The sequence below is a fragment of the Apodemus sylvaticus genome, chromosome 2 (assembly GCF_947179515.1).
Source record: "Apodemus sylvaticus chromosome 2, mApoSyl1.1, whole genome shotgun sequence".
Lineage (NCBI taxonomy): Eukaryota > Metazoa > Chordata > Mammalia > Rodentia > Muridae > Apodemus > Apodemus sylvaticus.
Genome location: NC_067473.1, coordinates 165,842,073 through 165,913,786, shown reverse-complemented (window position 1 = coordinate 165,913,786; position 71,714 = coordinate 165,842,073). Strand labels below are relative to the sequence as shown.

General features: G+C 39.6%; 3 protein-coding genes across 7 annotated transcripts; 2 read left to right on the top strand and 1 right to left on the bottom strand.

The window, feature by feature from the left end:
• Window positions 1-8,348: 8,348 nt before the first annotated feature.
• Tmem52b (transmembrane protein 52B) lies at window positions 8,349-14,846 on the bottom strand. The gene is made up of 5 exons (XM_052172711.1): window positions 14,349-14,846; window positions 12,770-12,813; window positions 11,027-11,065; window positions 10,382-10,548; window positions 8,349-9,964 (listed from the first exon to the last, which is right to left on the bottom strand). The coding sequence occupies exons 1-5, from the start codon at window positions 14,412-14,414 to the stop codon at window positions 9,720-9,722; spliced, it is 561 nt and encodes a 186-aa protein (XP_052028671.1). The 5' UTR covers window positions 14,415-14,846; the 3' UTR covers window positions 8,349-9,719.
• Window positions 14,847-22,336: 7,490 nt separating this feature from the next.
• Window positions 22,337-42,163, top strand: Olr1 (oxidized low density lipoprotein receptor 1). Of its 3 annotated transcripts, XM_052175010.1 has the most exons (8): window positions 22,338-22,500; window positions 26,695-26,796; window positions 29,236-29,481; window positions 30,492-30,629; window positions 33,924-34,061; window positions 38,045-38,181; window positions 38,826-38,941; window positions 39,220-42,163. In XM_052175010.1, the coding sequence occupies exons 1-8, from the start codon at window positions 22,416-22,418 to the stop codon at window positions 39,362-39,364; spliced, it is 1,107 nt and encodes a 368-aa protein (XP_052030970.1). In that variant the 5' UTR covers window positions 22,338-22,415; the 3' UTR covers window positions 39,365-42,163. The 3 variants fall into 3 exon arrangements, with proteins under 3 accessions (XP_052030972.1, XP_052030971.1, XP_052030970.1); XM_052175012.1 differs by lacking the exon at window positions 30,492-30,629 and having other exon boundaries at window positions 22,337-22,500; XM_052175011.1 differs by lacking the exon at window positions 33,924-34,061 and having other exon boundaries at window positions 22,337-22,500.
• A 17,050-nt stretch (window positions 42,164-59,213) lies between these two features.
• Clec7a (C-type lectin domain containing 7A) lies at window positions 59,214-69,990 on the top strand. 3 transcript variants are annotated; one of them, XM_052175009.1, is made up of 6 exons: window positions 59,310-59,449; window positions 61,010-61,108; window positions 62,224-62,358; window positions 63,597-63,748; window positions 65,776-65,894; window positions 68,308-69,990. In XM_052175009.1, exons 1-6 carry the CDS (start codon window positions 59,347-59,349, stop codon window positions 68,432-68,434), a joined length of 735 nt encoding a protein of 244 aa, XP_052030969.1. In that variant the 5' UTR covers window positions 59,310-59,346; the 3' UTR covers window positions 68,435-69,990. The 3 variants fall into 3 exon arrangements, with proteins under 3 accessions (XP_052030967.1, XP_052030968.1, XP_052030969.1); XM_052175007.1 differs by lacking the exon at window positions 62,224-62,358 and having other exon boundaries at window positions 59,214-59,449; XM_052175008.1 differs by lacking the exons at window positions 62,224-62,358; window positions 65,776-65,894 and having other exon boundaries at window positions 59,214-59,449.
• Window positions 69,991-71,714: the final 1,724 nt, after the last annotated feature.

Below are 71,714 nucleotides of genomic sequence, written 5' to 3'. Positions count from 1 at the left end.
ATCAAAAGTGGAGGATTTTTTTTTAAAGGGGCATTCAGGGAGATTAAAAACATCCAAAATAAATAAAAAATACTATTAATAGCCTCAAGAAATAGACAGAACCTCAAAGAAAGAAAATACCACCTCCAGAAAATGAAGATTACAACCACAGAAGATGCAGATGGAAAAAATATCTGCCAAACATAAACATATATGCAGGGGAAAAGCCAGACGTGTTAGAGGAAAGGTGGGGAAACAGCCTCCAAAGTTTAGTTGTAGGACACAGTGGGTAAGGGAAGCAGGGGATTCTCTCCAAACATCTGACATGTGTCAGAAAGAGCAGAGAAAATGATAGAGTACTAAATCCAACTGTGCCTTTAAAATCTAAAGGAAATAATCTTCTTCCTAGAATTTCATATCAAGCCAAGCTAGTCTTTAAGTGTGGAGGTCAGTCAGGACACTGGTGACATGGAAGTCATCCAAGTGTTTCCTTCTCACACACACATTTTCAGGAAACAGTCCCAGGGTACAAAAGCTAGCCAAGGAAGGAAAAGACAAGGCTAAAAGAAACAGAACTTAGAGTAATGGGGGGGAGGGAACATCTACACAATAATGCAAATGACTAGACTAGTATTATGAATGTGTTAATACTCATGCAGTAGTGTAGGTTGGATCTGCATTATGTTCCTGTGGTAATGAGCTGCAGGCATACACATAGTGTTGCTATTTAATCACCAATGAAGAAACTGGAACCCAGAATGATCAAGTGGCTCTCCCAACACTGGGACAGAGATTACAAAACAGAGCCAGAATTTTAACACTGAAAGCCTGGTTTTAGAATGTTAACTATTATACTTTTTCTTGCTCCTTGTTATATGGATTTAGTCAGAATTGTTTGTCTCTTGATAAAATTGTATCCTTCCAATTGAACCCATATTTATCTATTTTTGTATCTTCTGCTGCCTGAAGGAGAGACTGGCTCAACTTTACCCTGTCACGAAGAGGAGAGAGCCAATAGTCAAGTGTGAGGAACAGCTCTCCAACCCCAACCCCTGTACCCCCCCCCCCATTCTCCCACCCCATATGTTGCTACCTTCACCAAAACCTACATCACCAACCTCCACCCCAGGCCAGCTGCTGGGTAGAGACACTTTTTATGTAAAGTAGAATTCCTGAGCAGTCAAGATTCTTGGAGCCCCAGAGTCATACATAAGCAGGAATAAGAACGGAGCGAGCATTCACAGGTGAGCACCCAGAGGCTGAGACACAGAGAAGAGCCTTTAATTTGCTCTGCTCCACTCAGAACCTTGAGCTTTCATCATCCAAACTAAACTAGTGGTGCTTTAGGGTGGTCCAGCAGCCCAGAGGCCATGACACTTCTGTATTTCCCTTCTGCCTTGCATCCTTTTGTGAGGAACACATCTGAAAAAGTAAAGTTATCCTTTCTCCTTCTTTACGTATTTCTTCAAATATTTGCTGTCATCCAATGTGGGGCAAAGTCCAAAGTGCTTATTGGTCACATTTATTATCTTTATAAAAAACAATTCCAACTTTTTTCCCGGGATTCATTCCACATAGGTCGCACTCAGAATTTCTACTATCTTCTTATTTATTTACTATTGTTACTAAATTTTAAGTCTTTATCTATCACAGAAACTATTCTTTTATTGCTCACTTGGTATTTAAATTTCTATTATTTCTCATCTTGAAGTTTGGACACTCATTTCCTGGGACCCTTTTCAAACATTAAAATTGTAAGGAATTCTGGGGTGGCAGATGGTGAAATTCTGGGTTGTTCAAGGTATGTGTGCCAACAGGAGGATGGTAGCCAACATTACTCAGAGCAAGTCAAATATTTTCCACAGTTAACACTTGATGCTTCTGGAACAACTCATAAATCAATGAAGTTATTTTCCTACTCTGCTAGGTCAAGGGCAGGTTTTCCATTCTGGACTCTTTATTACCTTCTAGCTGGTGCATTTTAACCAAGGAGTGGGAAAACAAACTCATGATCTCCAGACTCTGCTAAGCGATGTGCTGTTTGCTTTCTTTCTAAATTCTGGTCTACAACTGTTATATCTACCAAGATGACCCTCTACTAAGACTGGTAGAGCTTCATGCACATAATTAACTTAGCAAGAATCTTTGATACAGTTTGGAGCCTAGACCTGGACCAGAGGTAGACTGCAACAGAGCATCTGTGTGTCTGCTTGCTCTCCTCCACAGAGAGCTACCCACCACAGCCTGATTCACCTCCTCTCAGCTCCCCACAAAGCAGTCTGTGCTGTCCACTTGTGAATGGGTATATTCCTGTTTCAGGATTCTCCCACACATAAGTGTAAACCTCCTCACAGGAAGTAAGCTATTCTAAACAGACACTGTGTAGTTCCCTTTAGAATTAGACTATTGACATGATGTACCCGAGAAATTGGGAATTTCCCTAGTACCTCATGATAGAGGAAAAGACCAAGGAAGCCTAGTGCAGCCAGAAGAGGAACTGGTCTCCAGTTCTAAAAACTTGTCAGACTACCACACAGGAAAGACAGGTGTCTATAGATGATGGGTGGATTCCTACTGCTTAGCCACACATACCTCTGGCCCTCTATTTAAACAGAAACTCATGTTAGGACATAAAATGGACTTTAGGTAGAAGAAGGGGAACCTTCTTGTCCCTCTTCCCAGTGTGTTCACATTGACTAAACCTCCCTCCCTTGCCTTTCACTATTGCATGTTTTTTAATTGGCCTATGAAGGACAAATGTAGAACCTAGGCTGCTCTAGCCTTCAAAGCCTAGGTTCTCATCTCTAGTAACATGTGGAGCCTGGGGCTATCCTGGTCACTTTGTCCTATGGTGTAGATAGGGATTCTCTTTCATATACAAGCATCACCCTAGACTCAGTTCTGCGTGTTTGCAGGGGTGATAATTTTGACCAATGTGAAGTGAAGAAAAAATGAATTATAATCACCATGAGACATCCCAGAGTAAGCAGCAGGAGGATGTGGTATAAAGCTGTGATGTATTTGTGTGGGCTGTGAAAGAAAAGCTGGTGAGTCTCCATTGATTCAAATTAAAGGGGAGGCACTGAGAGCAATCAGTTGACCTCTTTGTTTCCTGACTGATTTCAACTTGGGCACCGCTAAGTATGTTGTTTAAAAAAGAGAGATAATTGCCACCATTTTACACACACCCCATAATCTTTATCCTCATTGTTTTTATCCTGCTCCATAGAGGAAAAGTCTTTTTCAGTGACAACACATGGATTCAAAGCTCCATTACAACTTCTTTCAAAAGCATTGATCCTACTGTGGCATTCACTGCCCATAAGATATTAACCAATTCCTCATTGTCTTCAACTTCAATGTCTAAGTTAAATCACTTTAAACAAAGCCTAAAACTGTATCCCTTTTCTTCTATAATGCTATGCTTCCTGCCTTCCTTTCACAGAAATGTAAATACCCGCCATGGAAGAAGCTATGAAGAAAGCAAAAGGAACGAAGGCATCAATGAGGGGGAATGATCACCTCATCTACACTGTGTTGCAAGCCATCTAGGAGATCCTACGGTTAGTGGATGAAGATCCTAAGGCTAGCCTGAAATGATCCATTTTTATGTGGTCTGTGATGGATGGGCTCTAAGAACCAAGGCCCTGAAATGAAATCTTTCATCCCAGAATTGCTTCTTGCTGTTGATATGCTTTTCCTGTCATTATTAAATTAATACAGTTCCTGAGCATTAGCCTACACTATTGGGCAAATTTTCTGCGGCTCTATACACAGATGAACTTTCATGAATTAATGCTGTTTAGATGAATTATTGATTCCTGATTTAATCTTAGGAAGAAAATTTTAAAAGATGGTTTTAGTTGTTTTGCTAGGAAGATAATAAAGATCAAGACTAGAATATGCCACTCATAATAATAAGGGCTGCATTAGTAAAAATACAATGAGCTTTCATAATTACACCAAAAAGAGAAATAGGCTTGGGACAAATTTGTGTTCAAGAAAAAGCATTCAGGTCCAAGGATGAAGCCACAGGTGTGCCCATGATAAGACAAGGCCATGAGAAAGGTTGCTTTCAACTTATAATGAACTTACAGAATGAAACACTGTTTTCAACATAATATCAACATTTTTCTGTGACTCACCTTTATGTAACATTTTATATATGAGGTAATTCTTTCTTACATAGAGAACTCTTTGTATTAAGGATATAAAAGGCTGAAAGCAATAAAGAAAGGTGATGTAGCCATTTTCTGCCTAATCCCGTGTGGTGTTTTCTGTGTAAGTGGCTTCTTTTTTCTTTTCTGGTTCACAAAGTGTTAAGCAGCCTAGTCTGTGAGAGCTCCTGGCAGCCTGACCAAAGAAGGGATAAATCCTTTACTTAATCCCCCTCCTTTTAACCATTGAGTGTTAATTGCCATAGTCCTGCAGCATCTGGCCACTGAGTAATTTAGAGTCAAGACAACTAAGTGTTATTATGGAAAGTAGTCTCTACTTTCACAAAACCAAGTTTTTCCCCCACCCCCATCCCCACCAGTGGTTCCCTATGTCTGCTATCCAGAGAGAACCAGTGGTTTGTCAGACTCCTGGCAAAGCTGTATATAAAATCATGGCTGGGTATCATGGGGGACACCCTCAATTCCAGCACACAGAAGGCAGAAGCAGGTGGATCTATGCGAGTCCAAGGCCAACCTGGTCTGTATAGTAAGACTCTATCTCAAAACAAACAAAGCTTCTGATGTTGGCTTTTAAATATATATCCTCCTGTCTCAAGAGTCCAGAAGGGCATGCTGTGTTGAGTCTTTTCTCACTCAGTTGTAAGAACACTGGTTTGATGAATTGATTTATTTTGTTTGACTCACTATTTAATGAGGTCACTCTTGATTGAGATTAAGGTTTTATACATTTCATTAGCAAATTTGTTTTTCCATATATAAGAGTTCCTGGGAAAAGCATGTGTCTGCAAAGGCAGATTGACTGATTAGAACTTTAGTGATATGTAGATCCAGAGCCTGAGGACAATTTATCTTGTACTAGACTTAGTCCCCCAAATTATCATTCCTTGCCTCCACTACCCTATGTTGATCTAAAATCTTGTTACTAACAAGATAAAGCCAGATCTAACATCTTGCCATCTGATAAAAAGCTTTTAAAATGTATTAATTTAATAAACTATGGTTCTCCCAAACAAAGGGCTAAGAATATGTTTTCCAGGTACACAGTTCTTTATCCAACTCATCAGTTTGTTATGATGGTCCTATTCCTAGTGTGACACTCAAATCCCTATGTGTCTCTGCATTTCTTTGTCACTGTGCAAGGCAGGTTTAGTCCATACTCTTCCTTTTGAAGATTTTTACTGATTTTAATCTTTAACAAAACAGTTTTATAGACTATTAAGGTTGGTCTTAGTTGCTAGTTTGACTGGATTAAGAGGCAGATGTCTAGGACTATGTCTATGGAAGGCTGGAGATTCCTCAAAGGTCCAACAAGTAGGATAATGACTACAAGGTGGAGGAAACCTGCCCTGAATGTGGGAATCACCTTCCACTGTGCTGGAGGCCTCGGTGGAAAGAAAGTCAAGAAAGGAAGCAGAGCGAACAAGCCCCTTCCATTTCAGAGTGTCTAAATGTGACTGACATCATCTGATGTTATTTACTCCAGCACCTTGAGACTTTAAACATGGGCTCTTGTTGTGTCTGGGCCTTCAGGAAAGTCATATTGTAATCACCAAAGACCTAAAGAAAAATATAACCCACCAATTTCCTTAAATATGCAAAAACAATATAGCATAAACAAGGCATGGTAATACAGATCTATAATCCTGGCTATTTGAGAGGAAGAAACTAGAAGTTATATGTTTAAGGCCTGCCTGACCTACATAGTAAATTTAAGGTTAATCTGGTCAACTTGGTGAGACCAGTCCTCAAAATTAAAAAAAAAAAGTGAGAGATGAAAATCAAACTGTCCATCTTACATCTTCTCTGGCTGGCTCTTTGCTATTCTTGGCATGGTATTCCTTAAATGATACTTCTTACTTTAAAGGATCCTGCTGAACTATTGGCACATAAAGTGCCATTAACCATTAGTAGTAGTGTTACTAGGGAGAAAATACACTGGTTTCAATGGTAATAAACAGAAAAGCGAATAGGAAGAGATGTATAGATGTTTGGGGTGGTGGGATAGAAAGTTACATATGAGTTTCATTCCTTTTCCTAACCAGGGCAAGAACCTCTCTAGACTTAGTAGAATGACAGTGCAGTATGGGTTAAGAAGAGAGACAGTAATTTAAATATGTTCCAAAAGGAATACAGCTGTTGGCATAGTAAATATGGAATTAATGCTAGATGTGCCAAGAGACATTGAAGACTGTTAACCTATTATGGATGAGTGGAGCTGCAGGATAATTTCTCTAGCACCATTCAAAGCATAGGCATTGGGATGAATTCATGTTATTTCACTTGAGATTTAAAAAATAGGTATAAAGCCATTTAAGAAGGGAGTAAGAACTTGAAAACAGTAATGAACTCTACTGAGGTTTCTAACATGTCTTAGGTTGAGCAGAGAAAGAAGTTGTAGGACTTTTAATATCTATCCACCACTTAACTTTTCAAGTCAGTATCATCTTGAACACTGAAAAGCCAATGTATTGGATGGAACGTAGTGTCACTCCTCTGTTATCCCAGATCTTAATCCTTGCTCTTAAAGGAAGAATGAGAATCCACTTATCAATGGATGCCTGTCCTTTTGGGTCTGGGTTAGCTCACTCAAATATTTTCTAGTTCCATTCATTTGTCTGCAAAATTCATGATGTTCTCATTTTAATAGCTGAATAGTATTCCATTGTGTAAATGAACCACATTCTCTGTAGCCATTTTTCAGCTGAGGGACATCTGAGTTGTTTCTACCAAAGTACAGAATATCTGTGATACAAATCATAGACCCTATGGATTTTAACAAGAAGGAAGGTCCAACTTAGGATGTCTCAATCTCACTTAGAAGGACCTAGGTGGGAGAGGAAGGAGAAAGGGGGGCAGGGACAGGTATGCAGAGAGGCACGAGAAAAGCCTAGAGGTTCAGGAGAATGAATAGAAATATGCAGCTGCAGGGGTTTGGAGGGTATGGGAAATCTCTAGAAAGTCCCAGAGACCTGAGAGTGAGTGCTCTCAGCACTCAGTGGGGATGACCTTAGACAAAATGTCCAATGGTGTGGAGATAGAACCTGAAGAGACCATCTTCAAAAGATAGGGTCCCCAGTGGAAGGATGGGACCACCCACCTACCTTCAAAATTTTTGACTCAGAATTTTTTCTGTCTAAAAGAAATGCAAGGACAAAAACGGATCAGAGATCGAAGGAAAGGTCATCCAGTGACCAGCCCAACTTGAGATCCATCCCATGGGCAGGCACCACCAAATCCTGACACTATCACTGATGCTGTGTTGTGCTTGCAGATAGGAGCCTAGCATAGCTGTCCTCTAAGAGGATCTACCAGCAGCTGATGGAGACAGATACAGATATTTACAGCCAACCATTGGACTGAGGTTGGGGCCTCTATGAAAGAGTTAGGGGAAGGATTGAAGGAGCTGAAGGGGATGGCAACTTTATAGGAAGAACAGCATTATCAACTAACCTAGACACTTCAGAACTCCCAGAGTCTAAGCCACTAACCAAAGAGCATACATGGGCTGGTCCGTGGGGCACTTATGTAGCAGAGGACTGCCTTGTCTTGGCCTCGGTGAGAAAGAATGTGTCTAATCCTGTAGAGACTTGATATCCCAGGGAAACTGGCAGAGGATGAGGTGAAGATGAGTGGGTGGGGGATGGGGAAACAACCTCTCAGAGTCAAAGGGGGGAGGATAGATGGTGTGAAGAACTCTGGGTCAAGGCAAGCCTTGGCTTCATAGAAACCTGGAGACTATCCCAGTCTATACATCAAAGCACCCATCTCAAAAGAAAAGATGAATAATTAAAGGTGAAGAAAGTGAAGCCGACTTCCTGGAATGCAGGATGGCTGGCTAGATTTGTTGTTGTTGTTGTTGGTGGTGGTGGTGGGGGGGGAGTGTAAAACCACCCTAGCTTCTGTTAACAAGTCACACTGATCAACGTCCCCAGGCACTCTGATCTGAGATTCAGGAGTTCCAATCACCAGCAATTACACTCACTTACGTGCTTTCCCTCAGGGCATCAGGGAACATTGCAAGAATGTATTTAATGAGATGCAGTACTAACCACCCCCTCCCCCATCCAATCATCTCCCCAGGGCACCCCAGCTAGGCACCTACAAAACAGTTTTCTCAAATACCCCTCTGCAAAGTGTGTTCAGAGGAATCCTTAGATTTTTTTTCTGTTTATCTCAATCAAGACATTTTTATTGATAAAATAGGGGCTCTTTACCGATAGCTTTACAATAACACTGCAGACAGGCAAAAGGACAAACAGAACATAATTCTCAGTGAAGGCATCATAGGCCACTGAAGAACAGATGACAACAGGAAAAATAACACGTAATATTTTACCAATCATCACTTGGATATACGTGTTCTTGGATGTGCACAATGATATCTAATTTACAGATGAGAAAATCATTATTCCAGGATTTGAGTAACTCTAAGTAGTTTATTTCCAGAGAACATCTCACTGCTTTGATTGTAATGACAGTAGTTCAGAAGGTAGGACTTGACCAGAATAGCTTGGCACTCATTTTAAGATCCAGGCTTAGAGCAGCACTGAGAATTGGAAAGGTGCACATGACCTCAATGAAGTGCATTTTCAATTATTGTTCCACTAGATGGCAGCAAGACCCACCTCGAGAGCCAGGCTAAGTCACTCTAGACTTCACATGGTGAAGGCTTTACATCCTGAGAAGAAGAAGAAGCAGAGCAAGGCGTTCTTTCAGAGACTAAAAAGAATGTGTGCATGTGTGTGTGTGTGTGTGTGTGTGTACTCATGTATCTGTGTATGTGTATGTGTATACATGTGTGCATGGGAGCAAGTATGTGCTTGTATGTATGTGCTTTTGTGTGTGTGCGTGCACATGTGGTGTGTGTGTGTGTGTGTGTGTGTGTATGTGTGTGTGTATGTTTGCAGGACAAAACACTGAAAAGCTGCCAGGACCACTTTAGCACTCTGTATAATGTTTCACACTTGTGGGTAAGACCAAAATGATAGAAAGGTTTTGACATGTGGCACATGCTATAGTATAGCCTCTCCCCTCATATCAGCACCACCAGCTGTGCAGTCTGTAAGTCCAGGTGGGGATTGTACGGTGTACCAGGTTGCCGTGGTTGTTCAGCATAATGGTGGTTGTTCCCTAGATGGAAAGACTTGGTGCACCTATGTCACTGGCTGTGTTCTAAGTGTGTTTCCCTTCAAGATTACCACAGTCAAGCAGACGTAAGAGCAATTTGCAGGATTATAGGGTTAAAGGAACTTTATACACATGCCATAGTTGAAGAAATTCAAGACACCTTAATGTTCCATGCCTTGGTAGTAATCAATATAGCTAAAGGTAAGTTGCAAACTTTGAACTTTGAGTAACGAGTTAGAATTCAATTAGAAATGTGTGTGTCAGAAAAAGCATATCGCTATGAATGAAGAGTGAGAACCCACCTTGTTCACAGAAAAATGTCTACATGGCATCCTGAACTTTTCTGGGTGGTTGAAAAGAAAGCATTTAATGTATCTGGGGATCTTTCCAGATCTGAGGATGCCTTGGATATCAGGAATACCATCAGCATCCCCATCATTGTGACGGAGGTTCTGTCCCAGGAGACTCCTTCCCTGTGGGAGGCAGCTGCTTTTCCTCTGGGACGGAGGGTAAATCAGGAGCTTTCGGCCCACACCTTGCCACTGTGAAGCGGCTCATGCCAAGAGCTTCTTCGTAGCCTGGGAGTGTGTCCACAGAGGAGGGCAGCTGGCCCAAGGAGCTGTGTGCGTGAGCCACTGCCAGGATTCTCCGAGCTGCAGGGCCAAACACAGACTGCAGAGCTGTGAAGGAAGACAGAGTTGGTGGAGAGATAATGACAGCCAAAGGTGATGTCCTCAAACGCGAGAGACCTATATCACACCTAACATGTCTTTCACCCATGTTCAAACTTGTTGCTGCGAACTTTGACAAACTTTACAAAAACCCTTCAAAGAATTTTGATTCCCATATTTTACTTTGTTCATCAATTTATCATCAGCCAAAAAATGAAAAATAAAAAATAAAACAAAAAATAAAACAAAAAACTTGAGAATACAAGCATCAATGATAGCCCAGGTCACCACATTCATCGGCGTCTGGAAATGAAAACTGAGTTCCCAAACACAATGCTAGTTGGCAGGTCACCCTACATACACCTCCAAACCTTTTAGTACATCTTTAAACGTAATGCCATATCTTGGTGTTCTGAGTACACTCACATGTAATGGTGCTCTGGAGAGTGCTGTCATGGTCAAAAGCAATAACAGTCACTTCATAAGGTGGTGGGGCCTCATTTTCTCCATTTTCTGGACGGTTCAGGCAGCATCGGAAACATACTGAAGTCAGGCCACACAGGAGAAGCAGTGCGCCAACCACCACCAGCAACCTGGAAGAGCCCACCCCGTCAAGTCCAAGCTGTGGTCAACTGGTTTCCCAGGTCTGACATAACTATACTCTAATCTCCGATGACGATCATTGTTCTTTAGAGAACACTAATAATCCTTCAATCCCGAGGGTTTCATTTTGTATATATCAGTTACTGATTTTTCGGCAACACTGTGCCAGTCAGGAGAGCAAACAACACTGAAGATAGTTTGAAGGGGCTGCTTCTTACTTCACTGTGCAGAAGTATTTCTTAAGCACATGCTGGGCGAGAGGCACTAAAATCTTTTGATGTTGGCTGAAGGGACTGTATTGAAATAGGAAACCACAGCATATTGTCACATAGGCTAGAGGTAAACTAAGGAAACTTTACTGCAAAATATAGCTATGTTTCCTATTCACACGAAGAGGCGGCATTTGAAAAACTTTTTTAAAAATACATCTGAAAAATTCTTTAAGGGTGTTATGTATCTCAAACTTACCATATATACCAGAGATGCACCCAGTCAGTAGTCAGGCAACTGTGGACAAAATTATTATATTAAAAAAAATAGTGCAAGCTGCAATGATTGTATTGTTATACTTAATATCACACTATAATTTAAAAACATCAAGCTTTTTTTTTTTTTTTTTTGAGAAAGGTCTCACTTTGTAACCTTGCTGGCCTGGAACTTTATTATCTATACCAGACTGGGCTTGAACTTACAGAGTTCCACCTGCCACTGCCTCCCTAGTGTTGGAATTAAAGGCATGTACTATTATGTCCAGCTAAGAATTACTTTTGAAAAAGTTCAATGGAACAAGCTCAATAGAGTTCTATAATGAAGGTAGCAATGCTGTGCAAAACACTTTTGCCGTCACTAAAAATTTTATTAAGAAGAATGGTCATGAGAATGAAGGGAAGGGGATCTAAGAATGGAGAGGAGAAGAGAAACAGCTGTAACGACTTTTGTTTGAAAAACTATGTTATTAAGCCTAGTTATTTCCAAGTTGATAAAATAGAAAAGGAAAAGATGTTCCCATGACTATTATGAACTGCTGAGATGGAGGTTCTTAAGAATTAGGCATATAAATGTCTAAGAGTGGCTTTGGAAACAGACATAAGCATTGAACTCCTATGCATGTAAGGTCAATAAAATGTACACATCATGAAAGTTTCAGTTGAAGGCATGAAAGAAGTCATATTTGTAATTTATATTTCACAAGTTCTTGCAACATCCTCCCCTAAAAAGGGCCTACACTTTCATATCTAAACTTAAAACTGATGGGTACATCCACCGAGACCAAACAGGAAGGGAAAAAAGGGAGAGGCTGGCTTCACAAGGAGAACTGCGTGGGAGAGACTAAAACCGCAAGTCTGGGGTAGACAGAGGAATGCATGTTTCTTTAAAGATGTACCAGTTTTTTTTTTCATTAAAATAATAAAATAAATGTTCTCTATTAAATATATATTGAGACCCATTTCTGCATTTCATCTTTGGTCACTCTTCATACAAAATGCATTGTTTCCCTGAAACAATGTATCATTTCTGCATTCCATATTTGGTCACTCTTCTATAGAAAATGTAGTTTGTTTTTTTCCCCTTGAAACAAAGTATCATCTTGCTTTTCACACTTGTCATTTGTTCAAATCCTTTCACTCCTACTATAGATTCCAAATGGCAGCAGGCATCTGAATCCTCAATGTTACCTAGCCAGTATCAGACATACACAAGCCAAGGAATAGAGATAATCCTAATTACTTAATTCCCCTCACATCTGATAGAGTGGCTTTCAGGGAAATGATTCTGCGTCAGAATGCGTGTTTTCCTTCAGCGTGAACAGGATTGTTATTGTCTGTCCTTACTTGAAACCAAAAAATTCTTTTGGATTTGAAGTGGGCATGATGTTGTGGGAATCACCCAAAAGATAAGCCAATGACTGGCTGCTGAACCCAGTCTACACTGACGATGAATCACTGGAAACCACAGTTGAGGCAGCCTTTTGCAGATGCCTCTATGTGTTTAAATTAACCATGCTGTGTTGATGAGAAGACTGGTTTGGGGGAAAAAAACATTCTCAGTAGGGTTATTCTGAGCATTTGGCATGACACACATGTCTATGATGGTAGGTGGTGCCCATTTCAGTACAGAAGGAAGTCGGGACTATCTGCTGACCTTTTAGCCTGTGTTTGGGTGTTGGCGTTTGTCTGTCTCTCCTCCTAGCTTGAACTCTCAGATACTTACTGTTCAGTGTTGACACAGTTCTCCTCGCCCCTGGCCCCAGGAAGCTGTGGGAAGGAAATAATCTCAGACATGGAAATGGCCACACCTGCAGTTCTCAGCAGCCTATCAACTACCCATCCTGGCTGTGCCCTGTCAGACCTACTTGTAACAATGAGGACAGGCCCATAGGGTTGGTCTGTACTGGCCTGTGACATCGATGATTCTTGTGACTGATGACTACATCTTGTGAGGCAGAGTGCTTAGAAGAGCAGGGATCTTCTGTGTGGCTTGGGCCATGGCTAAGCGTCATTCCTTAGGGAATGATGAATAATAGCCCTTGGTGTCAGCTTGTCACCCTAGAAGGCTCCTGACTCATCCCCTTGGACATTGTGGTTGTCTTCCTTGTCCCTGCCCCGTTGAAAACTGAATTCTAGCCCCAATGCTATTCTTTTCCGGCCCTCAATACATCAGTAACTCGCTACACAAGAAGAGCAATGGGGAAGATGTTACAAAGAAAGAGGCGTAAAGAAGAAAAGGAAATGCAGAAACCAAGAGAATGTTTAAGAAAATGTACTTATATGTATTGGCTAACTTGTGGGAAGCAAAGCAGATAGCCTGCTCCCAGCACAGGAATGTGATGCAGTCTGGTTTCTGCAGTGTCCTGCTCCAGCACAGGAATGTGATGCAGTCTAGCCTCTGCAGTGTCTTGCTCATCTAGACTTCCTAGCTATGTGAACTTGGCCCTGGTATTTGTCCAGAATCCCTCACTAAACTGACCCTTTTCTCAGCTAATGGGTGACTCACATGCCTTTCTTTCACAGAAAATAAACTGTTCAAAATATTATTTGGTACTGGGGACTCACTGGGTAATCCCAGCACCCTTGTTCAAACTACCTCTGATTATCCTAATTTCTGTCCTTCTTTCCTTGAGCATCAATCAGTCATACACACACACAGACACACACACACACACACATACACACTCACACAGACACACAGACACACACACACACACAGACACATACACACTCACACACACAGACACACACACACAGACACACAGACACACACACACAGAGACACACACAGACACACACTCACACACACACACAGAGACCCACACACACAGACACACACACAGACACCCACACCCACACTCATACACAGAGACACACACACATAGACACACACACAGACACACACACACAGACACACACACACAGACACATACACACTCACACACAGACACACACACAGACATACACACACTCACACACACAGACACACACACACTCACACACACAGACACACACATACACACAGACTCACACACAGACACACAGAGACACACACAGAGACACGCGCGCACACACACAGACACACACACACTCACACACACACACACACACACACACACACACATACACACACACACACGTCCCTGAAACCCTTTATTACTAAGAGCACCATGGCGCTCTTTTCCCACTCCCTTGTAGGCTCTACATCTGCTTTTTTCTCCATCCATTTCCTCCTAGAGATAGTACAGTTAAAGCAACAAACAAAGGAAAGTTTCTTCTCGCTTTTTCACAACTGAACTCACCTGGATGAAGTAAACCAGGCCAGAGGCCATCAGCACCTGGGCCCAGGCTGTCATTAGGTTGAACATCTGGTCCAGAAGGGTCACGCCGGCTGCATCTGCTGTATCCTTTCCATCTTCCGTGCCATGTGCAACTTCGAGGTGCAGAATTCCTAAAGAGAATTTTTCTCAGCAATAGATCAATCTCCCTTTCCTTATTCCTGTTGGCTTTATATTTTAGGTTTTTTTTTTCCTGTCTTTTCTTCCCTTTTAGTTTCCTTATTTCTCTTCACATGGTCTCCACATTCACTTCCTCTCCACTTCCTTTCTGCTACCAAACTTCCCTGTGTATTTAATCTTTCTTCCTCTTGCCCTAATAAAATGGCCTTCAGGAAGAACACATTTGTCCTCTGAATCAGATTTTTCCCCCCAGTCTACAGTGAGCGACTTAGACCTGAAATAGGTCAAAGGCAGATTGTGAGTGACCAGATGTGTTCTTGTGTTCATCAGGAAACTGGTTACACACTCTTGGCTCCAGGATGACCGCCCGAATCTGAAAGTCACTCTGCCAATCTCCCTCCGCCTCCTCTCCATGTGATCAGCATCCCCATTCTTGTTCCTTAAAACTCTCCCCTCACCGTGTTGATAATCAACCCTGCTGGTTCTGGGTCATTTATTGCAGCCACTCAGCAGGACTAAGGGATTCCAAATGAACTAGAAAGCTATCCCTTCTTCAGAGTGGGTAGTGGGTTTCAAAGCTAGAAGTGCCCGGTGCTATCAATGGTCTCAGCCTCCTGCTGCTTCAGTTTCAGACACACAGGCATAGTTTTAAAAACTTGTTTCCAAGTGAATCTCTCTCTCTCTCTCTCTCTCTCTCTCTCTCTCTCTCTCTCTCTCTCTCTCTCTCTGTCCCCACCCCTCTCAAAGCAATATTGTGATGTTGTCACTCAAGAACCAGGCTTGGTGCATACAACTGTCATTCCACCTACTGTGAGGAGGCTGAGACAGGAGGATGATTTGGGTCTAGTTCAGGAAAGTGAGACTACCTTAGGATACAGCAAGACCTCTATCTAAAAACAAACAAACAAAACAAACAAAAAAAAAAAAACAAAAAAAAACCCATATTATCAACAATAAAGCAAAATGTAAAAGCTGTATTTAAAAATAAACACCCCACACAGAAAGGGTATAAAATGGTTATAAAGGAAGATATTGTCTGGAGCCAGTGAATGCCATAGAAATGAGTGACATTAAGGAGGAATCTTTTACGCAGCCCAAAGTACGAAGTAAGAACATTCAGTGTTGGTTCACAGTGACATGTCCGTTTCACAAGACTGAACAAGGTTATACTTCTAATTGATGAGGAGATGTTTCAGGGTGGGCCCTGGAGAGGGGAGTTTGTGGTTCCATCACCCTCAAGGCCCCACACGTCATGTGCTCATACCATGATGATATGATGTGGGAATGATGAATGCAAACAATTTCCTGTTCTCAGCTGAGGAGAGCAAGCAGCGAGAGATCTCTCAGGTTCAGCGTTGCTCTCTCCAAGTCTATCCATTTCTTTTCATAACATAGACTCTTGAGTGAATCGCGTTTTCCAAACTTCAATAGAAGGCATTCTGTGGGACTGGAAAGCAGGACTTCAGTTACGGCTGTTCACTAGGCCCGGACCTTGCTGCACCTACTTCTTCAGAGGAGCATAATAAATAACCCCTGAACTAGCATCAGCTGTTGTTTCAGAGAAAGGAAATCAGGAGCAAGGAGGCATCTTGTGTGGAATATTTTTATTTAAATACCATATAATGGAAAACATCATGAACCCCTCTCCCCTTTTCCTTTTTTTTTTTTTTTTTTTTTTTTTTTGGTGGAAAATCCATACCAGCATGGATTAAGATCATAGCTCAGGGTCTTGATCCAGTCACTTGTTTGACCCCCTGTTGGTTATAGGATCTTGGACAAGGCATTCCACCTCTCTGTCAGCTCAGTTCAATTTGATATGAAAAGCTCTCTGGCTCTTAATCCACACATAGTGACTCATGAACTGTAACTCCAGTCCCAGAGGAATGTCATGTCCTCTTTTGTCCTCCTTGGGCATCAGGCAGGTGGGTAGTGACCATACATACACAAAGGCAAAGTACTCATACAGATCCATGACAAAAAAAATCTTTATGATGGATATTACAGTCACGATAGCAAGTACTTGATGTTAGTTAAGATGCTTTTAACGTGGCTCTATTTTACATGTGATGTTCCTTCCAATATGCAGGATCATGAATGTACATTATGCCTGTTCTGTCTTTCTACCAGCCTTTCCTAGATGGCAATATATCTTTCTAACAGTCTTTTTTTTCTTGAACAGTTCCCATGCCTAACCAAGCCATTACTTTTCCTACCTGCACCAGCCTTCACCTGCGTGAACAGGTTTCCCAATTACTTTGGCTTTCCCCCATGGCAGTTTCTGGCCACATGATTGCAATAGTCTTTCTTGCCCTGGAGCGTCCCAGCAGGCCTGAACACCACAGGCTTCGGTTAATGACTCCCTTGCTGTTTTCTTCTTCAGAATTACTGCTACCATTTCTTTTTTATCCCATTAGCAGGACAACATTTCCTTTGTTGGGTCTAATGTGTCAATGCCCTGTGATGACTCCCATCACAGCTTTTAAGTAGGAAATGATGATAAGGGAAGATCATTCATAAAAGAAAAGGTCCGCATGGCATAAAGTCAGAGGGGCACAGAGCTGGGGACATTGAGAACATTCTCATTACCAGCCTACATAACCCCATTCCATTAAAGCCTGTCAATCATTAGCTTAGGACTGTGGCCAGTGGGAGGTTCACATACACTGCCCTCTTCACCTGTGCTTTAGGGAGTTGTTGTACAACCACTCTAACAAGTGTAGCCAAGGAATTGCTAACTTGGGGTTCCTTTGATTATTCTCCTTTGACCTTGGTTGTCAGGTGCACCCCTTCCTGCCCTCCTTCCTTTCTATGTCTCCATGAACAGAAACTAGGAATGTTGACACTCTGAGGTACCAACATCAAGCTATACATGTCTGGGCAGTAGGTTAGGTCATCTCCAATGGTCTAGAATGGAGAAGGTGGCAGAAGACAGTTTCATTCTAAAACCCTTGGGTATTTCACTAAGAAGGCTTGCTGTTTTAAGATCCAAGATCATAGCGTAGATATTAAATTCCAACCTCAGAGACATGGAAAATTAGTAAGAACATTTAACAGATTTTTTTCCCTCCCTTAAAAGAGGGTTTCATGTCTGACCTCAAACTTTTTATGTAGCTAAAACTGACTTTGACTTCTGATCTTGCCTTGCCATCACAGTACTGGGATTACAAGCACGTGCCACCACTTCCCGCTTTTGTGAAGTGATGTTGATCAAACTCAGAGCTTTGTGCTAAACTCATGGAGCATAACCAAGACAGAGGGGTTTATCAAAGAATGTATGGTTTATATGCCATGTAGCTCATTATTACAAATTGTGTGAACAACAGTTTAAGGCTACACACACACACACACACACACATACACACACACTCCCTATCAATATTCACAGCATGACCAGAAGAATAGATAAAGATTAACTTGTTCCATTGCTTGGGATTATACAAGAATGAGATCAAAGTGTCTGCAAAGTAACATTCTTGATTGAAAGCTTTCACAGCAGAGAACCCATTTGCAAGCCCTCTTGGGCAGAATATATTTCTTAGTTGGCTATAGGATTAGTTTAGTCATATATCTTTACATATTAGAATTAAAATATAATTAAATAATTCGTCCCCTTGCCTGTCCTCCCTTCAACCCTCTCATGTACTCATCCCTGTCCCCTCTCAAAGTCATTTCATCTTTCTCTTTAATTCTGATCTATATCTATATCTGTATCTGTATCTGTATCTGTATCTGTATCTGTATCTGTATCTATATCTGGACTAACAAACACAAAGTGTTAGATAACTGGTGAGGGAGATCATTCCTGAAGAAGATTAGTTCTTTTTCAGCATTAACAACACTCATTGTACCTCAAAAATACAATGCCTAAACTATACCTAGACAAGGACAACACCAGTAGATATGCTAACATGGAAATGGGAAGTCTCATAAGACCCCATTTCTAGACAAAGAGCTACAGGCAGCCAAGGAATGCTTCTTTACATCTTAGTGATGAGCACAGAGGCAAAGGCAGGAAGAGAGAGGCATTAAAGGCACAAGGAATTACTTCAGGCATACTCCTCATGTGCCTGAAGTAATTCCTTGTGTACGGTCACAGGTGTGCTGTGACCTTTGCTACATTTTAGGTTATACCTCTGAAAACATAGGCTTTAAGACATGAAATTCCACTGAGGCGTGACACCAGGTGTCATGGAGCATTCTGAATTCCTTGAAGTCTTTACAGTTTCCTGAAAACAACTTTGTAGAGGTTTAAGCACAAGAAAAAAGTCCAGGTGTGGTAGTATGGTATTAACTTTAATTCTAGGACTTGGGAAGAAGAGACAAGAAGATCTCTGTGAGTTTGAGTCAGTCTTGTCTACCTAGTGAGTTCCAAGCCAGGATTGCCCAATGAAACACTGTCTCAAAAGAAACAAAACAAAACAAGTAAAAACCCTAACAACAATCAACAACAAAACATAAACTCATACTATGAATTTATGTTTCATACCAGATGAAAAGATAAATAAAATGTGTTCTACAGAAAGGGGATTCTAGGCTGTTATGTAATATAGATGAACTTTGAAGACAATATTCAGTAAAATAAATCAAACATAAAAAGAAGACTGGTGAATGTTTCCACTTACATGAGGTATGTTGTGACAGAGATTAATATCCACCAATGGCTCATGTATTAAAGGGCTGATTGCAGGCCTGAGCCCACTGTTAGAAGGTTGTAGGACCAAAGAGAGGTTTTAGAAACAGGTTCTTAAGTGAAATTGTCTCCTTCCCTACTTCCACAAGTTGAGCATCTTTCCCTGATGTCTGTCTCACCAGACATCAAAAAGCAGTAGCAATAATTGACCATGAATGGATGAAATACCTCAAACTATGAGCAAGAGAGACTTTTCCTACTTGTACAATGATTGCCTTTGTTAAGAAATTAGAAATAGAATACAAAGTACAGTATTAAAATTCAAGAGACAGAAAATACAGGGTTTACTTCAAGAAGGAACAGGAAGTAGAGTTCTTTAGAGAAGCAGAATTGATTGAATGTGTAGATATAGAGACAGAACTTTTTAAAGTGAGATTGTCTCATGTGACTATAGAGGCTGCCTCATCTAAATCTACAGTGCAACCTAGCAGACTGAAGATCCTAAAGGGAAAAGGGACGATGCAATTTCAGTCTAAACGCCAGTATGAAGGAAGACCAGAGAAAGCAGGTACTGAAGTTGAAATCCAAAGGCTATTTGCTAGAAAATGCCTCATTTTGTGGAGGCAGATAGTTTCTTCTGTTTTTTTCTACCTTCAGATTTTGAATCTTACCCAAAATATAAATATTCATCTCTTCTGGTTGCTTTGTTTTTCTGTTGTGTTTCATGGCAAGATGTGAAAGAAATCTATTCACCTTAGATAGGGCACCAAGAACAGATAAAAGAATCAATTCCACCCAAGTCTAGGTTGGTAAACAAATGGTTTATTGGGGTGATTTGCAGGAACATGTGTGAGGGGCTACTTACAGAAACACAAGTAACTTTAAGGCATCCATATCACTAAAAATCCCAACCCAATATGGGTTAAGATTTATGAAAACTAACCTTGAAGCTCTCCATTCAACTTGAAGGCAGCCTTCACTGAAGAGTCTTCTTATGAAATTTCATTTGTCAGTTGTATTTATGACATTGCAAAGGGGGATTTATGAAACTTATGACTTTGAACATCCATTACATGTAATTACTGGCATCTTATGAGTCTCCCTACTTCATCCATAAATACATGCTTCAATTCCAAGGAAATAGCTGCATAACATAACCTCTACCCCCCAAACACTGGGGGGCACCCAGTCCAGACTAGACAAGGTGTAGAATGAACCATTACAAGAACTGTTAGTGAGAATGTTTTCTTCAGGAAAGGGGAAATCATTTGAAATGTAAATAAAGAATATATAGAATATAATAAAAAAGAGAATGTTTTCAAGAGAAAAGATGGTAACATCGCAGAAATGGATAGTGGCGATAGCTGTACAACGTGTGAATGTACTTGATGCCATATCAAGCAGTACATCTAAAAGAGGTAAAACAGCAGTCATTGGATAGTTTGCATTGTGTGATATGAATGGTCTCTGAGATAACTGAGTCACTGTAGGAATATTAAAGTGTCATTCTCATTGTAGTGTGATTTCAGTGTTCCTGAAATCATCATTATAAGAAATTTCCTGAGATTCTACTCAATCTCAGCAAAAGCAAAAATTAAAAGGCCACTTTGGAAATTAAGGAATATATCCATTCAGGACTTCATTTCCTAGAACTTACTCCCCAGCAAAGAAACAGACAGTAGGTAAGAGGTAAGAGGAGGCATTGGATTTTAAAATGCTGATCTGTGATAAGCTGGTGTTGGCTCTGTGTTTGGGTTGTTTTGTGAACTGTGAGAAGAAAACTTTAAGCGGCAAATAAGTTGGATTTAGCTTGTGCTACATATCCTATGTAAGAAAAAGGAAAACATCAGGCTTGGCATAGAGGAGGAACATGGTGTCCTAAGCACACTGTCAATGTTGGTGGGTTTTCCTATGTAACTTCCTAAATACTTTACAGATTCTTCTTTTATCTATCCCCTTTTCCCTACCACTTTTTCCTCTCAGTGGTTTAAAACAAAATTCAGCCATCATAGAGTCTTGTATACTCAAACTGAGAAACAAAAAAACAAACAAACAAACAAAAAAGGTTAGTAGACAGAGGTTTACTTTTACAAAAACAAACACCTGTCTGTAATCTCAGCACTCCTACTGTGAGATGGAGGGCAGAGATAGGAGAGAATCTGGAATCTTTCAGATCAGCTAGCCTGGAGCATGTATTGGCCAATAAGAGACCAGGGCCTACCAATACCTGATTTGCACTCTGACCTCCACTTGCACATGTGTTTTGTACACATACAAGCAAGCACACACACACACACACACACACACACACGCGCGTTAAAAAGTATAAGTAATGTCAAAGAGACATATCTTTTCATGGTGTATAGGTACAAAAGCCCAGGCACTGGCCAGAGTAAAACATACTCTTTTCTGGTCATCATAACTATCCTGGCTATTACAATCAATTGTAGTTTTAACTATTAATTCTGACATTTATTTTCCAACTACAAAACTTGTCATTTTTCACAACATCTAAGTTTCTATTGAAACATTACCTGAGCCAAGTGCTGGATTAAAGTTTAACGCCACTAAACCTGGCTACTGAAACATTATCAAACATACATTATCCTCAAACCCCAGACACATATATAGATTCAACATAAATATTTCCCAGGATGACCGACCCTGAGAAAGATCTAAGACTTAACCCTAGCTATTTCTACTGGTATGCTGTTGCTGTTTAAAGTCTCTATGAGCAAGACTTCTACTAACTCCAGCACTCAGGGCTAGGAATGGGAATCCTACACGACTTATGTTACACTTCTGATTGCCCATTAAAACTATTAAAAGTAAAACATACTGCTTATAAAAAGACACCATATAGCGACAATCTGCCCCGGTGAATCAGCAAACAGAGAAATGTGAACAACGAAGTCAAACCATCTGGTCAAATCACATTCCTAACTTGAGGAATGTGCTTCTTTGAGTTCCAAGCCCTTATCTGATTTGTCTACAGTATCTTTCCTATAGTTGTGAACAGTGCTCCTCTTTCCCCTGCTGTCTGCTTCTTAGTGAAAGGTCATGAAGCACGACTGGAATTGCCATTTTCCCCGCCCACAAGAGACTCAACCTAAGAATTCGTGTTAGCCAACTTTCCAAAATGAAGCAAAGCTTCCCTTCCTCCTTCGACAGACGGTTGAGTCATCCTCTGCTAGATAAGAGCGGCTATTTAAACTGCACCAGAAGCTCGAACACTGGCAGTTGGCTGAGGTTCTCGACTGTTTAAGTTTTCCATTCTTGGCATGAATTTGGAAATGACTTTTGATGACAAGATGAAGCCTGCAAGTGACCAGCCTGATCAGAAGTCATGTGGCAAGAAGCCTAAAGGTAACAGGGGTGGGTGGATGCTTATAGAGACAGGATGCTATGCTTAGCTCAGAAATATAAATTAAATGTACTGAAGAATGTGGTTAGAAGGCAAAGGACATTCAAATATCAGAAAATACAAGGGACTAATACCATTTATTTAGTAGGATTTATTTATTTATTTAGTAGCAAGTAGGATTCAAGATAATAACTAGCTGATATAACATCTTTAGTGTAAGCTGTTCTCCTTGCTATGGCTTTAAATTAATGTCTTCTCTAAATTGCAGTACTGATGTTATCTGCCTTCTACAGAAAGTTAACTCAGAATCATGAGGAGTAATCAAGTCACTCAGTTTCCCTGAATTGTACAGAGTAGAGCCAAAATCATACCAGATTCCTATGTATAAAGAATCTAGTCTGTAAAAAATAGAAAATGTATTCATTCAGAGCACACTGGAATTGTTTTTATCTGTGTTGCTGAAGTGCTGCAAACATCTGAAGTGCTTTGTGAATTATCTGAAGCAAATTTGGTATATTTAGTACGGCCAAGGATATGTTAGACTTTCTTGCCCATTGTTGCTTTGAAAACAATTGTAGTTTGTATTTGACTGTTACAACAAATTGGGTTTAATTGATAACTTACTTCTATTAAGACAAGTACAGATAAAATATCTTTTATTTTATAAAATTAAGAGAAAACGTCCAGGTGGTGGTGGTGCACACCTTTAGTCTTGGGAGGCAGGGGCAGGTCAGTCTGCTCTACAGAGTGAGCTTCAGGACAGCCAGGGATATACAGAGAAACCCTGACACAACTAAAAAAAAGGAACAAATTATAAGAAGAGGAAGAAAGACAGATTGTGTCTGTAAATAAGCCTGAAATCTTTCAGTGGGTAGGAGAAGGGTAAGTGTGGTATGATTTGCCATCTGAGTGGCTGAACTAGTCAGAGTCAAGACAGTGCTGGGGCTTAGTACTAGACCCAGCAGCCAATGAGCTAGCTTGGTGCGAGGAAGCGCTGGTGTTCAGTGGTGGATCTTGGAACTAATGCCAGTTGTTAATTTGCTCAACCATTCATTCATTATTTGTGCAATAAATGTTGTTTTTACTTGACCTTTTCCATAAACATGATTAATTCTTCTTTAAGAGCCCTGGTTAGATTAGTTACATACTGTGAATGGCAAAAATTTTGCCCTGAAGTTAGTATACAAATCTTTATTGATTGACTAACGGTTGTTTTCTGACTAGAAAGCCAACGGTCTCTTCCTACTCCTGGAATGACATGAAGGAGCTTGTGTCTTCCTTTCACGTGGCAGCTCAAGCAGTTGGTGTTTTCATTCAAGAGTTGTGGGCATACAATGTGTGGTGAATACCAGGGTGGGAAGGGGAAAGATTTTTACACACAGATACTTGATGCCAGATGTCAGGGTAAGGCAACTGCTTATAAGAGATATTACTGTCTTCTATTATCTGCCAGCTCACCACATGTGCAGAGTCAGAAATCCTTCAGCCAGAGAATGAGCTTATTTCTCCCTGTTAGAATTTCCGTCTTTTTGTATCATCTGTTGATTCTAACACAAACTAACACAAGAGAACTCTGAACATGTTTGACCTTTTGTTAACTTGGACCCTTACCACATTCACACTGAAAGCTTGATAATATAATAATACTTCAAGCATGCCTGATATCCCAATACTGGGGAGGCTGAGGCTAGAGGACTCCCTAAGGCCAGCCTGGGCTACCTAGCGATCTCCAGGGAAGCCTGGATTACAAAGTAAACACTATCTTGAGCAAGAACAACAGAAAACCCAATGATCTGTATTGTAAGCTTTTATTACACATGTGTTATCAAGTTAGTGAAAATGATGCTTTCAGTTTCTTCTTGATGTGGAGAGAATAACTTCAGTGCTCTGCTTATCTTATAAGGAGAGGAAACCAAATACATTGTGTGTGTTTTCCTCTCGGATCTGTAATAGCTGCGGTTATTCAGTGCTGGGACACGTAACTGAACAATCACATGTCTGAGAGCTGCATGACTTGTTTTCATAAACAAGGCAGCTTTTCCTCCAGGGATAATAGGCCACACCTAATGTAAGTGTAAGGCAGCTTTCCCTAGAAGCCAAGCACTTATGAAGCTTTTATTCCTAATTTCCTTTGGTCAATAACTACAGTTCTGAGGCAATGAAAGCTGAATGGTACAATATTAGGCATAAAATTTCTTGAGGCAATCTTAGGTCACTGACTGAAGTATTTTGCTTAATGTCTGACAATGGCTTATATAATGTTACTTATGAGAACCTGTGTAAAAGTAAATTTATTTATTGGGGTTTTGTTATCCCCATTTTGCTTTTTAATATCTACTGGAGGATTCTATCTCACTTGTGCATGTTTGCACCCAGAAAAATGACACAGAAATACTGTAATTTATTAATAAGCTATAGGTGCATTGATTCTGATTTATACTAATCCTTCCGTGCTCTTAAAACCCCATGACTCACCAAATTAATCTCTCTTGGGCATCTTCAGTTATAATTGCCTGGCCTCAGAGCAAACTTCTCTTGGCCATGAGCTCCTGGTCCATCCCACCTAATGACTACCTCCTTCTCCTCTCCTCCACTTCTTCCTTCTTCTCAAGGTTCCTACCTGAGACCACCTCTACTTGATCTCTAGTCCAACCTTTCTCTCTCCCCTGCCCAATCACAGGCCACAAGCTGTTATTATCAAATCAGAGATTATCAGGGAGCATTCTTTGCCACACATTGGTCAACACAATCCCCATGTCCAGATTACAACCTGATATTGGAGCACAGAACTCAGCATCTGAATGCAAGGTGCACAAGACTAACCCCAACCCCCTGTGTGTATGTATATTTAAATGCTGGGAGCCTCCCAGCCCTAGTGGTGAGGACACTGAGTAGGATGCTGGTGGTGGCTTTAAAGTGTGAGGGTCTCAGGTGGCTCTAGCTCTCTAACTGTACTGAATTGCTGACGGCAACTTCTTAAAAAAAATACCCTTAAAACTTTCTCGCTCTTTCTGAGGGCAGAAACCTGCTGGTTTAGGTGATTAACATCTGTAGCCTAACAGCAGAGCATTAAGTAATCTGGCCTTTGTTCTCTCTCAGCAGGGACTGCTGGGCTCTAACGTTCAGCCTGCTAATCAGAAGCAGGAAGAAAAAAGGACACTTAGAAAAGTGATTATAGTGTTTATTACTAAGTTGTAAAAAGTTTCTTATAAAAGCTATCTAAGAGGAAAAGCAGAAAGATCCTAAGCAAGAAAAGGGGAAAAATACTCTAAGCAGGGAAAAGCAAAAGGTTCTAGTAAGGGAAAAAATTCTTCTAAGGGGAAAACTTCTCCTCTATCTCCTTTATCTGCTTCTCATTTCTTTGCCCTCATTAAGTCTAGTTACTATCTAACAGCAATTAACTGGTGACATTTGGGAGACTGGCAGAGTTCTCATTTCAGTTTTGATTATCAGTAAAGGATCTAATACCAGCCTCACTATAAAAGAGCTTAATAGTCACTGATATAATTTTAGGAATTCTTATAAGATCATCATTAAGACTTAAGAACTCATCTATTTGTCTATATACCACTACCAGACAGTACATCTTCATAGATCTGTAGAGATCTGCTCCGAAGGGGTAGGCTAATATCCAGTTACTGTTATATATGTTTAATAATAACAGGAAAATCATATTAGCAGCAGGAATTTTTCCTAAAATGAATTTTCTTATGGCCTTGCCAAATAAGAGTGAACCTGTTGAAGATTATATAACCTGAAGCAGGCCATCTCAGGAAGACCACCAGCTAGTTAGTAGCTTGTCCCATTATGGCTCCTTCTGCATAGTAGATGAAGTGGTAAGGCTATGTTGAGAAGTCTTAGAAGGACATTATGTATAGAATAGATGAAGTATAAAGCACTATTCACAGTAGAATGTTTTTGTTTTGTTTCATAATTTCAGGGAGGAGTCTAGTTACATCCTAGAATAGATGAAGTACAAACTTCAGGATGAGGTGTTAAGTGTCTATACCTCATGAATCCCAACTGTTACTATTCTCCCATGTAAGACCATAAGTGATTTACTTCAGTTCCATATAATCATCCATTGTTGCATAAGCACAGGAGCAGAGCCAGTGGGATTGGGACCGAGGTGCTAAAGTATAGACACAGACAGGATTCAGAGCCTTTTCCAATTTTCTGATTCTCCTTCCCTGCAGGTCTGCATTTGCTTTCCTCCCCATGGTGGTGCCCTGTTGCTATGACTCTGGTCATCCTTTGCCTGGTGTTATCAGTGACCCTTATTGTACAGTGGACACAATGTAAGTGTCAAAATAGGGAACTGGAGGTGGGAAATGAGGGTTATGAACACAGCACATAACAACTCAGATCACTCTACCTTTACATTTGTTTTAGGCTAAATCTTTGAGTATTAGTGAGTATACTGTGCTCATTCCTCCATTAGAGAGGGAAATAGGATGGAGACTATTCACTCTTTGTAAATTTCTGTAAACAGTATAATGTTTTTGCTTTGCTTCATAATTTCATGGACAAGCTTAGTTACATCTTAGAATAATTTGGTAATAACTTGAAGTTTCTAATACATAGGGCCATCTGAGAACTCAAGAGGAAAAGAAATCCCATTTACTTTTGTTTAGACAGATCTGATTAAATTTTAAGAATCATAATGGCCCCCTTAAAATAAGTAAAACACCGACAGCAAAATTTATTTTAAGTTTATAACATGCGGGAAAGGAGATGCTGAATGGGAAAAAGAATAAGTGAGAATAAGGAGAAGACTGGCTGAGAAGGAAAGGCATTATTTTCCCTGCATCAGCCATCGTGATCAGGTTGCAGGTTTGAATCGTTCCACCAGCCAGGTCTAAGATATAAGGACTCAAAAATACCATTTGCTTCCCATGTGTCTAAGATATCTAAGTCCTTGTAATAGGGGGAAGGGGTTTGCGGGAACTCGAGGCCTCTCCTAATGATGGTTCAGGGCAGGGGATCCTACTCGATGGCAGCACTCAAAAGAATCTTCCTTTGAGGTGTCCGTCGCCATCCAGCAGGCTCAGATTTGGCCAAGAGACAAAGTCAGCAGTCCCTCACTGGCACTGGAAGAGTGCTGAGATCCTAGAACAGAGTTGTTCAAATCTGTTCGATTACACAACATTCATTTCATCTCCACCCTCCTAAGCCTTTCTGTGGTGAAAAAACAAGAAGAAGAAAAAAATTACTCTCACTGCCAACATACAGAAATTTATAAATATTTCATGGGTGGTTGTCTCGAAAACAAAAACAAATGTCAAAGTTCCTAAATAAAATGAGGAAGTCTGGCAGTGTAGACAGTGGGAGGAGCTACAGAGAAATTAAGCTGAATAAATCGCTAATGGCAATTTCTTCCATGAGTCAGAGTCTAGAGAAAAGGTGACTACTACAGACTGCCAATATTTTATTTATCCCATTATAGTATTTCTTACCTTATCATTACCTTATCATTTTTTTATTTTATAATTTTATGTTTTGGGGAATTTCAAACACATACATAATGCATTTTGATCAAACACATCCACATTTTTTTCATTTCATTTCAATTCCTTCCCACCCACCCAGCCCCCTTTCCTCTGAATTTTTTTCTGAATTTCTTCTGGTTTGTAACTGCCCACAGTTACATCCAACAGGTTACCTGGAAGGGAAGCTGGGGATATATGGGAAGGCAGCAAAAAGAGATGGAGACCAAGACAGCACCTGCTATTCAAGAACTCAAAGTTTAATGGAGGACCCCAAATATACAGGCGGGGGGTGGGGGGTGGGGGGGCAGAGAGGAGAAACCCTTCCACCGAAAGGCTGGAACCTTCTCCTCAGAACCGGTTCAGTTGCTCTGCAGGTGGCTAGTGTTTCTCAGGAAACTGCAAGTCCTTGAAGAACAATAGGCTTCACCTTGGTCTGAGAACTCCACCCCAGGTGGAGGGGATTATGACTAACACAGGAGTTCCCACTCAAAGGCTGGGAGAGGAACTTCACCTTGGTCGATGTCAAGTTTCTGCCAGGAGGAACCCCAATAAGGCTTTCTATACTGGTTTATCTTTTTAAGCCCATTGACTCTACTTAATTCTGCCTATATGTATATGGTATAGAGCCCTCTGCTGGAGCATGGGTAACCTCACAGGGGTCACATCCATAAACAAAACTGACTCTTCCTTCCCAGGATCTGACAATTGCCAATAGCTCCTCAAGCTAGGGTGAGATTTCATTCATTCACCCATTGTCTCTATCTTATTATTTTCAAGCTAAATATAGCTTGTGCATTCTGCATGCTGACCAAGTCCTCTGCCACTGAGGGATATCACAACTCCTCATTGCTCTGCCTGAGCTACATCTCAACCCCCCTCCCTATGCCACTAAGCTAGATATCGATCCCTCACTGCTCTGCCTCTAGGCTATACTATAATCTCTCAAGAAAACACAGAACCATGGCAATTTTTTTATTCAGAAATATCTGCATGGTCACTAGTAAAATTGAAATTTTGAAAAACACAGTTGAATGACATATAACTCCATGAATTTTGAATAAATGTGGGCCATTTCTCAGAAGTCACTGAAGTGCATTTAATCCTCTATCATTGTTTAAGTTCACAAAACACTTCTGTCAATACTCATCTGTTGTCAAGAAAGATAGTTTGAGTTGGTGTCTTAATTTCGTCGGCATCCAGGGGCAGCATTGGACAGGTTAGACTGACTCTTAATTCTCTCTGCTTTAGTACTCCAGGCATCTGATCTCTTAAAGCAATACCAAGCAAACCTTACTCAGCAGGATCATATCCTGGAAGGGCAGATGCTAGCCCAGCAGAAGGTAAAAAATGCTTCAAAGGAGTCAAAGAAGGAACTGAAGGAAAAGATAGACACCCTCACCTGGAAGCTAAACAAGAAATCCAAAGAGCAGGAAGAGCTTCTGCAGAAGATTCAAAACCTCCAGGAAGCTCTACAGAGAGCTGCGAACTCTTCAGGTACAGGGGAGGACTGGTGGGTATTCAGCCCAGTCTTAATTAGGTTTAGCAAATCTACCACACCCCACATATGACAAGCATTCAGAGTGCCCTACACAGCTTCTCTGCTAGGGACATTTCCACCCTAACCCAAGGGAAACCTGGTAATGATAGGAATTGTTGGAGTTCTGTTTCTCATGGCCATAAAGTTTCCTTCCTTCTAGCTTTGAGGTTTAGGCTGAAGCATCATCCTGTCCCATTGTCACCTCTTACAAGAGATATGTTATTGCATCCTTCCAAATGCAGTTTGAGCAATTGGTAAATAATATTTGTGTTTATTAAATGTTGTATGTAATAGTATGTATTGCTACACACTATATTATATTTTATATACACACAATACACTCAGAGTAGGATACACACACAAAAATTTGAGAGAGAGAGAGATGGAGAGAGAGAGTTGACTTTAATACAGTAAATACAGGCATGCCTTTCTCACTTTGCCATAATAAAGGCGAAGTGTCTAGACCAATTCTTTGGCCCAAAATCTTGATTTGTTTATCTTTATATACTCTGATGGATCTAGACAAATTATGAGGAAGGCTCACATTCTGCTTTAGATTTCTGTATGCCATTTCTACTTTTGTTTCTGCTCTCACTACTCTAGAATCTTCCTACTTTATTATTTATACACGTTTCATTTCCTGTAGGTTTCTTTGATTTTTTTTGTGTTTTGTTTTGCTTGATTTTTCTTTGTTTATTTATTTGTTTTAGAAAGATTCTTTAGAATGATTCCCTGATTGGCCTGGGAATCATTATTTAGATCAGATTACTCTTGAACTCATGAAAATCCTGATGCCTTAGTCTCTTGACATCTGAGATGTCAGGCAAGAGTCACCTCATTAGACTTACGTTTGTCTTCCTGATGAAGCTTGCATCTCTAAAATTACCAGGTATATCTGTGCTACAGTGAAAACTGAAATATTAATGTAACTCTTCTTAAGAACTTTCCCACTTTGCTCACACTGTAGAGGAGTCTCAGAGGGAATTGAAGGGAAAGATAGACACCCTCACCTGGAAGCTGAATGAGAAATCCAAAGAGCAGGAGGAGCTTCTGCAGAAGAATCAGAACCTCCAAGAAGCCCTGCAGAGAGCTGCGAACTCTTCAGGTACAGGGGAGGGCAGGTGGGGTGGGCCCAGTCTCAATTAGGTTTAACAAATCCACCACAGCACAGAAATGACAAGCATTCAGTGTGCCCTAAACACAGCTTCTCTGTGAGTGCCATTTCCACCCTAGCCCATGGGAGGCCTGGTAATGATCAGAACTGTTGAAGCTCTGTTTCTCATGGCCATAAAGTTTTCTCCCTTCTTCCTTTCAAATTCTAGCTTTGAGGTTTGAGTTGAAGCACCAACCTGTTCTATTGCCACCTCTTGCCACAGATATGTTATTGTGTCCTTCCAAATGCATCACTTGCTCTCCTTTCCTTAGGGTCTTCGTGTCACTGTAGTTCTTTAACTCAGCTCCTGTGTTAGCTTCATTCTGACCCTGGTTCTTAAATGGGCACTTCAGCTATCTGAATACAAATGATATCAGTCAGCTCACTGAAGACTTAGGTGGATACTTCAGACTGAACAAAAACACGAAGCCTGGAAAGTGGGTTTCTGTCAAGGGATTCAGAACCTGATTTGAGAATGTAATGCACTGTGGCGCTTTCCTGCAGTGTAATCAGTGAGAGTTGTGCTTCTAAGTGCAGAGTTGGGAGAGACAGAGTCTCTTCCACTGCAACGCCCCTTCATAAGAAGTGCTGAAATGGGGCTCCATTCTCAGGACTGACAGTTAAGTGCCTGCCCATCAAAAGCACATTTCTTCAATGTCTTGTTTATGTGGCTAACAGTTTAAATGTGCAGTTTCTTTGAGTACAGATTATATAATAATGATATATAACCCATTTATATATATATATATACATATACAAAAATATTGAGAGTAGGATAGAGTTATTAATAATGAAGATAAGCGGTGTGATGTAAAGTTTCTCATTTTATAAGTCTTTTTTGGGCTGAGAGTGCTTGAACACACCTTTAATCCTAATGAGAGAGACAAGCAGGCAGATGTCTGAGTGCAATGCCACCTTGTTGACACAGCAATTTTTAGCCAATTCTATAAGGAGAAAAGAAACAGAGAGATGAGAGAGAGAGAGAGAGAGAGAGAGACAGAGACAGAGACAGAGACAGAGAGAGAGAGAAGGAGGAAGGAAGGCAGGAGGAAGGGACAGAGGGAAGGAGGGAAACTTTCAAAAGGAAAGGAGTAATTTAGATTTACAAAACTAAACACAGTTTTAGACAAATTGACTGCGACTAGTGTCAAACATATATTTAATTTCTCTAGGGAGGAGGAACTTTTCAATAAATTAAGGGGACCAAACCCTTCAAAACAATTTTTAAAGGAAGGAGGCATAAATATTAAGGATGGAGGTGTTTGTAAACACAGACAATCAAAATCCCAACCAATGGTTTGTTTCACAGGTGCAGCAGTGAACAGTTTACATTTCTCAGCTGTAGATTGTGTGGAAGTCACTCCGTGTCAGGATAATGGAGAGCCCTCTGTCAGAGATGCTGGAAATGAACTGTGCAGCAGACACAAAACTCACAGGATTCTTTCTGGCAGATATTCTAGGTTTTGTGTACCATTCCTTCTAAAGCTAGATACAGCCGATTAGTAAAGATCCCAGATGCACAATTTGATCATATGGCTTCAGAAAAAGTCTAATAAAAATATCAAAATACTGAAATCCCATGTGGAAAAATGAGGCTAGTTTTCTAAAATTTAAGGAAATTTTATCTCTCCTACTAATATATCTGGTATAATTTACTTAAAAACTAAGGAGATGCAAGGTCATCAGAAAAATAGTTTTCATATTCAGTGTGAGAGCTGGTGATCCTTCTTAATCTTTATCTATGAAAATAGTTTGATGAAAGTGGCAGGTTCCCTGTAGGCCCTCAAATCTTGAATGTCTAGCATGTACTGAATCTCACATATTTAGATCCCACAGAGGAATATTTCCTCTTTTAGTTCACCATCAATGTTGTTTGAGAGGAAGTGTGCTAGAGTGAACGTATTAGGGATCTAAAGAGGAACAGAAACAACATGATGACTATATATTAAAAGGGGTTCTATTTGATTGGTTTACATAATATGTCTGGATCACCCAACAAAGGATATCTCATACTGGATGGATGAAAACCTTGGCAGTTCAATAGTTGTTAAGGCTGGGAGTCACACCTGTCATTATCTGGACTGAAAATCTGAAATATCTTTCAAGAGTTACTGATCTTTGGTCTATTTTAGAGATCAACAGAAACTGATTCTAGTATCAGTAAAGGAATGCAACCATGGGATTGATAAACTTGCCTACAGAGTGAATGTTCATTAATAAAAAGCAAAATTCCCTTCTTCCTTGTCTTTGTGTTGACTTAGGAAGGGAACGTCCATATTTAGAAGAGGTTTTCCCACTTCAGATAATCTCATTTGAAACTGTCCCACAGGCATGACCAACAGCCCGGCTTTTAGCCCATTCCAGATCCAAATAAGTAGACAACAAAGGTTTATCAAAAGATATTACATGCACACTCAACATTAAGTTCAAATTCCTGACTTCTTGATCTGTCAAATGAAAATGATTAGTGGAGTTTATATCTGAGTTTCACAATGATTAAATCAGTTCACATCTGCAAAGTACTTCCAGCAGTTTGAATAACTGGCAAATAATATTTGTGTTCAATAAATTTTGTATGTCCCAGTATGTATTGCTACAAGCTATATTATATTTTATACACACACATACATACACACACATATACACACAATAGAAAGAGACAGAGAGAGAGGAAGAGGGGGAGGGGGAAGGGCAGGGAGTGGGAGAGAGAGAGAGAGAGAGAGAGAGAGAGAGAGAGAGAGAGAGAGTGTTAATTTTAATAAAGTACATGCAGGCATGCCTTTCTCATTTTGCCATAATATAGGCAAGGTGTCTACACCAATTCTTTGGTATAAAAACCTGATTTGTTTATCTTTATATACTATATAATGGATCTAGACAAATTATGAGGAAAGTTCACATTCTGATTTAGATTTCTGTAAGCCCTTTCTTTGTTAGTTTCTGCTCCCACTACTCCAGAATCTTCATGTCTTATCATTTATGAACATGTTTTCATTTCCTGTAGGTTTTTTTTTTATTTTTTGTGTTTTGCTTTGTTTGTTTGTTTGTTTGTTTTAAATAGATTCTCATTCTGTACTCTTTTGGGTACAGAGATTATAGGCAAGGGCCACCCTATTAGGCTTATGTTTGTCTTCCTGATGAATCTTTCTTCTCTTAAATTATCAGGTATATTTGTGCTACAGTGAAAAATTGAAATATTAATGTAACTCTTCTTAAGAACTTTTTCCCACTTTGCTCACACTGTAGAGGAGTCCCAGAGGGATCTGAAGGAAAAGATAGACACCCTCACTTGGAAGCTGAGCGAGAAATCCAAAGAGCAGGAGGAGCTTCTACAGAAGAATCAGAACCTCCAAGAAGCCCTGCAGAGAGCTGCGAACTCTTCAGGTACAGGGGAGGGCAGGTGGGGTGGGCCTAGTCTTATTTAGGTTTAACGAAGCAGCCTACATATGCCAAACATTCAGGGTGCCCTACACAAGCTCTCTGTTAGTGGCCTTTCTCCTCTAGCCCGTGGCAAGCATAGTAATGATCAGAATTGTTGGAGCTCTGCTTCTCATGGCCATAAAGCTTTCTTCCTTCTTTTAAATTCTAGCTTTGAGGTTTGGGCTGAAGCACCATCCTGTCCCACTGTCACCTCTTGCCACAGACATGTTATTGTGTCCTTCCAAATGCATCTTTGTCACTGGCCTCCCTTTCCTTGAGGTCTTCCTGTCACTGCAGCTCTTTAGCCCAGCTCCTATGTTAGCTTCATGCTGATCCTGCTTCCTAAATGGACACTACATATGTCTAAGCATAAGCAGTAGAGGTCAGCTGACTGAAGTCTTAGATAGATACTTCAGACTGAACAAAAGTAAGAGGTCTGCAAAGTGGGTTTATATAGGAAATTAGATAGCTTCATCTGTCTAACAGGATTAAGAATCTAGGGAGCAGAGAAAGAATAGATTGTGCTGACAACCTTTGTGCCATCAGACACTACTACATTTCTGGAATATTGATCTTTTCTCCAGTGTAATCAAGTACAGAGTTAGGTGTAACGGAGTCTCTTTTACTACCATGTCCATTCTCAGAAGGTGCTCCGATAAGGGCTCCACTCTCAGGATTAGCAATTAAGTAACAGTAAAAAGCAAATTTCTCCAATGTCTTGCTTTTGTGGCTAACAGTTTAAATGTACAGTTTCTTCGAATACATATATAATAATCCTGTAAGTGGCCATTTCTTCATTGTATGGACAAAAATATTAAGAGCAGGATAGAGTTTAACAATAATGATGACGAGTGGTTACATGTTCAGTTACTTAGTTTATAAGACTTTTCAGGCTCAGAATGAAAGGACATGTCTTTTATCCTAACTAGGGATACAAAGGCAAGTAGGTCTCTGAGTTCAAGGCCAACCTGGTCTACATAACAAGTTTTAGACATGGCTACAGGAAGAGATCAATTGAATAAATAAAGAAATGTATTTTCTGTATAAGTGCAGTAATAAAAATTTGCAAAAGTGAACATTGAGTGTTAGACAAATTGACCTTTGACTAGTGTCAAACATATATTTAATTTCCCTAGGGAGGAACTTTTCAATAAGTTAAAGGGACCTAACACTTCAAACCAATTTTTAAGAGGAGGCTTAAATATCAAATATGAGAGTGTTTACATACACAGACAACTAAAATCACAACCAGTTGTTTGTTTCACAGATGTAGTATTAAAACAATTTATTTTTGTCACCTAAAAATTGTTCGGGACTCATCTGTGTCAGGACCATGAGAAGCCCTCTCTCAGAGATGCCAGAAATGAAAAACAGATCAGACAGAGTATACATATCCCTTTCTGGCAGACATATAAGTCTAGTTTTCTATTCCTTTATTTGTTAGACATAACCAATTAGTAGCAATCCCAGATGCATTATTTGATCATATGGCCTCAAGAAAGGCCTCATAAAAAATCATAATATTGAAATCCCATTTGGAAAAAAATGAGGCTGGTTTTCTCAAATTCGTGGAAGGTTTTACCTATCCTACTAACAAATCAGTTATGACTTACGTGGAAGCAAAGGAGATGCAGGGTCTTCGAAGGAATAGATTTTCTCATCTAGCATCAGATTTGGTGGCCCTTCTTAATCTTTATCTATGAATATAGCTTGATGTAAATGGCCTGTTGCTTGTCGGCTCTTAAATCCTGAAAGAACATGTCTAGAGCCCAAAGAGGAATATTTCCTGAATTAGTTCATCCACACAGACATTTGAGAGGAAGTGTTCTACAGTGGCTGTATTAGGTTCTAAAGAGGAATAGACGCAATGGAATGACTGTATACTTAAAGGGCATTTATTGGGTTGGTTTACATATTATGTCTGGAGAATTCAAAAATGGTTATCTCATACTGGATGGGTGGAGAATTTGGCAGTTGATCAACTAGTGAGCTTGGTAATCTCACCTGTCATTGTATGGCACTGAGGTTCTGGAATATCCTTGAAGAGCTACTGATTTTCAGTCTATTTTGGAAGCTAGAAGAGGTTGATTGTAATATCAGGGAAGGAATGAAGCCATGGGATTGATAAACTTGCCTTCAGAGTGAATATTCATCAGCACAATGAACCTTCTTCTCCCTCCTCGTCTCTGTGTTAACACAGGAAGGGGTTGCTCACGTTTAGTTCTCCCCACTAATTTTAGTTCTCCCCTCATAGGCATGCCCAGCAGCCTGGCAATTAGTTCATTTCAGATTCAGATAAGTTGGCAACCAAGGTTTATCAACAGACATTAAATATACATGCAACAATAGGTGCAAATTCCTGACTTCTTCATCTGTCAAATGATGATAATTAGTGAAGTCTGTCCCTGAATTTCATAATGTTTAAATGGGCTCACATATGTAAAGTATTTCCACCAACTTGTGCACTTGGTAAATATTTATATTCATTAATTTGTATGTAATACTAGATATTGTTCTATGATATATTTTTACATATATACATACATACATATATAGATACACACACACACACATACACGATAATATAGTTGGTTTTGAAACCATGCGTAGAGGTATACCTTTCTCTCTCTCTCTCTTTCACACACACACAAACACAAATACACATACACAGTATAATGTAATTTGTTTTAAAACCACATACAGAGGCATGCCTTTCTCACTTTGGCATAATGTAGGCAAATGTAGACAAAGTGTCTAGATCATTTCTTTAGTTCAAAAAACCTGATTTGTTTATACTTGCAACTGTAATGGGATAATCATGAAGAATGTTGCACAGCATGCTTTAGACTAATATGTGTCCTTTGAACTTTTCTTCTGCTTTCATTATTCCAAAAATCTTCTTACTTTATTATATATATATATATATATATATATATATATATATGTATATATATCTTTGTTTTTGTAGTTTTCTTTTTTATTGTTTATTTTAGATAGATTCCCACTCTGTAGCCCAGGTTGGCCTGGTACTCAGTAATTAGAACAGATTGGCCTTGAACTCATGGAAATCCTCTTGAGTGCTGGGATTTCAGGCAACAGCCACCATATTAGCCTATATTTGTTTTTCTGATGAAGCTGGCTTGTATAAAACTATTAGGTGGATTTGTTCCAAATCCAAAATTTAAATGATAATGTAACTTTCTTTAAGGACTTTTCCCCCAAGTTTGTCACACTGTAGAGCAAAAGGCAGTTCTTTGTGTATCGCCATCACAATCAGGTTGGTGTTGACCATGCTGGTGGTCTGGGAGTTCTTAGCACGTGAATATTGATACCTTTACCTACTGCCTTCTCCCAGATTGGCTTTGCCTGATTCCTTATAAAAGTTTGCTGCTAGGAACATCTTAGTTCCCCAAATCTCACTGAAATTAAGAATCCTCATTTTATATAAATACAACATTCTCCCTTAAACAAACTTGTCAAAAGAATGTGAGCCACTGTGCAAAGGTAAATTTTCTAGCACACACATATTTAAGGAAGGGCAAAAAAGCATAAAAGGTAAATAAGAGTTGGAAATATGACTCAGTGATTAAGAGTACTGGTGGCACTTCCAGAGAACGTAGGTTGGGCATCCACACAGTCGCTCATCACTATCAACAATCCAGTTCCAGCAGATCTGACACTATCTTCCAGCCTCTGAGAGCACTGCATGCACATGCTGTATATAGCCATAGTTATAGATACTAATACAGATACAGATACTGGTACACGTTCAGGTACACATACAGGTACACATCCGCATCCACACCCGCATCCGCATATGCATACACATGCACATAAATGTTTATGGGAAGTAAAGACTCTGGCCATTTAGGTATCTTTCTGAGCAAGTACTGAAGAAATGTTTTTACTCAGAACTCATTCGAATATTTTATGTAAACACTTCCTAGGTCCTTGTCCACAAGATTGGCTCTGGCATAAAGAAAACTGTTACCTCTTTCATGGGCCCTTTAACTGGGAAAAAAGCCGGGAGTCCTGCTTATCTTTGGATGCCCAGTTACTACAAATTAATAGCACAGATGATCTGGTGAGTTATTTGGAGTGATGGTGATAGATTATGAGTTGGTAAAAGAAAATGAAGGCTTAGGAATTTGGGGGAGTGTCTTAGTCAGGTTTTTGTTTTTGTTTTTTGTTGTTGTTTGTTTTGTTTTATTTAGTTTTCTGAGAATAAATGCCATGACCATGGCAACTCTTATAAAGGAAAGCATTTATTTTGGGCTAGCTAACAGTTCAGAGGATTAGTCCTTTGTCAGCATGTGGGAAGCAAGGCAGCACACAGGCAGACATGGTGCTGGAGAGGAACTGAGAGTTCTATGTCTGGATATGCAGACAGCAGGAAAAGAGTGACACTGGGCTTGGCTTGAGCTTCTGAAATCTCAAAACCCACCCCCAGTGACACACTTCCTCCAACAGGGCACACATCCAATTATGCCATTCCCTATGAGACTATGAGGGCTATTTTCATTCAAAGCACCACAAGGAGGAATACTTATTTGAGAGAGAAAATAGCTGTTTTTAAATAGGATTGCATACTTGGTCTTGGGCATATATAGGATGTGAAGTCTCCATAGACCTTTGTAAACATTTTCATTAAAGCACCAAGGAATGTTGAAGATCTTTATGCTATTTAGTTTGATGCATCTAAAACTCAAAGTGGTGTCTTTTTCACAGACCTTCATCTTACAAGCAACTTCCCATTCCACCTCCCCATTCTGGATGGGATTGCGTCGGAAGAAGCCCAACCACCCATGGCTATGGGAGAATGGGTCTCCTTTGAGTTTTCAATTGTAAGTCTACTACTCCTGTTGGTGGCCATTTTGAGTGTTCTATTCCTGTCTGGACCTGCTTTGAAGTCCCTGTTACATTCCACCTATGTCCTCTTCTTGTTAGAATGAAGGAGTGGGAAATATACTAAAATCACAAGAGGGTTTGTCACCTCCCCCTTCAGACCTTGCTGGCATTTTCTTTCACATTACTGCTGATTTCAAGCTTTGAGATATGGTTGATTTCTAACATAAAGTTGATATGTGCCCTGTTTTGTTTTGTTTTTTCTTTCTACCTGCAGCTTTAGGATCAGGGGCATTTCTTTGCAAATGCGTTCATCAGGCAGCTGTGCATACCTTCAACAGGGAGCTGTCTTCGCTGAAAACTGCATTTTAAATGCATTCAGCATATGTCAGAAGAAGGCAAATCTATTGCGAATTCAGTAAATCTATAAATTCTGGAGAAGAACATGAGAAGAGCTATGCTGTCACTCTGAAATTTAAGCTACTCTTTATTACCTGCGTGTAAAACATGATGACCTTGACAGCTGTCATTTACCAGCTAGCTGCTGTTCACCTCAACAGAGATAAGGACAAGAAGCAAACAGTGGGGATCCAGCTGTTTGACATCTTTGTATCAAAAGTTGTGAGTTCAATTGTTTACCCATATACACTGGCCTTGCCCCTCCCAAGCCTCCCAACCAACCTGCAATCCTTCTTCCCTTTCTTCTTTTAAACAATACCTCCTGCCTGACCTGGGGGATGCTTTATACAGTCTCCTCTACCTCAGTATACCTTCTATTGCTGCATGAAAGACAGAATGTAGAAAACCTTCTCAAGTGCAGAGCTCAAAGGTGAAACATGCCTGAGAACATGCAAAGAAATAGAACTGGAAAGGAAGCAGGAATTCGCAATCCCTAAAAGGCCATGGCTTGATTTTTATGACTGAGGTCCATCTCCAAACTGCACCATTTACACATTTCTTTTCTTTTTATTTTTTTATTGTATGTTTATGGACAGTTTGCCTACATGTATCTGTGTACCACATGAGTGCCATTGGAGATTAGCAGAGGACATCAGATTCTCTGGAACTGGAATTGTAGATGGTTGTAAGCTGCTATCTAGATGTGAAGAATTGAATTCGTGTCCTCTGGAAGAACAGTCATTTCTCTTAGCCATGAGCTATCTCTCCAGGTCTTGTGATCATTTCTTGTTTCAGCTATTTCTTCATTTTTGCTCTACAAAAGAACAGTGTTATAACTTTAACCTTTTAAAACAGCATTTGCTAAAGCCATAGAATGTATAGCCCCAATTTCCCCTTAAATTATATACGTTTTATAGCCTCTCCTTGACTCAGAAACAGATTCTTCCACTTTGAAGGAAGCTTTCCATTATTCTAGGAGTAATATAGCATATATATCACATGTGTATGTGTGTGTATGTATGTATGTATGTGTGTGTGTGTGTGTGTGTGTGTGTGTTCAGATACAACTTTAGCCTAAAACAGTATTTGCTAAAGCCATAGAATATATAGCCCCAAAACAAAACTAGAATTTTTTTCCCCTAAGTTACATAGCCTCTCCTTGACTCTGTCATGCCATACTATGACTCAGAAACATACATGGCCAAAATGGGCAAAATTCAGTTCTTAGAATCATCTGAGTTGGGTATAAAAATATTGCTCTCTTGGAACAGATGGATTTAGAAACTTCTACTATCAGGGCCTAGAGCATCCCCACACGTCACAGACTCTTCCACTTTGAAGGAAACTTTCCATTTTTCTAGAGGAAATATAGCACACATGTCACGTGTGTGAGTGTGTGTGTGAGTGTGAGTGTGTGTGTGTGTGTTCAGATGCTAGATACATCCTTGCAAAGATGAGACATTGGCAGTTTTGTGTGTAATGAGTTTGTAATGATCCAAATTTATGAGTAATTTCCATTGCTCCCTGTAGTGATCATATCACCACAGCGAAGATGATGACGATACCTGTCGCTTCTGCCCCTTTCCAATGCTTCCTTCCCAGCACAAACACCAATCTGATTTCAGTTTGCATTTCATAGAGTTTATCGTTTTGGTTTTAAGAGAGATTCTCACTGTATAGTTCTGGCTGGCTTGGAACTTGCTGCACACACCAGGCTGGCCTCTACCTTCCAGAGCTCCTCCTGCTTCTGACACCTAAGTACTAAGATTGAAGGCATGCACTGCCTTGTATGATTCATACAGTTCATGTGAACGGAATAGCATAACATGTCCAGGTTTCTTTCAGTTCAGCTTCTTCTACTTGATGCTATTCTTTTGGTATTCATACATCTCCACCTCAGTGTTTGTCTCAGTTCTTCATTCTTTTTAAATGTTCATCATTCCCCTGTGGGCACATGTTGTCATTTTTTTATCAGTATGTTTTTTGATGCCATTTGGGGTTTTTTTTTTTTTTTGAGGTTATTTACAAATAAAGCTGCTATGAATGTACATGGACAATTCTGACTTCTCAGGTAAGCACCTATGAGAGTGGTGCCTGGATCATTCCGTGTGGGACTATATATGGTTGGCCATTTTAACCATTCCTTTTTGAAAATCCTATGTTTTTTACTCTTGAAATTGAATTTTTAAAAATTAGTCTACTTTGCATCTCAAGCCTAGTTTCTTTCCCTTCTGTCCTCTCAGTCTTCCCTCATCTGCCTCCCCAGCCCCATCCACTCCTCTTCCCTTTCTCTTCAGAAAAGAGGAGGCCTCCCATGGAAGTCAACCAGCCTTGGAATATCAAGCTGCAGTAAGAATTGGTTTATCTTCTCCTATGAAAATCTTAATTTTTAGATTCATCTATTGTATATGCATTAGTACTTTGCTTTCACATATGTATTGGAACCATGTACATGCCTAGTACCAGAGGAAGTCAGAAGAGGGCATTGTATCTTCTGGGACTGGAATTACAGACATTTTTGAGCCATCCTATAGACTCTGGTAACTGAATCCAGGTCCTCTGGAAAGTCAGGCAGTGCTCTTAACCTTTGAGCCATCACTTCAGGACTTTTAGCAATTTTTACTGATATATAACTGTATACAATTGCACTTTTACTTTGAAGTTTTTAAATGGCAAACAGTCTTGGATTTATTTTCATGTTTTCACTATGTGTATATTTTCTATAATGAAATAACTGAGCATGTCTTTTGAGAATTTTATTTTCTTTAATTTTAAATCTGAAGGATTTACATACGTGAGAATAAAAACAGACTGATAAGGAACATGAGTGTTTGTTTATTTGTTTGTTTTGGTTACAGCTCATCCTTTCTGTGGTTGGTTTTTGAACAGAACATTCATAAAACAGACATTTTCTTTAACTTTGAGGAAGTCCGTTTTTATAGTTCAGCCATTATTTCTAAGAACTCATTGCCTAATTCAACACTATAAACCGTTGAATAAAACTATTTTCTTATATCTTTTGGTCCTGAGAGACTATAATTTTGGGTTTTACCTTGAGGTCTATGACTATCTCAGATGCTTTTCAGGTTATGTTTGAAGCTCCTGGTTTTGCATTTGGACATTTAATTGTTTCAACAATCTCATGGTGTTATTGTTGTCCTTAAAAGCCGTTTACAGTTTCTACATGCTCTATTGCACTGGTTTCTCTGTGTGTTTTCCTACCCTGACCACTGCACTATTTTGGATGGTATAGTTTTATACTAAACGTTGAAATCAGGCAGTGATGATGCTTGATGTATATTCTTGTCCAAAGCTGCTCCAGTTGATTTGTGTGACTGTATTCAGTTTTTAAGTGGCTCATCAACTCCATGAAACCCCTTTTGGAATTTTGATTTTAGTCACATTGAATGTATAGATAAGGTTTAAGAGACTTAAAACCTTTAAAATGCTGATTCACAGACAAGCATGGTGGCACACATCTTTAATCTCAGCACTCAGGAGGCAGAGTCAAATAGATGTCTATGAGTTCAAGGTCAGCCAAGGTCATCTCTAAAATAAAAGAAAGGAATACTGATTCCCAAACTAAGTACAATTATTTGTGCATTCTTTGAACTCTCTTTTGTATTTTCCTCTGACATTATAGACTGTCATATGTTTCATACTTCCCAAGTTACTAAAGATGGAATTATCACCTACAGTTTTGATTTATAAGTATTTGCTGTTATTGTACTGAAAAGCAATGGATTTTATATTAGTCTTGTACTGTGAGGCCTTGGTGGCTTCATTCCATTATTCTTGCAACTCTTTGTTCATAAGCTGTTGGATTTTCAGCACACACATTCTATACATATTTACATGAAAGTATTTCATGCTTTCATGAATGTCTGTATTTGACCTTACCTTAAGGTTTTAAACCTTAAGTATGACATCAACTATACATTTTTCCTAGATGATTTTTTGCCAACTTAAAATGTTACTTCCTAAACGCTTTTCTACTAATGTTTCTTTCTGTATGTGTACATGAACATGTATGAGGGATTGTTTGTGTATGTGTGTGTGTATACTCTGTGTGTTACCATTCATCTCTATACATGTGTTGAGTGTGTGTGTGTGTGTGTGTGTGTGTATGCTGGCATATTCAGATGCCCGTAGAGGCCAGAGGCTTGCCTTCCTCTATCAATCTCTATCAATCTCTGGTTTATGATATAGAGCCTCTAACTGAACGTGAAGGTCACAGATTAAGCTGGCTGGTCAGCAAGCAAGCCCCAGGCATACTCTCTCTGCTCATACCCTACCGTAGCTGGTAACAGGCCTATGCCAGCATGCCCAGCTTTTACCTGCGTGCTGGGGAACTGAACTCTGGATGTTATTTCCTGTGCCATCCATTTTTATCTCTAGAGAAACATTTTTATCATGAGGCACTATTTTCTAAAGGTCTTTGTTCTTTCTTTAACGTGTATTATTTATCGTGTACATGATAGTGGTGAGTATGTGTGTGTGTCACAGCATGCACAGCCAGAGGACAAGTCCAGGGATCTGGTTTTCTATTCCCATTATATGTTCCCAGGCATGGGACTCAGATCATCTGGCTTGGTGAAAAGTGCCCTGATCTGCTAAGCCATTTTGCTAAAACCGAATCTTCCTTTTCCTCTAGTGAAAGTCTGCTGGGGGTGAATTCTTATTACATTTTTATGTTTGATACTATTGTTTCACAACCATTTGTGAAAGTCTTTTCCATGACTACAGATGCCTAGGTGAACAGCTTTGTCTTTCTGGACTTTAAGTATTTTGTTCCCTGTCCTCTCGTTGCTATCATTGGTGTGTGTCTGGGGTGGGAGTGGCTCACCCACGCAGGTGCACATGGATGGAAACCTGACTTTGATGTTGGATAACTTCACTTCCCTACCTTACTTTTGCACACAGTTTCTCCCACTGAGCCTGGAACTTTGGTTTTGTCTAGATGTCATGGCCAGGAAGCTCCAAAAATCATCTTGTTTCCACAGTCTTACTCTGGGGTTACAGGCCTGTGACATCTGCTGGGGACCCAGACTCAGGTCCTCTGGCTTTCCTAGCAAATAGTCTACTCTCAAAGCTACCTCCCAGCTGTGAGTGCTTCAGTTTATGTGACACACAATTTACTATTCTCACCCACCCCCTTGAGACTACTTTTATTGGGGAGATGACAAACAAACAAGCAAACCCAAAAATCAAAACAAACAAATGACAACAAAAACACAGTGCTAGAAATAAAAACTCACTTTGGATTTGAGCCCATCCAAACCCTGGTCACAACCCTCTAGGGAGATGCCAAGGAAGGGAAGCAGAGTGAGTTTAAGCCAAGAGGAAGAGTGGTAACAGTGTCCATTGGGTCTCTAGGTACCTCCATTTTTCCACTCACTATGAAACTGCCGGACCAAAACTCCCTGTCACCTCCTTCCTTTCTATCTTACAGTCTCCTTTCCTCCTTCCCTTTATCTCCCTTTCCTTTCTCTTTCTTTCCTTACCTCGACTTTGCTTTGTATTGTTGATTTGCTACTGGCCCTGCACAGATCTCTCAGACTTTGCCTCTGAATTCTTAGTATCTTTGTCTTTCCAGATCGCTCAGCTTAGGAAATTCTCCAGGGTCCTCTTACCTCTCCTGCCCTCCAGATGGCTTGGCCGCATTCTGAACTTGCTAAGCTTAGACAAGCACAGAGCTTATTTTCTTTCCTTTCTGTCTTTTTTATTGTCTGTTCCCAGCTTGTAATGCACTGTCTTGAAAATAATTGCTTTGTGCCTCACGACTCCTTTCACTTTTGGATGGAAGGCATACACAATCCCCACTGCTCCATCCTGGCTTTAGGCAAAAGTCCAAAGTAAATTTTTTAAAGCTGGGACATTAACACTGAACAAAGATGTATCCGACTGAAAACATAAACTGCAAAAAATAAAAAAAGAATAAACTGGAGTCTAAGACTGAAGGCTGAATTTCTTAGCTGTCTGCTACAGTTGCTATTTCAACACTGATGACAGAGCTATCTTTTGGACCCATGCTGACAGCATATGAATCCTCACTCCTCTGGCCTGCAGCTTTCAGAGGGCCTGCTGCATAATTGCCTGAGTCTCTGTTCTGAAGCAGATCCCCTGGTCTGGCCTCTCTGGTTGCATCTGTTAGTTCACACCGAATACTGATCCCAACACTTGGCTGTGCTCCAGCTCTTGGTATTATTTAAATCAGGTCTTAACTAGATACAGCTCTTTATGCCCTGTGTGCTGAGACTATTTTTTTTTTTTTTACATCTTTAAAGTGGAACTAAAAATACATATACAGTGAAGTGTAAATGGCTTGTAAATATTTAAACATTTATCTCAGTGTGGGGAAGTGTTTTTTGTTGTTTTTGTTGTTGTTTTATGTTTTGTTTTGGTGTTGTTTGTTTGTTTTTTTTTCCCCAGAGAAAGTTTGCTGACTGCGGGTATAAATTTGCTGTTGTCATATGCATTCCCTGAATGTGAAATGAGCATGCTGGTTTAATACAAGGGCTTTGAAGTTGGAATATCTCGAGTTCAAATTCAGCTGCTGGCTTTCTGAGTTATCAAGGGCAAGCTGCTGACCACCAATTGTGGTTCTTTCATTTCTTCAGATGAAACACAAGAACAACTTCACTTGCTGCCTCATAGCTATCTGAGAAACCTATCATGTTTTGGAGTACTTTTAGTGCTTAGAATTTGATAAGTTGGGGGGGGATCTCAATTCTTTATAGTATTTATTTAATTATTTATTTATTGTCCTACAGAGATGTTCTTGTTTTCTTAACAGGTTCTAAAACGTCTATGCATAGGAAATGAATAATCTAAAGATACCAGTTGGGCTCAATTCTATGTATGTCATTTAGGAGTCTCGTGTTAAAACACTGTGCTCTGGAATGTACTATTTTGCACATAAAAATGAGTGGCATCTCTTTTCCATCATAGAAGCTTATGGTGGGATATTGTAGGGCCCTGCAAGACATATGGCTCAATAGAGGAACAGACAATATACAACTGCACACATTTTCAAAGACTGGGTTTCCTCAGAGAACTTAATCCAGTGTGGCTCTGGATGGTAACATGAACCAATCAGACACTTTCCTGAATCTACTGCTAATTTATTTTCATAACTTATGAAGTAAATTGAATAAATTAAAAATATTTCATCTTAAAGCTATCCTTGAGCAGTCAAGACAGAACAATTGCTTTGAATTTCAGGACAGCCTAGGCAACCTAGTGAATTCTAGGCCTACCTGAACTATAGAATCAGACTCTGTCTCAACAAAGATAAAAGAAAATAATGCATCTAATATTTATATCTTAATATCAAAGCTACTCCAAATTGTTTCAAATTTATATTTATTTTGTGTATGTTTTTACTTATGTGTGGGCACATGTGGTGTGGCCTGCATAGTGGTCTGAAGACAATTTATTGGAGTGAGTACTCTTCTTCCACTGTGGGATCAAACTCAGATCATCAGACTAGGCACCCGAGCCATGTAGCCCCTCCTCAAAGGCACTATGTTTGTACCTGAACCTACTTTGTAAATCATCCCAAACTCTACCCCTCCACATCAGCTTCCTCCATGATGGACAAAGCATTAATCTGTAGATGATGTTGTCAATCAGAAAGCTGACAGAGTCCCAGTTTCCTGCGAGAAAATAGGAATAAGGATTTGACTAGAAAGGAATGATGCGGTTGTGTTATCAATTGAGTTGTGTGCGAACTTGGAGCAATCGGGGCTTTTACAGTTATTAAACTGGCCTTTGGTTACAACATATTGAAACTTAATGGTCTGTGTTATGGTTCAGCCAACAGCCACATGTCTCAGCTCTTCCTTAGTTGCCTGACTTCATTAAGAGCACAGCCGGCAGTTCATTTATAATTTAACTTTTACAGAATAAGCAAATCAATTGCACTATGAATAATTTAAGCCCAATAAAACATCCCATAGCACTGGCAACAGAAATCTGCCTCAATAATATTCATAAATGTCAAATCATCTGTTTATGCTAAGCCATTTGTAAAAGCTAAGATCGCTTGTAAAGCACTATGTCACTTGGTATCAATTTCAAAGTTAAGTAATTTTTTTATGAGCGCATGCCCACCTAATAAATAATGTTTTAGAAATGATGCAGAATTCCTAACTTGTGATTTGAAATCCTATCTACAGCAGAATATGGCAAGGCATACCTGCAATGTCTAATTTAAGGAGGATGAAGCACCAGAATGCTGTGCATTCAAGGTCAACCGGACTGCATGTTTTTAGGCCAGTGTGAGTGTCCTGGCTAGTTTTAACTCTCAACTTGACAGAACCTAAAACTATTTGGGGAGAAGATCTTTACTGAGGAATTGCTAGATCAGATTGGCCTGACAAAGGCTCTTGGTAATTGAGGTAGGAGGCCCCAGTCCACAGTGGGCAGACCAACCCTAGGCAGGGGTTCCTGACTGCACAAGCAAGTTTGCAAGTAAGCAAGCTAGCAGAAAGATGCATTTGTTTCTCTCTGCCTTGATTATGACTATGATGTCAGCCTTTGACTATGGCTAGCTGCCCTAGTTCCCACCTTAGCTCCTACTCAGTGGTGGCCAGTAGCATGAAACTACAAACCCAGTAAACCCTTTCCTCCCCTAAATTACCCTAACAGCAACAAAACAAAACTAGAATATTGGGCTACTGCATAAGACCCTGTCTCAACCACAACAATGGACATAGCATTTGGCATGCAGAGGGAGGTGGAAATCTGTGAGTTTGAGTCTTGTCTTTGTCTACACAGTGACTTCTAGGCTAGCCAAGGCTACATAGTGAGAACATGTTTTCAGAAAACAAATTAAAACTAAAACCAACCAACCAACCAAAAACATAGTTCAGTAACTTAGATAACAAAGTAATTAGTTGCATCAAGTATTTTTGCTTTTCCATTATTTTAACTAGCCTTGACAAAGAGATATGGATTATAGTTCTTTCATTTTTTAGTTCATTTATGCATTCATTCACGCAGTGATTGCTTAATGAGAATTCATTCTAAAGAGAGCATTTTGGTTTTGTTTTGTTTTTTTTTTTCAGCAGAAACAGCGTAGACAGCAGAGAAGATACACAGAGGCCACTCCCATGATGCTCAGAGTCTGCATTTAGAAAGAAAAAGAATTTAAAACAAGCTCATGTATGTAATGTATTAATTTAACACAGGGAAGTCGTTACTTTAGATACTTGGAATTGTAAATAAACAAGACTATAGACAAGTTTCTTTCATTGTGAAAAGTTGAAAATTGGTAGTTGACTTTAAACGTTAGAAACAAAATGGGCATATATGGCTATGACTAAACCACACAAACCCATAGGGATTGGAAATAACCAACTTCTAAAAGCCAAGGCTGTGAAAGACAGAACAGCAATCTTTAGTAGCATTTCCACTCTATAACAAAACCAAATAAAAATCCAACAAAGAAAGAGAACTTCAGACAAATTTCCCTAATGAATATCGATTCAAAAATGCTCAATAACGCCGTGCGGTGGTGGCTCACGCCTGTAATCCCAGCACACTGGGAGGCAGAGGCAGGCGGATTTCTGAGTTCGAGGCCAGCCTGGTCTACAGAGTGAGTTCCAGGACAGCCAGAGCTATACAGAGAAACCCTGTCTCAAAAAAACCAAATCCAAAAAACCAAAAAAAAAAAATGCTCAATAAAATTCTTGCCAACCGAATCCAAGAACACATCAAAACGATCATTCACCATGATCTAGTAGGCGTCATCCCAGGGATACAGGCATGGTTCAGTATTCAGAAACATATCAATGTAATCCACTACATAAGCAAACTCAAAGAAAAAACCACATGATTGTTTCATTAGACGCTGAAAAAGCATTTGACAAAATTCAGCATCCTTTCATGCTAAAAGTCAGGTCCTGCGTGCTTCAATTCTGCAAGTTGATTCCCATGCTGATAGGATTTATGGTCTAATTTGCCTTGAAATACCTAAGACAAGACTGTAGATGGCGCTATCACGTTGACTATTTGTTGTGTGGTTTTGCTAAACATTGAGTTATTCCCAGGAGCCTGGCTTAGATCACACACCATAGGAGAGTTGTTGTCATGCATCAGTTTTCCCTCCCTTTTCGAGGTACAAGGATCTCAATAGGCATTTTCACAGGAAGAAGCCAACTCAGAAATCGAAACACATTTAAAGTCAGTCACCCCGCAGCAGGCACACAAAGGACACCACCACCTGCCTGAACTTAGAAGCTGCACAGGTAGGTGATTTGTTTACACTGTGATCTGATGCCTGTTCCTCTCTGTAAGAACACCAGGTGAACTGTTGCCAATGTGTTACGCTCAGTTACTTTGTTCTAAATAAAACAGTGTATAAAATCCCCACATACAGAACAAAAGTCACCCAAGGTGCTGTTGTTGGCAACTGGGGCAGTCTTGAGATCTTCCTCAGGGAATGCAACACAATATCCTGTTTACACTCCTTCTGTTAAGCATGATTCTGAAATCGAAAGCACAAGAATCAAAAGTCAATACATCTGACTGGTCAACAGGCAGCTATCAATGTATTAAAAGTGAATGCATTGGACAAAGGAAGAGCCATGAGGAGAGGAATGAAGGACAGAGCACAGGTCACCCAAGGCACACAAATAAATACCCAAGAAGAGCATACCCACACAGATACCCAAACATACCTGATAAATGTACCAGTTATGACTTTCAATTAAATGTAAGACAGAACTTTTAATTAAATGTATTACACGTTTTTAATTTTTTAAATTAAATATATTCCCACTTTTAAAAAACAACAAAAACTGGGCTGGAGAGATGGCTCAGTGGTTAAGAGCACTGACTGCTCTTCTGAAGGTCCTGAGTTCAATTCCCAGCAACCACATGGTGGCTCACAACCATCAGTAATGAGATCTGGCGCTTTCTTCTGGTGTCTGAAGACAGATACTTACAGATAATAGTAAATAAATCTTTGGGCCAGAACGAGCGGGACCAGAGCAAGTAGGGACTGGAATGAGCAGAGGTCCTGAGTTCTATTCCCAGTAGCACATGATGGCTTACAACCATTTGTACGGCAACAGTGTACTCATATACATAAAGCAAATAAATAAATCTTTAAAAAAACAGCAAAAACAAAAATGAATGAATGAATGAATAAAATGGTGCTCCCTACTTGAAAATAGCAGTCAGCATTCTTTCTTCAATTCCTCCTACCTTCCCAGGGCAATTTAAAGGTAATCCTATTGTAATGAGAGACTAGGAGGTGGACTTGCTGATAGTTCTGTGTGTTGGCTTCCATGAGAAGTGTGGTTGTTTCCCCGTCTGGACCCAGGCTCTGTGCTGGACATTAAACTCAGGGTACCAGGAAAGAGAATAGTCTTCCTCTTCAGGGTTATAGACTGAATCACACAATGGCATTGACTAGCACTGAAGATTATATATGTTATTGCTTTTGAAGCATTATTATTTATTTTATATTAGAAATGGATATATGATTTCTTTAGGACAGTGTCTCATGTAACTCAGGCTGGTCTTGAAATTGCAATCAATCTTACTTCAGCATCTCTCCTACTGAGGTTACAGCATGCCCAGGTTCCTAACCAGAGATAAGAAGGAAAGAGAACAAGTGAGAATAAAGTATAATGGCAGATATGGAGAATAATGTCCCTAGCAAGGCCATTGGTTTGTGGGCTAGCCTAAAAACAAGAAAAAGGAGAATTATCAACTGAAGAATAATAATTGTTAATTTTAAAGTTTCTTTTCTTATTTATAGACACATAAATGTACACATATGTTTATACATTGAATCAATGTGAATTCATTGAAAATCCATGTTGAGTAAAAAGATTAATTTCTTAGGAAATATCAGTTTGATGAATATATATGATTCTTAACTCTTAGAAGCAGTTTTTTTATCTTTTTTATTGATATATTTTTTTATTTACATTTCAAATGATTTCCCCTTTTCTCGGTACCCACTCCCCACAAGTCCCATAAGCCCTCTTCCCTCCCCCTGATCCTCCATCTACCCCTTCCCGCTTTTCTGTTCTGGAATTCCCCTATACTCTTGCACTGAGTCTTTCCAGAACCAGGGGCCACTCCTCCATTCTTTTTGGACATCATTTAATATGTAGATTATGTCTTGGGTATTCAAAGTTTTTAGGCTAATATCCACTAATCAGTGAGTGCATACCATGATTGATCTTTTGAGACTGGGTTACCTCATTTAGTATGATGTTCACCAGCTCCATCCATTTGTCTAAGAATTTCATGAATTCATTTTTTCTAATGGCTGAATAGTACTCCATGGTGTAAATATACCACATTTTTTTGTATCCATTCCTCCGTTGAAGGACACCTGGGTTCTTTCCAGCTTCTGGCTACTACAAATAGGGCTGCTATGAACATAGTGGAACATGTGTCCTTATTGCATGCTGAAGAATCCTCTGGATATAGGCCCAGGAGTGGTATAACCGGGTCCTCAGGAAGAGTCATTCCCAGTTTTCTGAGGAACCGCCAGATTGATTTCCAAAGTAGTTGCACCATCTTGCAATCCCACAAGCAGTGGAGGAGTGTTCCTCTTTCTCCACATCCTCGCCAACACCTGCTGTCTCCTGAGTTTTTGACCTTAGCCATTCTGACTGGTGTGAGGTGAAATCTCAGGGTTGTTTTGATTTGCATTTCCCTAATGATTAATGATATTGAACATTTCTTAAGGTGTTTCTCAGCTCTCCGAAGTTCTTCATGTGAAAATTCTTTGTTTAGCTCCGTACCCCATTTTTAATGGGGTTGTTTGGTTCTCTGGGTTCTACCTTCTTGAGTTCTTTGTATATATTAGATATTAGCCCTCTGTCAGATTTAGGGTTGGTGAAGATCCTTTCCCAATCTGTTGGTTGACATTTTGTCCTTTTGACAGTGTCCTTTGCCTTACAGAAACTTTGTAGTTTTATGAGGTCCCATTTGTCAATTCTTGATCTTAGAGCATAAGCTATTGGTGTTTTTTTCAGGAACTTTTCCCCTGTGCCCATGTCCTCCAGGGTCTTCCCCAGTTTCTTTCCTATTAGTTTCAGTGTGTCAGGTTTTATGTGGAGGTCCTTGATCCATTTGGAGTTGAGCTGAGTACAAGGAGATAAGAATGGATCAATTCGCATTCTTCTGCATGCTGACCTCCAATTGAACCAGCACGATTTGTTGAAAAGACTATCCTTTTTCCACCTGATGCTTTCAGCTCCTTTGTGGAAGATCAAGTGACCATTGGTGTGTGGGTTCATTTCTGGGTCTTCAATCCAACTCCATTGATCTGCTTGCCTGACATTGTACCAATACCATGCAGTTTTTATCACTATTGCTCTGTAGTAAAGTTTAAAGTCTGAATCCTCCTGAAGTTCTTTTACTGTTGAGAATAGTTTTAGCTATCCTGGGTTTTTTGTTATGCCAGATGAGTTTGAGAATTGCTCTTTCTAGCTCTATGAAGAACGGGGTTGGGATTTTTATGGGGATAGCATTGAATCTGTAGATTCCCTTTGGCAAGATGGCCATTTTAAACTATATTAATCCTGCCAATCCACGAGCATGGACGATTTTTCCATTTTCTGAGATCTTCTTCGATTTCCTTCTTCAGAGATCTGAAGATCTATATTTCTTGTCATATAGGTCTTTCACTTGTTTGGTTAGAGTCACCCCAAGATACTTTATGCTGTTTGTAGCTATTGTGAAAGGGCATCATTTCCCTAATTTCTTTCTCAGTCTGCTTATCCTTTGAATATATAAAGGCTACTGATTTGCTTGCATTGATTTTTGTAGCGAGCCACTTTGCTGAAGTTGTTTATCAGCTGTAGGAGTTCTCTAGTAGAGTTTTTAGGGTCACTTAAGTATATTATCATATCATCTGCAAATAGTGATAGTTTGACTTCTTCCTTTCCAATTTGTATCCCTTTGACCTTCTTATGTTGTCTAATTGCTCTAGCTAGGACTTCAAGAAATATATTGAAAAGATATGGAGAGAGGGGGGCAGCCTTGTCTAGTCCCTGATTTTAGTGGGATTGCTTCAAGTTTCTCTCCATTTAGTTTGATGTTGGCTACCGGTTTCCTGTATATTGCTTTTACTATGTTTAGATAGGGGCCTTGAATTCCTGTCCTTTCCAAGACTTTAGCATGAAAGGATGCTGAATTTTGTCAAATGCTTTTTCAGCATCTAATGAAATGATCATGTGGTTTTTTTCTCTGAGTTTGTTTATGTAGTGGATGCCATTTAGGGATTTCCTTATATTGAACCATCCCTGCATCCCTGGGATGAAGCCTACTTGATCATGGTGGATGATCGTTTTGATATGTTCTTGGATACGGTGGGCAAGAATTTTATTAAATATTTTTGCATTGATATTCATAAGGGAAATTGGCCTGAAATTCTCTTTCTTAGTGGGATCTTTGTGTGGTTTTGGTATCAGCTTAATAGTGGCTTTGAAGAAGGAGTTGGGTAGTGTTCCTTCTATTTCTATTTGGTGGAAAAGTTTGAAGAGTATTGGTATTAAGTCTTCTTTGCAGGTCTGATAGAATTCTTCACTGAAACCATCTGGTCCTGTGCTTTTTTTGGTTGGAAGCCTATCTATGACCCCTTCTATTTCTTTAGGGGTTATGGGTCTGTTTAGATGGTCTATTTGATCCTGGTTTAATTTTGGTAATTTGTATCTGTCTAAGAAAATGTCCATTTCCTCCAGATTCTCCAGTTGTGTTGAGTACAGGTTTTTGTAGTAGGATCTGATGATTTTTTGAATTTCCTCGGTTTCTGTTGTAATATCTCCGTTTTCATTTCTAAGTTTGTTAATTTGGATACTTTCTCTGTGCCCTTTGGTTAGTCTGGCTAAGGGTTTATCTATCTTGTTGATTTTTTTCAAAGAACCACCTTTTGGTTTTGTTGATTCTTTGTATGGTTCTCTTGGTTTCTACTTGATTGATTTCAGCCCTGAGTTTGATGATTTCCTGTCTTCTCCTCTTGGGTGAATTAGCTTCTTTTTGTTCCAGGGCTTTCAGTTGTTCCGTTAATCTTCTAGTGTATGCTCTCTCAAATTTCTTTTTGGAGGCACTCAAAGCTATGAGTTTTCCTCTTAGCACTGCTTTCATTGTGTCCCATAGATTTGTGCATGTTGTGCCTTCATTTTCATTAAATGCTAAGAAATCTTTGATTTCTTTCTTTATTTCTTCCTTGACCAAGGTATCATTGAGTAGAGTATTGTTCAGTTTCCATGTGTATGTGGGCTTTCTGTTTTTTACTGTTACTAAAGACCACTTTACTTTTTACTGTTACTAAAGACCACTCCATAGTGATCTGATAGGAGGCACGGGATTATTTCAATCTTCTTATATTTGTTGAGGTCTGTCTTGTGACCAACTATATGATCTATTTTGGAGAAGGTACCATGAGGTGCTGAGAAAAAGGTATATTCTTTTGCTTTGGGATGAAAAGTTCTATATATATATCTGTTAACTCCAATTGGTCCAAAGCTTCAATTAGTTTCACTGTCTCCCTGTTTAGTTTCTGTTTCCCTGATCGGTCCATTGGTGAGAGTGGAGTGTTGAAGTCACCCACAATTATTGTGTTAGGTGCAATGTGTGCTTTGAGCTTTAGTAAAGTTTCTTTTATGAATGAGGGTGCTCTTGTATTCAGGGCATAGATGTTCAGGATTGAGAGTTCTTCTTGTTGGATTTTTTCCTTTGATCAGCAAGAAGTGACCTTCCATGTCTCTTTTGATGACATTAGGTTGAAAGTCAATTTTATCTGATATTAGAATGGCAACTCCAGCTTGTTTCCTGGGACCATTTGCTTGTAGAATTGTCTTCCAGCCTTTTACTCTAAGGTAGTTTTTGTCTTTGACACTGAGGTGTGTTTCCTGTATGCAGAAAAATGTAGGGTCCTGTTTACCTAGCCAGTCTGTTAGTCTATGTCTTTTTATTGGGGAATTGAGTCCATTGATGTTAAGAGATATCAAGGAGTAGTGGTTATTGCTTCCTATCATTTTTGATTTTAATTTTATACGTGTGTGGTTATCTTCTTTGGGTTTGATGAAAGAAGCTTAATATCCTGCTTTTTCCAGGGTATAGTTTCCCTCGTTGTAATGGTGTTTCCCCCCCTATTATCCTTTGTAGGGCAGGGTTTGTGGAAAGATATTGGGTAAACTTGGTTTTGTCATGGAATATCTTGGTTTCTCCATCTACAGTAATTGACAGTTTCGCTGGGTATAGTAGTCTTGGCTGGCATTTGTGTTCTCTTCGAGTCTGCATGAGCTCTGCCCAGGATCTTTTAGCTTTCATGGTCTCTGGTCCGTGTCCTGCCCAGGGAGCTATAGAAGGAGAGAAGCCCCGGGGCCATATTTGCTGCCTGCCAGAACAGAAAAGGATCACTAGGTACTGTATCACCCTGAGCTTTAGATTTCTGGTTATACAAACCGCCAGGGGTCTGGCAGGAGGTATTTCTGTGCTGGTCCAGTCTGTTTGGAGTTCTGTAGGCTTCTTGTATATTCATGGGCATCTCTCTCTTTAGATTAGGGAAGTTTTCTTCCATAATTTTGCTGAAGATATTTGCTGGTCCTTTAAGTTGCGAATCTTCACTCTCATCAATGCCTATAATCCTTAGATTTGGCTTTCTCATTGTGTCCTGGATTTCCTGGAAGTTTTGTGTTATAAGCTTTTTGCATTTTGCATTTTCTTTAACTGTTAAGTCCATGGTTTCTATGGTATCTTCGGCATCTGAAATTCTTTCTTCTATCTCTGGTATTCTGTTGTTGATATTTGCGTCTGTGGTCTCTGATTTCTTCCTAAGGTTTTCTATCTCCAAAGTTGTCTCCCTTTGTGCTTTCTTAGTTGTTTCTACTTCTCTTTTTAGATCCTGGAAGTTTTTGCTCAGTTCCGTCATTTGCTTGTTTGTATTTTCCTCTAATTCTTTAAGAGATTTGTGTGTTTTCCTCTTTCATGACTTCTGCCTGTTGATCAAAGTTCTCCTCTATTTCTTTAAATGATTTTTGTGTTTCCTCCTTATTGGCTTTTGTATTCTCCTGAATTTCTTTCAATGATTTTTGTGTTTCCCTTGTAAGGGCTTCTAATTTTTGATCCATTTTCTCCTGAATTTCTTTAAGTATGTCCTTCATGTGTTCCTGTACCAGCATCATGACCAGTGATTTTAAATCCAAATCTTGTTTTTCTGGTGTGTTGGGGTATCCAGGACTTGCTATTGTTGGAGAATTGGGTTCAGATGCTGCCATAATGCCTTGGTTTCTGTTAGTAACATTCCTACATTTGCCTTTAGCCATCTAGTTCTCCCAGGTGTTAGATGGTCTTATTGTCACTGGCTGATGCTTCAACCTACTGTGGATCTTTAAGGTTATTTCTGCAACACTGGATGACTGGGTTTCCTCTGGCACAGATTACTGATATGCTGGCTTCCTCTTTTGTGCCTTTGGAGCCCTTCTCAGTCTTGCCTCAAGCAATGTTATACTTAGGTTGTCAAGGTCAATCAGGTGTTCTCTGTCTCCTCTATTATGGAGCGAAGATGGTGTGGTGGGGGTCACTCCCTCTGTTGATTCTCACATAGGACACAGGTCTCGCGATGGACTGGCTTGCAGATGAACCGCCTCTGTGCTCAGTTCCTGAGTGCAGGCAGACCCCTAGAGAATTGCACCCCCAGAGATCTAAAGCTCAGGGTGATCCAGTACCTAGTGACCCTTTTCTGTCCTGGCAGGCAGCAAATATGGCCGCAGGGCTTTTCTCCTTCAGCAGTTCTCTGGGCAGGACACAGGCCCCACTCCCGGTGGGCTGGCAGACAAACCGCCTATGTGCTCAGTTCCTGAGTGCAGGCAGACACCTGGCGGTTTGTACCACCAGAGGTCTGCAGTTTTTTATCTTTGTTGTCTCATACGTGTATATATTTATATGGTGAAATTTAGTTCTTTTCATGCCCCACGCTCTTCTGTGACCCACTATCCTCCCCCACAGGAGGCTATGGTGTCAACACCCCCTCAGACTTTCATGTCTCAGTCTTATGGGTGACCCCTAGAGTTTGATTATAGAGTAGCGAGGGGAACTTGCCAGGGACTGCTTGCTTGCACTCTCTTGTCTGGGTCTTCTTATGAAATGTGATGCTCTTTTCCTCTAGACACTGAAAGAGGATCTGTCCTTCCTTCTCCCTCTCATGTGAAGATCTCATGGTCTGTGCCAGGGTCGTCTTCCTCTTTGCGCTGTTGTCTCAGATGTCAGCATGCCTTATTTGGTGGTAGAATCCCTACATCTCACCATGCTGTTTTGCAAAGACTGCACTATTCAACTGAATGTCTAGTGTGTATTGAGAATAGACAGACATGGCTCTTCTACGACACAGCCGGGAACAGTCAGTAAGACTTGTGTGGCAGACTATGTTGGATGAAGGTTCTCACTCACTGCTGAGTGCTCTATCATCTCTGTCCATACTAGGCATTGAGAAGTACATACTCATTTCCATATAACAACCCATCCTTCCTTCACCAGTACACCTGGCAGCCCATCATGGCTTCCAAGTAATTGAGGGCTTAGATCCTAAGGACTGATGGGGTCTAAAAACCTGGGGTACTTATGCAAGTATGCTGGTAGGGCTACCAGATTCTTATGTCAGAGCTAAGTTTATTATCTCATGATCAGAAAGAATGCTGAGTTTTTGACATCCTGTCTCAAAACAAAACAAAACAAAACAAAACAAAAAACCACCTTGGCTGTAGGTGATAAGTAAATCTAATCTTACAGCAGATATGTTTGGAATTCACAATATAGTATCTTTTCTCTACTCTTGGCATAAGAAGTCCACCCTCAAGGGCAAACATTTGAGGGTGATCATTCTTGCTCTTCCTCGCAGTCTTTGGGAGTTGGAAGTGTGTGCATTGCTTCATGGTGTACCACTGCCTTGAACCATAAAGATGAGGAGTTTCTAAGTTTAAGAAGTGCCAATTGACAAGTCCCGATGAAGACTCAACTCTGGATATCGCTTTACTACCAAAGCTTCTTTTCATTAGCACACACCAGCCTTGAGAAAGCCTTCAAACTTTTGTTTTGTGGAGTCTGTCTTTAGTTCATACAGACCCTTCTTGCCCAATGCAATGGTATTCTGTCCTTATTTCTTTGATGTCCTTCTTGTTGACCTGTAGCAGTAATCAAATGATGATTGTTTCCAAACTTACTGATTTGATCACTTTTTGTTAACCTGTGAGTCGCAGAGGGGCACATATGCCTTTTTCTCTCATTTTAAAATAGTAGTGCTAATATGTGCTAAAGTGTAATTCTTGGAGGAGGAGACAGAATGAGAAAGCGTGTGTGCTGTGTATTACCCAAAGCAGAGTCATTACCAATAAAAGTTTACTCCTATATATTTCTACTCTATGATAAGCCTTAAAGAGAATCATTCGCTTTGTGTTGCAGGAGTAATGTACTTTGCATAATTATCTGTGGTTTCCTCCATTAGTTAATAAGTTTCTTTGTGGAGAACTTTCCTGCAAATGTTGCCAACTCATGGCAATTATAGAGTATTTAATACATATGTATGGAATGGACACAGGAAGGAATTTGTGCATTCAAGAAGAGTTTTAACAAACCAATGTTGAAGTCAAGATACCCAAACTGCTTAACAGTTTATGTAGGCCATATCAATTGATCATGCCAGTGTCAATGGGGAATGTAGCCAATGTCTTTTAAGACTGTAATCTATATATCAGTTATACAGTTGATCTAAAGCGACAGTCATATACCCCACGACATTTCAGTTTTCTTCAGAATTTACAGCCTCAGAAACAGGATCTAGAGGCAAAAAGGGAAATTACTCCAACATGCTTTTCATTTCCTGCTTTGGGCACTGGCTAGACTACTTAAGCTGTGCTCCATGAACTTCAGTGAAGGGCTGTTTCAGGGTTTGGCTTAGTGACCCTTATCCTGGCAGTTACTTTACTTGTAAAGAACATTCAAGTGCTCTGCCTACCAAGGGCCCTGTGAAGCAATGGAATATCACTCTCATGTGGAGAATCTGGATGAAGATGGATATACTCAATTAGACTTCAGCACTCGAGACATCTATAAATGGCCTGTGAGATCAGAGAAAGGTATCCATTTTCTTTCTGCTAACAGTATCTTCGTTACAGCACCTTCATTCTCATTAACTGAAATAACAGAATTAGAGTTCTGGAGAGACTCTTGATTTGTAGAACTTCCTAAGAAAATAGAATTTTATATATAGCTATATATATATGCATATATATACATATATATGATATATATTTGGCATATCTATATTTGGTATCTATATTTGGTGTATATAATATTATATAATATATGCATATAGTTTTAAAGGCTGCTGGAAGTCATCATATATCCTTTGAATGCTCACTAAGCCTGAGAAGTATGCAATGACTTCCACAAATTGCTTTTGGTTCATGGCAGCAAACAGGACCACTCCACTCTACAGTCATAGCCACTTCTTCAGTGGAAGGTGGCACTGGTAACATGAGTAAAAGAGAAAGAAGAAAGGATTTTAGTGGAGTTGTTTTTTGCTTGTCTTTTAGTAACTTGTGAGGGAGCCAGGAAAGAGATAAATGAACAACCTGCACAATCATATAACATAGGATGCTAAAGTCAAGGGGAATGAAACCAATGAGGATTGTGTGGCAAATAAAAATGAATGCATCTTTGATTAAGCCCAGAGAGAAGCCAGGAATCACAAGGTTTAAAATCCTAAATTTGATATACCTTTTTGGTAAGAGATTATTTTGGATTTTTATAAAATGAGATGTTAGTATATCAGTGATGGAAAATACATGCTGCATTAAAATGTCTCATCAGGAGATAGATATTAAAACAAAACCAAGACGAGAATAAAGGACATCAATGTCCTAACACAGAGTAAGTGTTTTAGTCTCTTTCAGGGTCACCTATTGGGCAGCTCTATGACTTGGCTTTCTGCTGTTGGTGTTATAAGCTTAAAACAAAATCAGTTCACTATTAACTTAAAGGAAGAGATGAGTCACAGATTCTGACATCAGTTTGTTTTCTTCTGCTTTTTGGTGTTTCCATTATGCAATCATTTTTCTCTTAAAACCACCAACACAATTCCTTTCTTGAGAAATTTACTTGGAAAATAGTATTAAAATTGATTGAGGGAAGGGTCAAGGCTTATATGCTTCTGCTGCATGAACTAAAGTGCTCACTCCCAGCAACAGTATTTGATGGTGCTATTGATTCAAGTTAAAAACTGGAAAATAAGAAGAAGGGCATGAAGAAAATAATTTGTTTAAATCATGCACCATCTAAGTGACAAGAAAAAGCTTTCCTTAGTAATTGGTGCTGTTTCTCCTGCAGAGAAGACTGTTTGCTCTAAGACCAAGTAGGACTTCAGGGAATGAATAATGTCCAGACCTATAGACTAGCCTGTGAGCCTACAATTGAGGAGTTACAGACGGCATGGCAATGACACCACAGCTGAAGCAATGGAGGAAGAGGCATCTTGAAGCTGCAAGACAATGGAGACTCACACTACAATACTAGATTCTCAAGTCACTAGAGCCTAGTGTCTGCTGATCCCTTTAAAACCATCCCCATTTCAGGGAGATGAGCTGTTTCAGAGCTCCATCATCTGCCCTCATTTTCTTTCTCATCTTTCTGTCTAGGAAACCAGGCTCCATCTTCTCCTTGGAGGCCCATTGCAGTGGCTTTAGGCATCCTGTGCTTGGTGGCAGTAGTGGTTGCTGCAGTGTTGGGTGCCCTAGGTGAGTATGAGTGAGAGAGCTTGATGCAGTCACAGACAGGGATTATGCAATTAATTTATGCCAGGCACACTCTCAAGGGCTTGGCATGCATAACTCCATTTAATCTTTACATTAATCCCATTGAGTTTGTGCTATTAATTTCTGTTTCGGTTATAGGAAAATTGAAAGATGGAAAGATTAGCTCTTCCATAGTTATAAGCTAGTTAGTGGTGGGTTATAAGAATGATGGATTATAGAAAATATGCTTAATAATATATATATTCTTGAGTATATTGCCCTACTATTCTACATAGATAGGTGATTTTTTTTTATAACACCATGTGGTTGCTGAGAATCAAACTCAGGCCCTCTGGAAGAGCAGACGGTGCTCTTAGCTGCTGAGCCATCTCTAAAATGATAGGTGATTTTTTAAAAAGTAGAATTTAAAGTAAAAGTTAGTAGAGGGAAACTTGCAGAGCCAAAAGAAGCACAGTCTTTCCTAGGAGAGAGTTGTAGTAAATGAGTTGTATATAATTTTTTGAAAGCCTCTTGATATATGGGAATTATCTTACACATGATCTTTAATAAAAAATATCTTCACTCTACAAAGCATTGCCTGAGGCATTGAAAAATTACTAAGCAGATGTTTTGTGAAGACTTAATAGATCTCTCCTGAATCCTGGGTCAATAAACTTGTATGATACCTTTAAAGAGTTTTCATCGCACATAATTAGTAAAATGCTTACTGAGTACAGAAACATTCTATGTATTGCATGCTGGGTAATTCTCAAAGAGCGAGCTAGCATTTTTAAATAATAGAAGAAAGCAAAAAAACATTATTTCATTAAATTATTAGCATTTAAAATTGTTTGCAATTGCAGTTAGATCTATGTCATTTTCTTTTTGCTACCTTCTTCATAGTCATTTCCATATACTTTATAGTCCATCTATGTGTGAGCCATCTGACACTGTCTTTTTATCATCAACGTACCATTTGCTTATCATTAATCATAAGTATCCCCTATGTGCTTCCATAAAATAAGAGTGCTGGCATTTCCATTTTCAAACACAGCAGAATGACTTTTTTTTTTTTTTTTTTTTTTTTCTGGCACTGTTGCTGTTCGTGATAAATGAAGTATTTTGGAGATTCAATTCAGGGAGAAATCCAGAGAAGAAAGACAGCTTCCCAGCAAGAAATAAAGAGAACCACAAGCCCACAGAATCATCTTTAGATGAGAAGGTGGCTCCCTCCAAAGCATCCCAAACTACAGGCAAGGGCAGAACTAAAGGAGCAGTGGGACCCTGGGTCCTAGAGGTTCATTTCCTAGTGCTGAGACCTGGGGTGGGGATGTGTGTACATCTACTAACAGCGCAGTCAAGGCAAGCAGGCCTAACAGAATTTCCTTAGCTTAGCATCCCCTGACAGACAGCTGGTAAAGTGGCATCACAAAGCCACAGCTCTTTCACTTACTAAAAGGAACAAGCAGTAACTGCTCTTATCTCTGGCTGTGTGCCGAGACCTACAGGATATGATATAATTTGATGCAAAGGAAGGGGCAGTGTTCAGTGCCCTTACAGAACTGATATTTTTACAGTGATGTTAGAATAAGATTGATGTAAGGGGAAAGGAATGTGGGCGGGTGTGGGGGGAAGAAGTGAGGAAGGGACACTGACTGAAGGTTGTAAAAGCTAATAAGAATATACAGAAGAAATGGACCTGACACGGAAATCACTGAGAACTCCAGTTAAATGCATTCAATCTCAGCATTTCATTTATTTCACAACATTTTTTCTATATCTAGCCTGCGTTTCTGATGGTATCATAATTGATTGGCATTGTTTTCCCTTCAGCATTCCATCTCTGGATTTACCTCCCCACTGTCTTCAGCTAACAAAATGCAAAAGAGCCTTTGAAATATAAGTAATTACATTTATGCCTCTTCATAGGATAAATTAAGTCAGGTAGGACTCCTGTTTATAGGAATTGATTTTGAGTGTATTTATTTTACAGAGAATCAATAAAGAAAGGGAATTTAGGCCTAAATTTGAAGTAACGGAAGAGATAGATACGTCTGATCGTCTATTTAGAACAGTATAATTACTCAAGTGATTTCAAATTTTAAATTTCTTATGTGTTTATGGTTTCATGGATGTCTGTGTACCATTTGCATGCCTGGTGCCCTCAGAGGTCAGAAGAGGATACCAATCCCCTGAAACTGAAGTAATAAATGTTTGTGAAGTGTCATATGGGTGCTGGGAGTCAAACCTAGGTTCTCTGGAAGAGCAGTGCTCTTAGAAACTGAACCACCTCTTTAGTCCCTTTACTTTAAATTTTTTAAATGAGCAAAGGGATTTTTAATATATTCTATGAAATTATCATCTAATTTGTGTCAAAAATTAAAGATGTGTTAAAGAAATATGTTAATGAAAATTTATTACGTATTTGTGAAAATGCACTAAGAGAATTATAGTTATACTGTGAACTCCACGATGTTAATTTTCTTTCCAGGAGTTTTTTCTGGGCCTTGCCTTCCTAATTGGATCTTGCATGGGAAGAGCTGTTATCTATTTAGTTTCTCAGAAAATTCCTGGTATGGAAGTAAGAGATATTGCTCCCAGCTAGGTGCTCATCTACTGAAGATAGACAACTCAAAAGAATTTGTAAGCACACCCTTCTATAATTACCTGGGGTCTATAGTTATCAGAGCAGGAGAGATTCCTGCATTAACAATGGTAATTTCATCATTCTACGTAACTGCAAAATTATGCAGTAGAGAACATAATGCAAGGTTTTATTTGTAGTTAATCGATTTGAAAAGGAATCACATTTTACTTTGAAATAAACAATTTGGGGGCTTGCAAAGTAAGCTTGGCACAAAGCTTCACCTGAATTTGGTTCCTAGAACCCATACAATAGAAGGGCGAAAAACCGACTCCCACACATCGCCCTCTGACCTCCACACGAGCACTGTGACATGCCATACAACACACATGCACAAAACAGATGAAAATGAAAGCAAATACTGTGATTGTTTGAATGTTGTGGGAACGGCTCTTAATGTTTGTATATTTGTACTTCAGTTGAAATATAGGAGGAAAACTGCCCACTTGTTATCTTAATATCAAGAAAGATATCAGTAATGACAATAAATATTTATGAATTGTTTGGTCTTTTTAAAATATTGAGGAAGGCAAAGAGGTAGTTTCATTTGATTTTGTTTTGTTTTGTTGTTGTTAAATTTTGATACATAGTTTCCATCTTAGCCCAGACAGATCTGGACAAGAAATTCCTAAGTGGCAAAGAGGATTAAAAAGTAACCCTTCTATATATTGTTGAAAAGAGAAACAACCGTTGCTAGAAGTTGAACATCATATTAACAAATAAGCTGAAAGATTAGAAGCACCCCTATTAACAAGGAATTGTATAGACTCAGGAGTACTTATATGTTGAAGGAAAGGTGGGTGAGAGTGACAGATAGCATCCCTCAAAACAATCCTAACCTGCATACTCCATTCTGTCTTCGCTACTCTGTTTTTATCCATCTGTAACTCCATACCCAATAGCTGCAGTTCTTGTGAAAGTTAATAAAAACAGGAATAGCTCTTACCTCTTGCTGTCTCTTACTCTCCTCTCTCTGCCCTCTTGGGCTCTCCTCCCCTCCCCCTCTCTCCACTTGGTCATGGCCAGCCTGTACTTCTTTACTATCTCCTTCTCTCTGCCTTTCTCTGCCTCCACTAACCCATTAACTCCCGTCCTCTGCTCTACATAAACTCTATTCTATACCCCCAAAAACCAAACCAAAACAAAAAAGAACAAAAAAAAATATCCAGGAATACAGACAAGGAAGAGGATCATATTAGAAATTCACCTGGCCTTTGATATCAACCTGTGACTGGCAAAGAATCATCCCATTTTTGTGACCAATTCAAGAGTCCTCACTGAAATCTGGATTATTTAAATCATGAAACATGCAGTGCAGGGCAGGAGATATAGATTTGTAGAAGAGAGCTTACCTGACACTTGCTAGGCTCTGGGTCTCATCCACATCATTGTGTTCCTTAGTAAAGCTATTTTGAGTCTATATTTGCTACTTGTACAAAAACTAATGGCCCAGTTCCCCAAGAAGCTGCTTGGGAGCTGGATACTGCTGGATGTTATGTAGTTTGTTGAGTGAGGTAGAATATTGATAATATAAGCCTATTTCCTCCCTTTAGTTTTTGTGAGTGCTTGTGTGTGTGTGTGTGTGTGTGTGTGTGTGTGTGTGTACTGAACCTAGAGAGGTAGGCTTACAACCACCCAATCCCAGGACATGCCTGTCTTCAACTCTTACCATACAGGAGTTAAAGGCTTATATGGATGCACTTGGCATTTTAACATGGATATTGGGAACTCAAATCCAGGTCCTCATGTGTTTGCAGCAAGCATTCTTACCACCGAGTCATCTCCCTAGCTCACATCTTTTAGTGTCATCATAAGTCTGTTCTTGATGGGAAAATTGAACATGACTCTAAATGACTCTGCAACACCTCTCTAGACATTCGGTGGTATCGAATGATTGACAGTCCTCTCTAGATTGTCACCTTACACGAACATCCTTCTGTAAAAGGATTCATTCAGTTCTGAATGCCTGTAGCACTGTTTCGGGTTCTCCTGATGTATGTATGATTGTAGTTTTGTTTTACCTCAGGAGTTCATTGAACGTCAAACGTCTTCCCACCGTGTTAATTCATTTTGGATAGGCCTGTCCCGCAATCAGAGTGAAGGCCCATGGTTCTGGGAGGATGGATCAGCATTCACCCCCAACTCGTAAGTTCCTGTAGAGACATGGAGAGGAGGAATCCTGTCATGCGGTTAAAAACCTGCTTCTCTGGTTACATATGAGAAAAAGGAGTCAGGTGGAGAGAGGGGGAGAAAGGGAGATAGGGCTGAAGAGAAAAGCTCTGAGGGAGGCTGTAGAGGATGCTCACCGGGTGCTGACTGAGGGATTCCTGTGGCATCTCGTCCTTCTGGTGAGTGAGGAGAGGTGCTGCTGTTCACTGTAGCCTTGGACCTCGAGGCCTTACCTCAGTCTGAGGCAATGATTAACCTGCTCAACGGACATGAGACTTTAGATAAATCTCTATTTCTTTTAAAGCCACATTCTTTATCCAAACCTGAGAATAGAAAGAGAATGCTAAAATAAAGGGCATAAAGGTGAAATCATTAACATAGTGTTTTGCACAGAGCAGATGAAAAACGACATCTTCTGTCATTATTTCAACTGTACCTTACATTTGTGAGGTTACAATTTCTTCCCCATTGTGTCCTGAAGTCTTTGAAATTTCTATTCATCTATTCATTAATATTTGTAAATATGATATTTTATCCACCTTTCAATGTATATGCATGCATGCATGCATGTGTGTATCCTTTCCCCATCAACCTTAATCTTTATAATTCAATTTAATTAAAACTTTTAACAATCTTTTAAATGTGCTAATGTTTCCTTTTCTCTTTTATCACTTCTTTGGCTAGTGATGATTCACACACACACACACACACACACACACACATACACACAAAACCTTCCATCTAATTTATCTGTGTCAAACTGAGTTCTTTCTCTAAATTCTATGTTGGGTGTTTAACTCATCATCTCCAATCTTTCTTTGGCTTTGGGGTCATTCAGTTCACATGCTTTCTGTCTTCCACTGTGAGTTGTTCTTTGATCCATAGCATAAAAATAAATTTCTCACTTTTCACACATACACATGCTTCTCACATTCCTATTTAGCCTTTAGACTTCGGGCTTAGCTTCTCTCTCATCAGAGTAGAATGTACTGCATGTGGTGGTAATTCCCTCTTCAAGCGCAGAGATTTGTATTGAAAAAATCTTCCCCGGCCCTCCTCTATTTCTTTACAAGTTCACTTGATATTTTAAAGCCATATGTAGATTTAGAATTCTTGCATCTCCCTATTTGATGTCACTTTCTTTCCTTCCTTTGTATTTTACTGATTTTTGTTTGTTTATTTCTCATAATTCTTCCAGTTTGCCTGTTTTGTTTTGTTTTTGATATTTGCTACTCATTTTCCTTACAGTATTCACAATACTATCTATTAACTCCTGCAGTCCACTCAGGACAGTTATTTTAAAGTCTGTACCTGGTAACTCTGTGTGCATTCGATGTTTCTCTTATGCATCATTCAAGTTGGTTTGTTTTCTTAAATACCTAATTGTGTTTGGCAGCTGCTTATCAACATTGCACTGTGAACTATTTAGGGTTTTTTGTATCAAGCTGTAGTTCATAGAGTAGCATCTCATTTGCTTCCTGAGGATTCTGGTGGCAATAAAAAGCTCACTCTTGCTAGTTAGTGGTGGTGCACGCCTTTAATGACAGCACTTGGGAGGCAGAGGCGGGTGAGTTTCTGAGTTCCAGGACAGCTAGAGCTATACAGAGAAACCCTGTCTTGAAAACAAAACAAAACAAAACAAAACAAAACAAAACAAAACAAAACAAAAAGCCTATTCCCCCACCCTCATCGAGTGTTACATCAGCAGCACTCAGCTACCTCTCTTCTACTAATTCAATCCAAATGCATTCATTAGCAATCCACAGGACATACTTTTTCCTCTTCTGAAGCATTTATTCACCTTGACTTGTTTTCCCATTGTAACTATGCAATTAGATAATTCTGTATAAATTCACAAAATGGGCTTAACATTTTAAAATGTTACTATTCCTGTGTTCCAGAGTGACAGTAACTTAATCTCTGCCCCCAAGACACTTGAATGACAGGGAAATTTTCAGAAATTACTGGTCAAAATTCTCCCTGGGGTCTGGGGCCAGGCAGTTTATTTTAGTCCTGTCATTTCAAGTACACGTTTTCTCAGTCTACCAACCACAGGTTCAAGAAGAGGCAGCCATTCAAGATAGAGTTCAGTAAGTGATGACTTTTGTACTCTGGTCCAAGGATATTCCTTGCCTGTGACTAATTGACATGGCTCTTGATTTTATGCAATTAGCATTTCTTAGGGGAAAAAGTCAGTTTTTCTTACATTAATTATAAAGACAAGTCTATTACCACTTGATTAATACAATCTAAATTAAAAATTTCCTTTTTAAATAATTTAGATGCCTCAAAAGTATTTTTACCAATGTTCTTAAATGTTCTAACTCCATGAAAGACCTCTCTGGGTCTCTGATTGTTTCAATTGCTTCACTGTACTTCCCTTTAACAGGTTTCAAGTCAGAAATACAGCTCCCCAAGGAAGCTTACTGCACAATTGTGTATGGATTCACGGGTCAGAGGTCTACAACCAAATCTGTAATATTTCCACATTCAGTATCTGTGAGAAGGAACTGTAAATGTATGTGAGGGTGTAAACATGGTGTATAGGTATGTGTGTGCATGCACACATACACATACATACACCAACACCAACACCAACAGCAACTCAACGACAACAACAGCAGCAGCAATAACAGCTCAGAACAGAACAGAGCAGAACAGAAAAGACTAATTTTGAAAATCAGAGAAAATATTGAAATGCTAAGAGACTTTAACCTCAGCTGAGAACTTGGATGAAGAAGCTGAGACTTCTGTACTTGTGAGCTTCATAAAGAAGGCAGTGCTATGTAGATGTGGACTGAAGGTAGCTCAGAAATACAGAGAGTACGTGAACCTAAGGTGCCCTGACTCAGATGTCACAGCCATAACAAAACTTCTACACCATCAGGAAACACTGTAGAGGAAGGCTGAAGACTATAAGAGTCAGAGGACCAGCTTCTAATGCTAGGGTCGTCTAGACAGGACAGGGAGAGTGTATTCAGGAAACAACAACAACACAATTCAGCAAACAAGACCTGCATAATGACAGCCTCAGTTGGTATGCCAACATGGACGTAGAATTTTCACAAAGTCCTATGCCCCACATGAAGAACTACAGGAAATTAATGATTCTCAAAGAGGGGGAAAGAGCTTTCTCTAGGAATAAGCCTCCTGATGTGCTACTGAACCCCAAGCAGTCAGCACTGAACACATGTACAGACCAGCATCATTAAATGAACTAGTAAGACACATACATATATGTTAATCAAAAATTTTCATGGGAGTAGACACTGTGTTTGTGTGATTTGCTCAGTGTCTGGCAGTACATCACACCCAGGGAGAAGGCAAAATGCACTTCTAAATTGAGAAGTGAAGAAATGAGGGAAGAAAATCTTCACTACAAATATAGCTCTTATTTTCATCCACATGGTCACTATTAAAATGATCACCACCCAAAAGTAGTGACCCAAGCTTCTTCCCCAGCTAGATAACCCAGAGAGTCTGCCTATCTTTTCTGATAGCAAATCTGGTATGACAAAGGTGGTGCCCTTATAGGAAGCATTGTCCTTAAATATTATATTTGGAAAGATAAATCTGATAGTGAATATTTAAAATGCACTCAGTCAGGATTAGTGTTTTGGAGCATAAAACATATTTCATCATGTTATGATACACTCTCTTGCAGTTAACCAACTCTTAAGTCATTTCTTTACAAACATATGACTGGAATATGACTCTGTTTCCTAGTGTGATCTGTTTTGTTAACTTCTAAGACTGTCCATTAAAACCACCTGTATATCCAGTGCAGATTTCTAAATTGCTGGGATCTGTTCGTAGCTTCCTCAGACTGATCAATATGTAGGCAGAAATTGTGCTGAGTCCACTTGAACATGATTGGTTTTATGTCACTTTCATCCCAATTGAAAAACTGCTTATTAAAGTATCTTTGGCCTCTAAATAACCTGCCTATATGTAACAGTCACTAACCTAATTTGCCTTCTCCCCTAAAAGGTTGATACTCCCCTAAAAGGTGAGATACTTTGATACTAGGTAGGGAATATGTATACTAGATGGTTTTTCATTGAAGCATAAACTTGGGTTCTTAAAGATTTTGAAAGGTCTCTGAGGAAAACATACATTTTTGTGAGGTTTGTTCTCATCTTTTAATATTCAAATTTGAATGTTCAGCATCTGAAGAAACTCTAGAGGAGACAGTGACCAATATGAGAGAAGAATGATTAATTAGTTTAAGTAGTTAAAGCACAGGAACTCATGTGCATATTTGTGGATGAATGTGCTCACCTACCTGGGGCACATCTGGATACCAGAAGCCGACATCCAGTGTTGCCCACTATCACTTACCATCACCTTCTTCGTTCAAATCGGGTCTTCCACTGAACTAGATTTCACTGTTTCCTTATGCTGTCTGGCCAGCTGTCCCATATCCACCTGTCTCTCCCTCTCATCCAATCCTGGTAGATGAGGGAGGGCACTATAAATAGCTTCTAAGTGGATATGATAATCCTACATTAGATGCCCATGCTTACACAGCAGCTGCTGTGCCACCCCCCTAAGATAGGAATATTTTAATTTTAGTTTTGGTTGGATAGACTCTGGGTTCCCAGAACTGAATAGATAAGTTCAAGAAACCATCATCATCCAGAAAATAAATCTGGATGCTGAAATCAAGATTTCCTTCTAAAAATAGGCAGCTGTGAAATCACCATGTGTATAGGTTAAGGAACAAGTAGACCGATGATGGTATGAGGGGTGGTCCAGGGTGTTCTATTGCCTGGCATGTTGACAACTTACATGGAAATGTTTATGTAATCAGAAATGCATACATTTGTTTAAGAGACTGAGAGGAGATACCAGCTGCTGAACTCAAGTCTGAAGGATAAATGGCAGATGGTTACATTTGAGGAAACACATGCTAAGGGACTTCTGTAATCCACTGATCTGGGCACAGCACTAATTTTGGGAGTTGTTCCCTAATTTTTATCTCTGTCCCTCTACAATGTGTTTCAGACTTAGCTCTGTTAATTTCAAATACAGTCACGTCAGCTCTCTACTAAAAGCTCTCATTGACTTCTTAACATGTTTCAGAGCAAAAACAAAACAAAATAACAAAAAAGTGCTTATAATTGTCTTTAGGAGCATGTGCTCTAAGTTCCTTTGTTTTTTTTGAGATACCATGGCCTCTCTACTTCTCCAGCAAGGATGGATGCTAGCAGCACTATTATATCTCAGCCCTATCTGTATGTTTCCAATTGAAAGTGTTTGTGATTTCCCTCTTTAGATGACCCTTCTAAAATGGCTGCAGAGCCTTCGGTCTTACTCACCAAGTCTGCGCACATATCACCTCTTAAGTGACTGAGGAGTCCTTTGGGTACTCCATTTCAAATCACCAGCCTTCTTCCATTACCTTCCTTGGGCTTCTTGGTCCTTTATATATTTGCCTCAACATTTATAGCAGTCATATTTTCTCCATAGGAGATAGGGTTTAAAAGATCCAGGAACTTATGTGTCCAAAGCATGTCCCTACAGCTTTGCATGTCCCTATAGCATGCATAAGAAAATATTTTTCTGTTGTTGAAATAAATGGTTAAGGAACATAGGACAGATGTCAATATACATGGTCAAAAATTAGAGAGGATTTACTTGAGTAACTGCAGCTTGGCAAGTATTTTGGGTTACTGTTTTATCGGGTTTTGATAAACTTAGAATCCCCTCTATTTTCCTGCACTACTTGTAATTTCTTTCTTCCCCTCACACAGTTCTCACATTTCCCTCTCTCCCCACCCCTTTCTTCTTCTC

Bases quoted from the DNA above. Each gene is read 5' to 3' on its own strand.
- Clec7a (XM_052175009.1), top strand. From the start codon at position 59,347: ATGGAATATCACTCTCATGTGGAGAATCTGGATGAAGATGGATATACT. The intron at 62,359-63,596 runs GCAAGGGCAGAA...TTTTCTTTCCAG, and splicing joins CAAAGCATCCCAAACTACAG to GAGTTTTTTCTGGGCCTTGC. The intron at 65,895-68,307 runs GTAAGTTCCTGT...TCCCTTTAACAG, and splicing joins TCAGCATTCACCCCCAACTC to GTTTCAAGTCAGAAATACAG.
- Olr1 (XM_052175010.1), top strand. From the start codon at position 22,416: ATGAATTTGGAAATGACTTTTGATGACAAGATGAAGCCTGCAAGTGAC. The intron at 26,797-29,235 runs GTAAGTGTCAAA...TCTCTGCTTTAG, and splicing joins TATTGTACAGTGGACACAAT to TACTCCAGGCATCTGATCTC. The intron at 30,630-33,923 runs GTACAGGGGAGG...CTCACACTGTAG, and splicing joins GAGAGCTGCGAACTCTTCAG to AGGAGTCCCAGAGGGATCTG.
- Tmem52b (XM_052172711.1), bottom strand. From the start codon at position 14,414: ATGTTCAACCTAATGACAGCCTGGGCCCAGGTGCTGATGGCCTCTGGC. The intron at 10,549-11,026 runs GTAAGTTTGAGA...GGGCTCTTCCAG, and splicing joins GTGCATCTCTGGTATATATG to GTTGCTGGTGGTGGTTGGCG. The intron at 9,965-10,381 runs GTGAGTGTACTC...CTTCCTTCACAG, and splicing joins TCTCCAGAGCACCATTACAT to CTCTGCAGTCTGTGTTTGGC.